Below are 55,327 nucleotides of genomic sequence, written 5' to 3' on the forward strand. Positions count from 1 at the left end.
CTGAAGCAATGGCAAAGCCTTAATACATCACTCCGTGCGTCTTGGATACCCTATGCCTTTGGGGTAGTTATGCAGGGCAGGCGCTGACGCCAGGCATATGAACAGCTGGTGCTTGTTGTGACAAATGCTTAGCAGCCACCAAGGTAATCATCTGGGTCAACTAGATGATGCGCTCCTCAGATCTGTGCAATGGGACAACCACTTATTCTAAATCTAACGACACGCTACCTAAAACAACAGTTCTCACACTTTAGCAGCCAAAATCTTCTGATGTGTTATGATGCAACTGACACAATCATTCACAGCACTAGATTTAATAACGTAATCTGATTTTAAAAAGTTAAATGAGCGTTTGATGGTAGCCAACATCCTAATTATGAAACCCTCAAAACCATCGATTGCATTCAGCTCCGCCTCCTTTTAGCACCTGCACATGCACAATTAGGTAACTACCGTGAGCAAAATTGTTGTCGTGGTGGGCGAGGGTTGTTCCAGAGAAGCAGTGGCTCAACAACATATGTTTCAAGAGAGCTGCTTGTTCTTGCGATGTTCTCAATAACAACTTAATACTTCACATTTTGCTTGAACTTGGTCTTCAGGGTCTCGTTAGAGTGAGTTATCAGAAGGAAATTTCATGCGCACGCAAGCAGAGCGGAGAACTCACGAGCGCGCTTTCCTGTCCAGGAGGCAATAGGCTGTGCAATGAAGATTTTCCGGTATTAATGTGTTTTTTACCCTAGCTTAAAACATTTAAACGATGTACGAACGGCGGGAAGTGAGTCTTAAATTGGGCTGGATGTAGGAAGCAGAACAAAGACTGGAGGAAAAGGAAAACAACAATCCTATGGCTTGAAGGTAGGCTGTTAAAGTACTTAGTGCTTTTTAACCTCCTCTTCTTAATAGCTTACAATTTTGTGACATTTAAATTACATAAGTGATTGGCTTTAATTAATATAATAGCTTATTTGTCCATTAGAACAATGAATATGGACTTACATGATTGACAAAGTAGTTTGTTGTGAGGTTTGCTCGTGGGCTATAACACTGTAATAGTAAAGTCATAATCAAGGTTGGCAATTAGCTTCAATTACTTATATTACGTGTATGTGTGTGTGTGTGTGTGTGTGTGTGTGTGTGTGTGTGTGTGTGTGTGTGTGTGTGTGTGTGTGTGTGTGTGTGTGTGTGTGTGTGTGAATGAGTGAGAGAACCTACATGAAAATAAATGGATAGATACAGAGAAATATAACCGGGGCACGCAGTAGTGCTGGGTGTGAGTGTCATAGATTAGGTGATATTGAAAGAGAACATTCATCTACTTATTTGGTTGTTTTTGGCTGCGTCTTGCACATTAATATTATCTAAGAAAACATCTTATAGGTTCCCGTTCACAACAGAAATTGAGATATAAACAGACACATGGTGTAATTTAGCAGAACTATTCCTATACGGGTAATTCCACGCAAAACTGTCACATTCATAACGCCAACACAAGGCCATGGTATTTAGTTGGCGTTATGGATGTGACAGTTTTGCGTGGAATTGCCCTCACACAAAACCCTTCAAACCAATTGTTCATGTTTTTTTTTATAAAGAGCCATATGTTTCCTTCTGAACCCATGAGCATTTCATTGATAGAATCTGTGCTGAGAATGTGTTTATATCAGTGCATTCTTAGATTCAATTCAGCTGTGCTGTCTAACTGCACTTTGTGTTTTGATTATGAGGTGCCTATTTTTAGCAGTAAATGTGATACTTAAGATGCCTTAATCCATTGGATTCTAGGATATTGACATACTGTAGGATATTTGTTACTGATACTGAAAGGGCTTGTTGTAGAGCTCTAAATTGCCTTATGCCTTTCCTAAAGCTAACACTGCTGTTGTAACACAGTTGTTGTAACAGTGATGTTTGTTACACGTAACACAAGAAATAGGTGTCTGTCCTTCTGTGTTGTAGTTTTGTGCAGCTTTATATAAAACCATGAAAGCTCTCTCAAAGAAGAGATGGGAAAACCTTTAAATGTATCAAAGTTGATAGAAATTTAAGCAATATGTCAAACTATGCAGTACATGTATGTCAGATATGTAATATTTTATTATGGTGCAGTGTCAAACATGTGAAGAGAGTCTGAGGTTCTACAGCATGAAATTGTGTCACACCCCTTTCAAGGCAAACCTTCTCCATCAATTCAGTCTTCTGTATTACACCAGAGCTATCTCTCACTTACGCTGCAAGTAAATATATTGCCAATGGCAAGTGTTTTTTCATCATAAAGTTTTAATTCAAATTTACATTTTAATGAAAGTTATATCACCTTTTTATGAAAATGCACAGGAACAGAAAAGAAAGAGCCACTATTTCATTAGAAGAATTAGTTATGGTTTAAGATCCTTGGTCGTCACATGATCAATTTTGTATGTAGTTGCTTAGAAACAGACAAGTGGCTCACCTAACCAATTCTCCCCACTGTTCAGTGTATGTTTATTAACAGATTCTAGAGTGTCTTTCATGAATGATGTTTTAAATATTGTTTCCCCCTCAACCTCGTTATGCAAACAGCTTTTATTAGAGTACTGCCTGCACAAGAACATTCATTAAGAGCAAAGGCATTTGAAGGTGCTCTGATTATACTGATAAGATGCATACAGTATGTATGCCTACATGAATAATTGATTGGATGCTATTTGTCTGTATTAATAGGTATTATTATATAGGAGTTATTGGTCGTTGCTTAGTTAAAAGCTGTCAGATTGAGTGAATAGAGCCTCCTGGCGCATTATAAATGGAAAAATCTCTGGGTTTTTCTTTTATCTCAATAGGACTACTGTCTTAAAATGGCATGCATATTCTGTGCTCTCGTCATGATGAAAAAACACTTCTGCTTAGTTAATGAATGTGAATGTGAATGTGAATGAAGAGGAGCATATGAAAATTTTCAGACCATTTGAAGCAGTTATTACTTGTGTTATTATGTTTCTCTGCTGTATGGGACTTTAATATTTGATGTGTGAAGCTCTCTACTGTAGAGAGTTTAGATGAGGCTGACAGGAAGGAAACCGTGGTAACTGAGATGATGCAATGATCCTGTGCAGTGGAAGAATAGAAAAAAGCCTTCCGCATGCAGACACAAAAGGCCAGAGACAGACATGGAGATGAGCGGGTGTAGCAGGCGCAGCTTCAGAGCGTGTGCGGCATGATCTCCTCCTCCTCCTCCTCCTCCTCTTCAGAGGTGTCAGCGCAGCCCGGCGCTGTGCTCTTGCTCTGGGCTCTGAGGAGGGCAGCGCACTGGTGCCTCGCCTGGCCAAGCAGGCACCAGTGCAAGCCATGATTATGGCACACTCATTTGACCTGCTCGCATAAAAAACAAATGCGTGCCCCACAGCCATGTGGCTGCTGCCCACCCCTCCACTGACCTCTGCTCTGCACGGACGGCCTGCTCTTACTTCAGACAATGCACGGGGCTTTAGACCATGCATAATTTCCAAGATCATAATCACAGAGGAGCCTGAATAAACGCTGTCTCTATGATAACCATGCTTCAGTTACCACAACACAAGCTGCAGGAGCAGTTCTGACCATGAACAGTTTGTACTATCTGCCCACTTCAACTTGGCCTGGCACTGGCTTCCTGTTACTCCTGACTCCTCACTGTGCTTAGGCTGGTCTGGAATCAGATTCTTATTGTTAGGGGGATGTTGGTAATCAGCGTTGATCCAAATGATATTAGAGTTGACCAAATGACCTAGGAGCTCTTTGCACTGGACACTGAGAGTGTGATATATGAGCTGGGAGGGCAAGGCTGGAGAAGAGCACCCTCTGTCTGGTGCTGTGGCAGAGCGTATTTTTCCTTGAGATCGGCTTGGGAGATCTTGTCCTCATTAGAGACATTTTCTCAGAAGAGTCTTTTCCTTTTACATGCTGAATGACATGCTGAACATGTTTTTATGATAGTCGTTAGTCTATCATTTGTGATGACATACTGTACTCCCTGTGATCTTACACAGCAATACCTGACTTTCCACATCTGTTGTTTCAGTCTTCTCTCAGAGGTCTTAGGGGGAGTATGTTGGAGTATTCTCTGCCCTTTTACTTGTCAATTAAGTATACTTAACTATTATCTCCATTCACAGAGATAATACTGTGCAGAGTGCATACTTAGTAGAAGTAGTTAATGGAGTGCTCTAATACAGTACATAAAACCAAGCCTGGCAGTACCGTAGGTGGACCCTATCAGAGTTCAATTTCCCCAATGACCTACAGTATTGCACTAAAGGTGTTTGGCCCTGTGAATGCACAAAGCAAATGGACCATAGGCTAGGCATGTATGTGAACCTGGAGCAAGCAAAGTAATGTCTTTCCACTGCTGTCATGTTTTGAAACTTACAACCTAAAAAGCCAGCATCTGATTGCAATATATCTCAGCTTCTGAGTCAGGAAATGTGGCTTTTGGCTGATAAATTGGTACAGCCCTGGCTATATATTTTCAAGTCAATGACAAGTAGAGTTTGGTCTATTTGTTGACCTTGATAGTGATCAAATAAATAATCTCTCTTTGCTCTCCATTTTGGTTATAAGCTGCAGATTGAAGATTGATTACTTTATATCATAAAATGAAGGGAACACACCTTTTAGGGACATCAGAGTATTTACCATCTACCCCAGAGTTATATAGGAGGACACACACCCTTCTCTTCTCTGAGTGTACTGTACAGTAACCAGAGTGCGAATTACCCCATCATAAATGGGGGGTACTGCTCCTTCACTTCTTCTATGACCATCACGGTCCACTACCATATCAATCCCCACCGTGATCACCAAGTGCAACATGTGTTGTGCAACACACACAAGGTCTAAACATGCGACAAACTGATAATCAGTAGGCTACAGAATATCTCATCGTTCTTATATATCCTGTCGTCTCCCTGCGGCCTGCTCACGGCTTTCATCCTGTGCCTGTCTGCTGAGCACCCCTTTCCTTAACACAAATGAACAGTGTATAAAACCTAACTGCACCTACACGTTTAATGTAATTGTTTGTAGATCTTATTGTTAATATTTCCTGCTTACTCTTTTAGCACCAAAGAAGTGCCTGATGTCTGTGTGCCCTTTCCTTCTCCTCATAGTGTCTCTTTGAATAAAATCAAATCCTGGTTTCGTTAAGATAGTATCAGGGTTCTCAGATGAAACTACATTTATCAAGCTAAAAATATGAAATAATAGAATGTAAAAACAATACCAACCAATTAAAAACAAATTCAAATACTAGCACATACTATTTAGCCTAGGCTACCTGGGTATTTTTATGTTTCCACATGGTCAGGTAGAACTTTGTGGAATTTGGGCATAAGTGTGACATAAGGTACTAATGCAATTTTTTTGCATAAATTGATAGGTAAGGGGGTGTCCTTTCAGAATCTGACAGGTGCCGCTCCGGCACCCTTGAGCATTTTCTTTAAAATGGCATCACCTGCCACACCCCTTTTTTGATCATATAAAATCGTCTAAATAGACATTAACCTATAAACCCATCATGTATGGTATCAAATTAAAGCTCTTTTCATACAGAAATCAGCTTTGACCATAATAAAGTAGAAAAAAATAGTTTAGGTCCCTCCAGAGAACAAAATACCTTTTGCAAAGTGACCTTTAAGGTCAAATTAGGTTTCTTTTTGCTGCATAATAGCTTATACCTCTAAATCGTGTCATGTTTGGTATTAAATTAAACAAATTATGGAACTGCCATGTAGCTTAATACATACAGGAATACAATCATTCAATAGTAATTCATTTTAATATGAATTATAGCAAGTCTGATGTACTAGTTCACCAACTTGCGGGTTAGCTAGCACGTTAGCTTTAATTTCCCTTGAATCAGTCGCTGAATTTCAGACAGCAATGTTGTGAGGTACTTCCCAGGTAGTTAGCACATTAATTATAACTGTCCTTGGATTTCCCCCCAGAATTACAGACAACAATATTTTTCATCCTAACATTTTTTTTAATGCTTTAAAAACAGACAACACAATCCAGGATTGATACAAACTAGTCTGAGTTATGAGGTAGGGAACTTGCCAGTTAGTCAGCACATTAACTATAATAGTCCTTGAATTTGCCCCCTTAATTACAGAGAAAACTGCAAAGTTGATTACAGGAGGAGAGGACAGAATCAAGAAAATTCTTTCTTCCAGTATTGCAAGGAATGACACGAATCATTTGGAAATACAACAACAAATGTAAATCAGGTTTATAGCCCAAGTATAGATCCTTTCAACAATAAATTAAAATGATAATGGATCTCTCTTGAAAGGGTCTATACTTGCATATACAAGGAATTTGGTCTCTGCATTTATCCCATCCGTGAATTAGTGAACACACAGTGAGATGAAGCACACAACGAGCACACATGAGGTGAAGCACACACTAACCCGGAGCAGTGAGTTGACTTGCTACAGTGGCGCTCGGGAGCAGTGAAGGGTCAGGTGCCTTGCTCAAGGGCACTTCAACCGTGGTTGTGGGCATGGGAGAGCAGTGCTCTTCAACCCCCCCCCCCCCCCCCCCCCACATTTCTCCTGGTCGGGGATCGAACCGGCAGCCCGAAGCCCTAACCAGTAGGCCACGGCTGCCCAAGTATACTTACATATACCAGTATACGGGAGCATGCCTATGTACCCACAGCCCTATGTCCCCTAACCCACACCTCAGGCCTAACCCTAACCCTAGAAATGTGGGAACAGGCTGACCCCACCGATACAAGGAATTTGTGCTCTGCATTTTACCCATTCGGGGGTAGTGTACAACACACCCACACAAACAGTGTACTGTACACCCATTCAAAGACACACACACACCCTAGAGCAGTGAGCATACTAGGAGTATACATTAACACCCGGAGCAGTGGGCAGCCCTTGATCTGGCGTCCGGGGAGCAGGGCTCAAGGGCACCTCATCCAGATGTGGGTACCTCACATGGATGTGGGAGAGCGCTGTTAAGTCACTCCCCCCACTCACATTTTTCCTACCAGTCGGGGATCGAACTGGCCACCCTTTAGTCACAAGTCCGATTCCCTAACCAGTAGGCCATGGATGCCCAAAGTAATTGACATTAATGCTATGGCTGCAAAATTAGACAAATGTTATGATTTGTTGGCTGTTCATGCATTGTTTGGTTGTGACAGTGTGTCATATCCATATGGCAAAGGGAAAACCTCAGCAATCAATTTGATGCTCAAGAGGAATCTTGATTTGAAGAATTGTACATATGTACTGTAGAAGCTGATGAGCATGAAGGCAGGAATGGATTTCCTTTCTTGCCTCTACTATGGAAAGACTGTTGAAAGCCTCAGTAACTTGATACATGCTATTCACCAAGAAAAGAGACCCTGCTAAAATAAAGAGTCTTCCTCCAACAAGAGAATATGCAGCGGAACACATCAAGCGTGCACGGCTGCAAGTCCTTCTGTGGAGAGCTGCTGACAAAAAAATACCTCCAGTGTGAAAATAGAGGATGGAATTCCTGTGCCTGTTCATGGCAACACTGACATTGCACCAAAACAGGTCTACAGCTTGTTGCTTGTGGATGCAAGGCAGTGCCAGCATGCTCCAGGGCCTCTTGCAGCTGTCAGTCAGATGGACTACCATGCACCACCTACTGCCATTGCAAAGGTGGTGTACAGTGTGCAAATAAAAATTCGAAGATGGCTACACTTTCAGTGGAGGATACTGATGACAGCGAGGGAGAAATATCTGATTGAATGAATGTTTTTTGGAGGAGACATTTGATGTTTGTGATGTGTACAAGGCCAGCCTGGCAACATGTTCTGTATATAGTTGCTTTCAGAATCTGTGAGAAAGTTCTACTTTGTTCCTTATAACTTTGTCTATTTGATTAATTGTTGAGGGTTGATACAATTCATATGTCTCTTGTGGTTGTTGCTCAGCCTACCATTTCAGCGGTGTGACGTTACCAGGCTTTACAGTTATTATGTTCTCTGGAGGGACTTGAAATCATTTTTAGCATGTTTTTATTGACATCATTGATTTATGTTTGAGAAAAGCTTTCATTTGATACCATACATGATGGGTTTATACCAGGGGTGGGCAACTAATTTCCCCATGGGGCCACATGACAAACTGGGACTGTTGAGGAGGGCCGGACCCAAAATACCGAACTCAAGTCTGAACTCAATTCTGTTCAATTCTATTCTGTTCTTGTATAACATTAAGTAAATCATATGGTTTTGTTTACTAGTCGTAAGAACAGATGAAAATGTGAGGGAGACAAAGGAAAAACAGCAATATTTAATCTATGTCCAGTATTTAATCCTCATTCTCGAAAATGATTTTTTGACATTGACATTTTTTTTTTCAGTTTTCAAAGACTGATATAAAAAAGTACTACAATATCTATATAATTAGGCTAGGTCATGAAAATGTGAAGGAGTCAGTACAACCGATAGGCCTGTGCCACCATTTCATCAACAATATTTCATCATTAAATCATTACCATCATTAAATTAACTCTATGCAGAATTAGACTACGAAAATGTGGAGCAGACAATAGTAGGCTGTCATTAGTTAATCAACATGCACAAAGAAAACTATTTTAAAAATGTAGGCTATGTTTTTGCTTTAATTTTATGCACATAACTGTGATTGGTCAACTCGCTCTGTGTGTTGAGCCGGCTGCTTCAAGCAACCTGTGGGTAGTAGCATCATACTAGTTCGCTAACATAAGCTTTGCAAATAAACTCAGACATATTTTGGCTCAATGACGGGGTTATCCGATTGTAAATTGTCTATCTGTCAGTAACGTTTTGAAATGAACACTTCGTATCGCCAACGAGCAGCAGTAAGAGTTCGTTCTAACAACCTTTGCGGTGGTGAGCCACGCAGACATAAGAGACACAAAACTTTGAAAGATTTACGCCGATGTAAAGGCAACTTCATTGTGTCGACGCAGAAGCATAAATTCTATTCACCAGCACATCAGTGAGGGTGTTCACGTCGTATGCATCCACGCACAAATGTATGGGCGTACAAATAGCAGTCGCTTTCAAAATAAAAACAACGATATTGATTTGCATGCATTACCTTACGCGGGCCGGTCAGGGAAAGCCCACGGGCCGGATGTGGCCCGCGGGCCGTATGTTGCCCATGTATGGTTTATACAGTAATGTGCATCTAGTTATTTTTTATGGTCAAAAAAAGGGGGCGTGGCAAATTATGTCATTTAAAAAAAATGCTCAAGGGTGCCCGTCAGATTCTGAGTATACACCCCCTAAACTATCAATTTATGCAAAAAAATTGCATTAGTACCTTATGTCACACCTATCCTGGGGTTCTACCTGACTAACAGGTTTCACTGATGTTATGTAGCCTAGGCTTAGCTACTGTACATCAGACCCTCTTGTGCATAGGCTACCGCCGGTAATATAAAAACACAGGATCTGTGCCAAACTAATTTCAAAAGGGCACAATAATTTATTCAAGATAAAATGAGAATAATCATAGGCTATGGAGTTCATCTCCTTGGAAATGACAATCGATTTTACCTCACCACAATGTAAAGCTTGATTTAAATAGAGAATTAGCCTATCTTGCTAACTAACCTTGGTAACTAACCAAGGCCCACTTTACTAGCCTCAGTGGGTAAGTAGCAGGTAAGTAGCCAGTAATTCAATGTATGAAGATGTGACATGATGAAAGAACAAAACACGTTTATAAATTAAGGTTGTAAAATAACACATCTTCAACAACCTAGACGTCAGCTAGCAACTTACATTTACCCATGCACGTCAGCAGCAAACTGAATTTAGCCTACTGAAGGAATTTACCTAGCGTTTTGTCATTCAACGTTAACACTTGCTTGTGAAGTTGAAGTCGTTCTCTATCTCAGTTGCTCAGTGGTTAAAAATGGTCCACAATAGGGGTGTCTGAAATCGCTTTACATTAAAATGTTCCTACGGTGAAAATAGGAGTTGACTTGTATTGTAACTGTAATGATATTTTTCACAATATCAGAAAAATTATCTGACCCCCCCAAAACTGATATTTCTGTCTCTTTGGGGGGTACTGTGTCTTCATTGGGGGGTATAGTACCCCCCAGTACCCCCTGTAATTCGAACTATGACAGTAACCCAGAGTTATATAGGAAGACACACACCCTTTTCTTCTCTGAGTGTACTAGGCCTGTTAAACTCGATTCCTTTTAAGGATCCGGGTTATTCTGAGTCACTCACTAAACTGATCCGGGTTGAACGAGTCACTTGAGTCACTTGAGTCAGTATTGCTAAATCGCAAAGAAATTCAGTCCTACGTTCAAGCAGTGCAGTGGGGTGCTTCATTTCGTTAAGTGCCTTCTCATGTTGGATGTGGATCCTCCATGATTTGAAACCAGGTTTTTGCAGTACTTGCATTTAGCCTAAGAGTTTTGGTCTCCTGGTCAAAGTGCATCCACACATTGTTCATCTTTTTGGTGCTCATGTTCAGAAACTTTGATCTTATTGACAGGGAGGGTAGCCTATATTATAATAATTAATTATTTGTTGTTGTTTTGTTAACAATAGAAAATTTGCCTAGGTCTAATGCTACTCTGCTACAATGTTTATTACCACTACTATATACTAATAGTAGGCTACTAGGAATCTATTCTAATAGGTATTATAGGCAGCTAATACTAGGCAACTAATATTATTAGCCTATTAATCATAGCTATACATATATATATATATATATATATATATATATATATATATATATCATGTTAGGTAGACTAATATAATATCATATATAATATAATATAATAAAACATAATATAATATAATATAAAATAGCCTAATATAATAGCATCAAAACCTCCACCCACTCACGGGAAAGAAAGCAGTTTGAGCCAGACTGTTTATTTATTGTCTTAGCCTAAGCAATTGACTTTCAATGTAGACATAGAAACAGGAACATAGAAATGCCCTGCAGTGACTAAATTATTATTATTATTATTATTATTATTATTATTATTATTATTATTATTACTACTACTACTACTGCTACTATTCTCATTAGGGACTGTACGATATTTACCGGGGGGGGGGGGAGGGCCGGTCGTCAGGGGGGGGAGGGCCTAAGAGAATTTTTTAAGCCTTAGGGGAAGGCCCAGGAGAAATGTTTTGGCCTGGGGGGAGGGCCGAGGAAAATTATTTTTTCCTGATCCATGATATTTTTTTCCCCTTATCAATGATCCGTTTTCGATATTTTAAAAGGTTTGTAGGCCAAAACATGATTCACGTCTCTTTGACAGAGTGGGCGAGTCCAAAAAGTCGCAACCCTACCTGAATCTCCCACAACTCCCCTCGTAAGCTTGCAGGTCACCCGCGGTTATGAGTTATAAACCAAATATTTTAATGATATTCGGGTCATTTGCGGGCGGGTCAGTTAAAATTAATTAAATATATATTTTCTACAAATAGGCCTACTTAAAATATCACGAGAAGGCTAGCATCAATACAGTAAAGCATCAATACAGTAAGTCAACAGTAAAGAAGCTGAAGACGCGAGTTAAAATAATAAAGACACCCCTTCAGGAAAAGCGATATAGGCTATGGGAAATATTGGGAAAAGTTCTTAAAGAAGATGACAGTACAAGTTATGGTCTATGTAGGCCTACTTCTTGCGAAGCCATTTAAAAGTATGACAGCCGAAACGGGCAGCCTGCAGGAATAAATCTTATGGCACAGACTACACAGCCATATCTACCGGTATGTATAGGTTCGCGCATGCATAAAAGTTACCTTAGTTCGTTGTGTTTGTGACTTTAAACAGTGGATGTGCTTTAGTAAAGCTTTGTGCTTCATTCAGCATTTTTAACCAGTTGTTACGCTAACGTTTTGACCAGCAATGTATCTCTCTTGCCTTGCCTCCCCATTTCTATTTTCGAAAGAAGTATGTCCATGGCCAAATCTTATCCTAGTGTTCTAATCCTTGGTGGTTGCGTGCGTGCTCTTATTCTCATTCTCTCTCCTGCGCAAACATTATGTCCTGCATGCCTGCGTGTAGTTCTACTGCATAAAGTTTTGCAAATAAATTAGTTTGTTTTACAGAAATGGACTACTGCATGCAGGCTATAACCAAAAGCACACATTTTGTAAATAAGCGGGTCGGATCGCGGGTCGGGTATAATTTTGTCCTAATTAATATTCGCGGTCCGAGTTGCGGTCGGGTTGATTAAAATATCGGGCGACCGCGGGCCGCTTGTGACCAAACCCGCGCAACACTGGTTTGTAGCCCCGTGTGTGTGTATGTGTGCTTATGACATATTCTGGCCGTTTTAACATTGTAAACGTAATTTTTCGACCAGTTTTATTTGATTCACGTAGGGGGGAGGGCCTAGGAGAATTTTTTTGAGCCGGGGGGAGGCCCCTGGAAAAAAAATTTGACCAGGGGGGAGGGCCAGGCAGAACATTTTTAACCCGATCGTCTGGCGACCGGCCCTCCCCCCCCCCCCCGCTAAATATCGTACAGTCCCTTAGGCCTATTATTATTATCACCTTGACACGAGTAGAAACTAGGCTACTTGCTCGTCTACAGATCCACTCATGACAACTAGCCGGCTGACTCGCACTCATAACAACACCGTAACCGGCCCGCTTGGCTGATCCGACTGGCTAGCCTACTCTCCATACAGAGCTTGCAATGTTTCAGACTGTCTTCGCGACCTAATTGCATTTTAAAATAGGCTATGCGTGCAGAATATATGTTATTTCAGAAGTGAACGCATGGCTTTTGTTGTGGATTTTCTTTTAACCTTGACGAGGAGTTACTCGCTCCTCTAAAGATCCACTCATGACAACGTAGCTGGCTGATTCGGCTGACTCGCACTCATAACAACGTAACCGGCCCGCCCTGCAGATCCAACTGACCCGGCTAGCCTGAGCAGCTCCATACAGAGCTTGCAATGTTTCGGACTGTCTTCGCGACCTAATTGCATTTAAAAGTAGGCTATGCCTACGTGTAGAACACTGTATGCTATTTCAGAAGTGAAAGAATGGCTTTTGTTGTGGATTTGCTTTTCACCTTGACGAGGAGTTACTCGCTCGTCTACAGATCCACTCATGACAACGTAGCCGGCTGATTCGGCTGACTCGCACTCATAACAATGTAACCGGCCCACCCTGCAGATCCAACTGACCCGGCTAGCCTGAGCAGCTCCATACAGAGCTTGCAATGTTTCGTACTGTCTTCGCGACCTAATTGCATTTAAAAGTAGGCTATGCCTACGTGTAGAACATTGTATGTTATTTCAGAAGTGAAAGAATGGCTTTTGTTGTGGATTTGCTTTAAACCTTGACGAGGAGTTACTCGCTCGTCTACTGATCCACTCATGACAACGTAGCCGGCTGATTCGGCTGACTCGCACTCATAACGTAACCGCCCGGCCCAGCGATCCGACTAACCCGGGTATACAAAGCAGCTCCATTAAGAGCGTGCAATGTTTCGGACTGTCTGCGCGACCTAATTGCATTTTAATATGCTACACATCTATACACCAAATCTAAAGTATGCCTAGGCTACATGCAGAACATTGAATGCTATTTTAGAGGTGAAGAATGGCTTTTGTTGTGGAATTGCTTTTCACTTTGAGGAGGAGCTACTCGCTCGTCTACAGCCACTCATGACAACGTAGCCGTAGCCGACTCGTACTCATGTAGCCTAACCGGCTGGCTGATCCGACTAACCCGGCTCTGTGGGAAGTTAACCAGTTATCTCAGACTGCCTGCTCACTCAGTCGCTTGAGTTGATTTGTGGAGTTGTGGTTATCCTACTTACGAAATGGTTACATTTTTGGCAGATATGATGGCTAGTAGGCTAGCTAATGTTGCAAGAGGTTTGTGTGTGGCGCTGTTTATCGTTTTAGATCGAATTGTAGTAGGACTCAACTGATCCGAGTTAATGATACTAGAGACTCGCGACTCGTGGGTTAATTTAAAGATACGGGTGAAAGATCCGAGTGAATCACGACTCAAACAGGCGTAGAGTGTACAGTAACCCAGTCGCACTGCACTGGAAGTAGGTTACACCAGCCTAGCTCACCTAAGTCACAAAATAAACTTCCGAACAACTCCACTTACCTAAGTCACACTTTTTTCCATAGTTTGGCTGGTCCTCCCCAGGGGCGGAGCCAGACATTGTAAACATTCGGGGCTTAGCCCATTTTTTTTTTTTTTTAAATAACCCCTTAAATAATGACTTCTAGTGAATTTTGTGTAAACTAATGGACACATTGAGATTAAAAAATGTGAAACTAACATTCAACAGATTCAAGGTATCTGACTGGCACACTGTGTAAAATTATAGTTTTGGGTCTTTCAAGAGGCAATATCTGTTCATATCTGTTTAGCATGTACTTAGTTAATTAAGCGTTTCTTATGGTTTGTATATTATAGTATTTGTTTATTTTCATTAGGCTATTGTTTGATATGACATTATTGTTTATTATTGCTATTCTCCTTCTTCCCTGATCTCATCTGTGTGACAAATACATAGAATATCTTATACTATAATATACATAATATTATGATATAATTACAGTATGGCCAGTCATCATGATACAAGGGTATTTTAGAAGGAATGCATTATCATCTTGACATAGGCGTTTCTAAATTATATTAATTTTGTAATTTAGCAAGATTATTCATAGGTTTCATCAGGTCCCTTTACACAGGTGCATAAAATCAACCACCTAGATTATGAATGCAGACTGCATGGTGCTTGATTAACACACTTATGGAAAGGGCCCTTTCCGCTCAATATATCATTGTAATGTTTTTTTTTTTAGTTAATAATTAGTTAGGCAACCAAAACAACATAACATGACTTTTATATTTATGTGGACTCTTGAATTATAAGATCTGTGGTGGTGGATAGGATATCAACAAGGTTTTAAGGTAGTTAAAACAGTTAACATTATTTTGTGCAACATGACACTGAAAAGTTGACATGGGCAGATAACTGTTAATGGGTTTTTCTAACATTTCAAACCAGTTTAGCCTAATTTATTACAAGACGAGGATCACTTTGTTTTGGGAGCTGGAATTTCTTATTCTGCAGTAGGCTTAGCTAGCCTATGAGAGTACTGAATTTGCCTTTTCCGCCGACGAACGAGGACATTTAACGTTAACGTTAAGCATTTAGGGAGCTAGCCAAGTAGCCTAACGTTAGCCTGCCTAACTGACTGAAAGCTCAACCAACCTGAAACAACACCATCCGTCAGTTCACTGGGCGATGCTGTTGCTTGAACGGAGCTTGGTGGTCTTTTGAAAAACGTTCTAATATCCATAACGTTTCAACAACATACACACAAAGTGTTTTATCACAGACTGTAAAAGTGACAGACTTCTGACAGAGGCTTTTTGGAACACCGAAGCCATGACGTAGCGTTGTCAAGGCAGCATTTTCACTGGATCTAAACAAATCAATCTAACCATTGAAATCACCATAGTGGATATGGTGGCATAGATCGTGTAGCAAGTCAAATTATTTTTCAATATTGGGCTTTGAAAATAAGGGATATATTTCCTCAGTAATAAAGCATTTTGTGACATTTATAGAGAAACCGAGAGGAAGTTATATTGGAAATAAGAGTTGTCGGGAATTTAAAACACTAAAAAAAGATTCGGGGCTTTTGAAAAAAGATTCGGGGCTTAAGCCCCCTAAGCCACCCCCTAGCTCCGCCACTGGTCCTCCCTCTTCATGACATGACATACTTCATACTACATTCTCATGTTGGCAAAACATCACTCTTGAGTGCAGTGATCATGCAGCAGCTGAAAAGCCTTTTTTTTAACTCCTGTCTATAGCAGTGCTTCGCCAACATGAGAATATAACTCTGAGTGCCTTGAAAATTGCTGTGTCTCATTTTACATTGTTATTTCTACACGTGGTACATACACAAGTCACAGCATTTTAATAGCATTGATACAGCTATCAGCAGCCTAAATGGAATTAAACACAAGCCCTAGCTCCATAGCTCCATTTTGCCCAATTAAAATAAACCTATTCAGCTGGGTAATAGTCCATTAGCTGGCTTGCTGCGCTAGTGTAAATGATCATAATTAAGAAACAGGAGTGCAGATGTGCTCTTCAATAAGACGCCAATGCCTCACACTCATCTTCACTTCTGCAAGCTGCTAGACTTGACCAGTTTTCTCTCTTACCTACCCTGTGTTCATGATGCCCACTCATTCACTATAGTGCACTGTGAAGTGAATAAATGTATGATGGTTATTCACTATGTAGGGCACTTTGTAGTGAATAAATGTATGATGGTTATTCACTACTGTATGTAGTGCACTATGTAGTGAATAAATGTATGTCCTGAATGAGGGGCCTAGTTTCTGTTCACATTCTCTGTATATATTATACAGGGCCATTAGCCTCTGTGAAGAGGTCTTGGCTTACTGCTCTGAGAGGAGCACTCTTTTGTATATCACTGTATGTTACAATGGCAATCAATTGGAGGAGTTCAGATAGCCGACCTATCGGAAGTGCCTGACACTGGGACTGGGGTGATTAATTTAGCCCTGGCCAACTCTATAGTCTCAGAGGCCATACCCATTCACAGTGAAACATTCCCCTGGTGGCTCCAAACTATATCCTTTAAAGGTCATAACACCGTATAGCTGAATGCCGACTTATTCATCAAGTCCACTTCAGTAGTTTTCAGTAAAGTTTTCATTCAGGTTTTCAGGTTTTCAGTGTCATTGTTGGAAGGCATATAAGGCATTGTCTTGATACTCAATTAGTCATCATTGAGTCACTCTGGATCAATCAAGGAAATTCCTTACTATTTGCAGCCCTCACAAGTATGACATTTCGTAGTTCAGATACTCTTCACCCTATAAGCAACTTCCTGCTTTAATCTGATCATATTCAAACCTAACTCTATTTACAGGTCATGTATGTTATGGTGCCTCCATTGACATGCTGTCATGTTTTGATGACTTATTCCAGCTGTACAAAGTTAAGAACCACAAATGTGTATGGAATAGAATATTTCATCTTGAGGCATGTTTACAGTATATTTCACAGTGGTTATATCTTTCTCTGAGGTTGTGTGTTTTTTTCCTCATCCAACTGTTCCTTTGATGGATAACACTTCAATGACCTTACAAACCCAACAGCATCATCAACCCCCTTTTCCGGGAATGTAGAGCAGGCATGTTCCTGTGATCCACAGGGATTTCAGGCAGGAAAAAAGACGGGGAAATGGGATGAGGGAAAAAGGCTTAATTCAGGTTCATTTCGAACTAGCCGCTGTAGCAGGGAAATGCCCTTAACACTCAACCCAACGTGCCAGCAGGGGACATATGGATATCATGCCGGCCATTTAACTCTTGCCACATTTCCTTTGCTCGGCAGATCAAAAAAGATCTGGCTCGAAGTGGAACTGGAAAAGGCTGCCAAGCCTGCTCCCTGTAAAGAGGTGGCGGGCTGCTAAGGAGAGCTTTGGTTGTTAGGAGCGAGCATCTGAGCAGGGTTTTAATGAGCTCAGCGGAGGCTTGTTACAGGCCTCCTCTGGAAAGCTCTTGTGAAGACAGACGCTCCACACTTTCCCCAGTGGCTGTAAGGCCATCAGAGAATAGGCTGACAGACAGATTAATGCACCGCGCGGATGTGGCATCACCACAGCACTATCACAGGGCTATCACAAAGCCCTCTAACGTAACACAGTGGTTTGGCCTGCTGTTTTTCGACCAAAAGGGCTCTTATCCGCAAGGACACCGTGTGTGTGATAGAGCTGTGACCTTTAGCTGATTTTATGGATGAAACAGAACCGCGCCGAAACCAGATAATTACTTTTCCTCATGGAAGTAATTGGTAGATTAAATTCAAATGTGGGCCTCTTTGCACCTTCAGGCATAGAGGTAAAAACCCTTTGCCCATCTATGAAAACACATTTATTTTTGATCCACAGCTTTTATTCTTAAACTTATCTCTTGTACCATCAGCTCTGATACCCCCCCCCCACACACACACACACACACACATTATTCAAAATTTCCTCTTCTATTGATAATAGAGAGATTTCAATTAAGCAATCCTCTGATGATTGTGCTGATACTGATACTGTATGATTACTATGTTGTGCTCATTGTACATATATGAGATTTGGGATGTAAGGGAAGCTGTGAAGAAGCTACATGCTGTGGGTGGCTGTGGTTGCTGTTGTTGTGGTCCTAGCTGTTGCAGTTGTTTAGCTAATGAAGTGTCCAGTGGCAAGACCAGGTAATTTAAACGTCCAATAACGTTGGTACATTTTGTTTCAAAAAAGATGACAGCGACTCTCATTTCAGTCAAGTTATAGCTCCTATTACAGAGTCATTGCGACCATTAAAGTATAGTTTGCATGCAGCTACAGTACCATCCTATATCACATCTTTAAGTGCTGGCCATTTTACCCCTTGTAATAAATCACCATAACAGTTTTAGATTCCCCGTCGATGTGGCCTACATATGAATTTTCTAATTTTACCCATTGAGCTGATGTGGCTGAAAGATAAACTCCTTTATTTATGGGTTCACATTGGTGCAGTAGAGTTCCAGGTTTACCTACTGTTGTTCTCTCCTTGTATGTGGAATAGACGTATGGGGCAGTTACACCCAAGAGGATGAGTAGGCTATTCTAAAAAATCCCTCAGGGACTTTATCTCTGCTCTGGATTTTAAGAGCAAAATTACCATGACAACAGAACATTGCTCAAGGCAATAATGTCATAGCCAAATGACGTATTTTAAAGGACTTGTTGCGAAGGGTCGTTCACGCCAGGAAAGATAACTATAAAGATAAGTATAACTATAAGAACATTACAGCCCATGCTGACCAACATTAGAGAAAGTCTTTCGTTGCGTTGACAAATGTGTTGTCTAAACTTTTATGGATTTTATCGTTCTCAAAATTGCTCTGAAAGTGATCCTCAAGGATACCGTTCTTCATGTTGTTATGGTTACAGTTTATGTATGGACGTTGTCATTTCTATGATCTAGAATGATACTTATTTTTGTCGTTTTTGTTATAGTTATCATTCTTGGTGTGAATGGCCATAATGCACTATGGACCTTTTTCACACCCTCTACTACTAGTGCACAGGGTTCTCCCTCCCTGAGTTGTTCTCTGTGTGGCAGGCACTGGCCCCAGGCTTGATGATGCAGAGCCTTTGGCCACACAACTGGGCCGTGTTTTACAGTAACAGGCTCGGCCTCCTGTCTCCTCTGGTGCTGCCCATTAGAGTATTATGTAATTGCGTTATGCAAATCTTGGAGTGACCCATGGACGTTCAGTCGCTATAGCAGACGTGGGAGGATCATCTCCAGTGCTGAGTTTTGGTGGGTTAAAGCTTAAGATGCTGATAGAAGATGTGTCTGTTTTTACGGATGATGCTGTGAGACCTGTTGTCTGCTGTCCTCACCTTCATCTGTGACTGTTGGTGCATTTCTACAGGCTGTTTTTAATGGTCTGTTGACAATGAGGAATACCACCAGGTTCTGGGTTAGGTTGTAATTATGGTATAGTCAGGAGATTAAATTATGTGACTGTCTAGATTGGGAATATAAAGAGTTTGTGTGTGTGTGTGTGTGTGTGTGTGTGTGTGTGTGTGTGTGTGTGAGTGTAGGTGTGAGTGTGAGTGTAGGTATGTGTGTGTGTGTGTGTGTGTGTGAGTGTGAGTGTGAGTGTAGGTGTGAGTGTGAGTGTGAGTGTGTGTGTGTGTGTGTGTGTGTGTGTGTGTGTGTGTGTGTGGTATTTTATGTGTGCTTCACATGCTTAAGTGAGGCTGGTGATGTCTGGATAAAATCACCTTGAGTATTCGCTTGTATTTTTGTACCTGAAATGAAATGGAAAGCCATTAATTCATTTTTATCGTAAATGCCACAAGATAAGCCACAGCATATAAACTGCTTTATCCTGGCCCACAGACAGTGCTACTGAGCAGGCCATGGTGGTGGTGATGGTGGCCAGTAATAGTCTAGCAAAATACTCATAGCTACAGTCCGACATTCTGCCTTACAGCAGTACAGAGGAAAAAATTAAGTAATGCTTACAGTTAACCTTTATTAAAAGGTCAAACATTGCTTCAAGCCAGAAAATATTTTTCATAAGACTTTTTTTTAATTGTTTCTGTTGTTTATTGTTTTATGTAATCAATATGTAATTATATTGTAGATTGCGTTAAATTTATTCAGTAGACTGTACATACCGTATGCCATATTACATTGGCTAAATCAATTGAGCAGTACCTGCAGTGAGTGTAAGAACTAATAGAATAGATGTCCTTTTAGTAAGATAATAGGTAGTGGACCGAGGGGAAATTCAAGTTCTCTGCATTTTACCCATCCGGAGGTAGTGTACAACACACCCACACACACACCCTCAGAGCAGTGGGCACACTAGGAGCACACACACACACACACCCTCAGAGCAGTGGGCACACTAGGAGCACACACACATACACACCCACACACACACAGAGCAGTGGGCACACTAGGAGCACACACACACACACACACACACACACAGAGCAGTGGGCACACTAGGAGCACACACACATACACACATACACACACACAGAGCAGTGGGCACACTAGGAGCACACACACACACACACCCTCAGAGCAGTGGGCACACTAGGAGCACACACACATACACACCCACACACACACAGAGCAGTGGGCACACTAGGAGCACACACACACACACACACACACACACAGAGCAGTGGGCACACTAGGAGCACACACACATACACACCCAGAGCAGTGGGCACACTAGGAGCACACACACACATACACACCCAGAGCAGTGGGCACACTATGAGCACACACACACACACACACACAGCCAGAGCAGTGGGCACACTAGGAGCACACACACACACACAGAGCAGTGGGCACACTAGGAGCACACACACACAACCAACCAGAGCAGTGAGCATTGCTCGAAGGCACTTAATCCGTGGATGTGAATGTGGGAGACCGCTGTTCAATCACTCCCCCCACCCACATTTTTCCTACCAGTCAGGGATCGAACTGGCTACCTGAAGTCCCTAACCAGGAGGCCACGGATGCCCACTAACAGATGCCCAGTTCACATTACTGGATGCAGAAGCCTAATGATGAAGTATGTGCTGGTGTATGGAGAGAGGATGTTCGTAGCTGGACTCAAGTTCTCTTTTGTAAAGTAGATTTGGGGCTTTTTGCCTGTATTTACAAGTAAAGTGTGAAGTAGAGACAGAGAGAGATGGGGTGGGATCGGGAAATTACTGCAGCTCGGATTTGAACCTGGGTCCCTGTGGGCACTCGGACCTGTACATGGTATGAGCTCTGTAGCCTGCTGCCCCACAGCGACCCCCCTGGACTCCAGTTCTTACCATGTACTTCTGACATAACCCTGTACTCTCCTGCCCTTGGGAATCTCCAGTCAGGAGGCATCACAATAACATATGACATTCTGGGACAGATGTACGTACATTTGCGAAAGTAGCGTTATCAGCGCCATGGACAAACCGCAGATTGCGAACACAGTCATACCCAAGTGTACGTCGTATTTATCCAACTTTCAATTCTAAGTGTAATCTGCGCCTTTCTATGCCTTTCTCCGCCCCCTGCCACAATTTACGGTAAGGTCCACAACTGAACGGAATAGCCTACGTACAAGCACAGTTGAATGAAGTTAACTGATGACAGCATTAAAAAGAATCAAACGTTTAGCGATCATGAAATAATACCATACATGATAAGATGTCAACAAGCAGGGAGATCATGAAGATCAGTAGTTCTACTCAAAGTACTTGTGCACGTAGGTTATGGAAGATTGGTCAAATCTAGCAAGTAGGAAAGTTTAAGTGAATGATGTAAAAGTGAAAGTAAGACATTCAAAAGGCCAAAGAGAGTTAAGGTTGCTTTTGATAGTACAAAAACTGGTGCTCTAAATAGCGATTCTGTTGTCTTTGAAAGGTTCTCTTATTGACGCATTGAACTGCAATTTGGATTAACACCTGCTTTTACAAGGCGGAAGTATTTAGGCACAGAATAGACGAGCAGTTTTTGTACATACCGCGGAATACATAACTAGGCGCTCTTTACGCTTGCCCTCCCATCTCTTTACGCTAAACTCCCACTTTCCCCTGCATCCTCCCATGAATGCATATGCATGACACGAAAAATGCAATTTGCTATTTTCAGCTCCTGCGATAAGCAGTTTGCACGTTTACATCATTGTGGCCTGTTTGTACATACCTCGCAATAATTTTACACACGTTGCGAAACAAATACGTCTGAAGTGGGCACAAAAGCGTTAGTACATCTGGTCCTTTAACCTTTCTGGTTTCCCTTGGTGAGGATTATACCTCTACGCCGTCCACTTTCTTGAGATTGGGATCTGGCTCTCTTAGCATCTCTTGTCATGTTCTCTGTGTGAAGACTTCAAACCTATAGAGCAGCTTGCTCAGGCAATATGTCATTTAATAACAAGAGCCCTTGAGCAAGCAGGAGCTGAACCCAGCAGCGCTCGGAGACACTGGCTACAAGCTGAACTGTCTCAGTCTCACTTACTGAGCGTCTTGCGCTGTGTGTTTAGGCCACAGAGGTCGTGCCATGGTGCCACTCCTGATGACCGATGTCGTTACTCTAGCCGATGGCTCAAGTGACTACAGCATTTGCCAGGAAGCACCTTGGACATGGATAATGATGTCAGGCAGCATGAGTGCCCTGCTAATGCGACGGGGGCCCTTAAGTCTCTGGACACTAGCCGAGATGAGTGGATGGACGCTCACTCTCTCTGTCTCTCTCTCATGTGTGAGTGTGTGTGTGTGTGTATGTGTGTGTCTGTGTGTGTGGGCGTCTGACTGGACAAATGAAAGCAGACAGAGCAGGGGCGTCAGCAGGCCAAAGCCAGATCTGTGGCCCTTGAGGCATAGCTAGCAGAATGAAAATGTGTCCTGTGATGTGTGTATGTGTGTGTGTGTGTATGTGTGTGTGTGTGTGTGTAGGTACTGGTGAGTAGTGTGCATGTAGTAATGTAGTGTGTGTGTGTGTGTGTGTGTGTGTGTGTGTCAGAGAGAGTGTGTGTGAGAGAGAGAAAGATCATGAGTGAAAGGCAGAGAAAAAGAGAGCCCTGAGAGTTCTATTAGTGACCCATCACAGTCACTCAATTCTGAGGTATCATGTGACAGGGGATCCCAGCCCATAAACCCAATAAATTGGCTTTTACTCCGATACTTCAAACAGGGGAGTTGCTCTCCAGAGCCCCAGACGAGATCAGGGGACCAAAGCAGTGCCTGTCCTCAACAGGGTCGCCCAGGCATATTTTAGGCATCGCAATGTATTATTCAGAATTGTACATTAAATCCATCATAAATATCTTAGAGCTCTCCTCAGTCCAGCAGACTGACGACAGTTGTCAGCTCTGGAACGTTTAAAATGATGAGGTCTTCAATAATTAACATTCCTTGTGAAAAATCATGCAATTACTTATGTAACTGTATTTTATTTAAAGTAGTCTATGTAGTGGATATCGTGTATTGTTTATAACTGATTAAATGTTCATGAACCACAGCTGTAGCAGATGTATTATTTCAAAGATAGAAAGATTTTACAATCTTTTTACAAAAGTTCATAGCTATTCATCATAATCATTTCAATTTTTTTTTCTTTTTTCTTTTTCGCATGCACTTTTCCGTCAAGGATTCTCGGGACACTGAAAGAACGGGGTACACGAAACTTGGTGGGCATGTAGCCCCACATGGGTAGCATGGAACCATAATTTTTCATTTTGATCTGTAGCCCCCCCGCTGGACTGGACCCCCCAAAAGGAGGGTAGGGCAGACACCGTTTTCTGTGAATATCTCGAGAACTGTAGGGTTTAGCCTGTAGGATGACCAATTTTTTGTGTATGTTTGCCTCCAGGGGTCATGTAAACCCATTCCATATGCACACATGTGCATAAACAGATACACACGCACACACATACATTCACAGTAATCATACGTATGACGCATTCTCACACAGTAGACATATGTACGCATACAGCAGGGAAAATAAGTATTGAACACGTCAACATTTTTTTCAGTAAGTGTACTTCCAGTGAGGCTATTTGCATGAAATTTTCACCAGACATTAGTATTAACTTAGGTAATCCACACATATAAAAAACAAACATTAATGTCCATAAGTAGAGTTATAAGTAAAAAAGTGGAATGCCACAGGGTAAAAAGTATTGAACACGCCTACTGAAATTTCTTAAATACTTTGTGGAAAAGCCATTATTTGTAATGAGAGCTTCAACACATTTCCATCACTAAACTAATCAGTTGCAGTATTCAGGTGTGATTTTGGCCCATTCTTTTAAACAGATAGTCTTTTAATGTTGAAGATTCCAGGGGTCCCTCTTGTAAATCCTGACCTTTAGGTAACTTCCAAATTTTTTCAATTGGATTAAAGTCAGGGCCTTGATTTCCTTTCTCTGAAACCAATTGAGAGTTTCCTTTGCTGAATGCTTTGGATCATTGTTCTGCTGGAAGGTCTAGGCACGTCTCATACTCATCGTCCTGGGCAAGATTCTCCCAGGAAAAATCGCTCCTTCAACTGTGTGAAGTCTGCCAGTATTATGAGATAAAAAACAGCCCCACACCTTGATGCTTCCACCTCCAAAACTCATTGTTGGTATGGTATTTTTAGGGTGATGCACAGTGCCATTTCTCCTCCAAATATGGTGTGTAATATAACATTTTCTCTCGCCTGACCAGAATACATTCTCTGAGTATTTAATAGGCATGTCCAAATGTTGTGTAGCAAACTTTCAACGAGTTTGACATGTTTTTCTTCAGTAATAGAGTCATGCGGGGTGAGCGTGCATAGAGGCCATGGCGGTGGAGTGCATTACCTATGATTTTCTCTGTAACAATTGAACCTGCTGCCTCCAAGTCTTTCTGGAACTTTCTCCAAGTGGTCCTTGGCTCTTAGGCTACACTTCTGACTATCCTTCTGACTTCCTGGTCAGAAATCTTGTGAGGAGATCCTGTGCATGGCCGATTGATGATGCAGTGATGTTCCTTCCACTTAATGGCTCCAATACTGCTTACTGGATGATTCTTAAGTTTTGAAATGCATCTGTAACCAGTTCCATTGATATGTTTTTTGATATGCACACACACAGGCACATACACAGGCAAACACACAAGCACATGCACGCGCGCACGCACACACACACACACACATAAACATAAACATGTACACGCACACATGCACACAATTCAAGAATTTCTCAGAATTATGAACAGGCAAGATGGGGGTGGGGTTGTATAAAATGTATTTTACGTGTGAAATCTATGAACTAATCATGTTTTTGTGCTTGTTGTTGTCTAGCAGATACCAGTGAGAATTGAGTGTGCATAATGCAATTCAGTGAGACAGTTAGAATCCTATAGGCCTTTAGCGTGATTTTTGTGGAAAAAATGTGCTGGACTGGGCGGCGGTCATATTTTGTACCACTCTGCGGTACATCTAGTTTTAGTAGTGGTGTGCTTGCCTTGGCTTAGTAGCAGTTCCATAGTCATGCCCTCCATGTCGTGCCTACCTAGCAGCGGTATTTATGAGTCATACCGCATGACCTGCTATTGCCTTCCTCAGGCCCTGAGTCTTGCTTCAGTTCCACAACTTGCCAGATTCAGGAACTTCAAGTTCTAGGAACCAGGATCTACCTCCAGGACCAATAACATTGCAAACACAGATCATGAGTAAAGTTTTTAAATATATTCCGTGAAATAAAAATAACTCAGACCTTTGTTATTGGGGGCCAAGCAGCGAAGCTGCGAAGGCACCCATTGAGTTACTAGCTTTTCCTATTATTATTATTATATATCTGCCATTGGAGTCTATGGCAGCCCATAGAACGCCTGGCTAAAAAGTTCAGATTTTTTGGCAGAAAGTTTCGGGACACTCCACTGACCACTCACACTTATTTACGGACCTCTAAACCCAGCCATCTAGCGCCACCAACAGGTCAAAATCTGGCCTAAATCCAAACTTGGTACTGGGACTTGGAACATGATTGTGAGGACACAGTGGGAAATTGGCATCATTTGGCCTCTATAGGGGGCGCTGTAATACAGGAAGTGGGCTTATATCTCAGCAACGCTTCGTTGTATGAAGTCCAGACTTGATACATGGACATATTAGCTGATTATGAGGACATGCAAGGAAAGTGGTCTCATTTGGCCTCTAGGGGTGCTGTAATAAAGAAAGTGAGCTCACATCTCAGCAACACTTTGGTGTATGAAGTCCAAACTTGGTAGAGGGACATGGTAGCTGATTGTGAGAATGCACAAGGACATTGGTGTCATTTGGCTTCTTGCTGTGAGTGCTTGCTTATGCCATGGCAACGCCATTCCTGCTATAGCGCACTGCTTGGCCCCCACATTGCTGCTTGCAGCTATATTTTAAATCTGTCCTTTTTGGTCACTGGGATGAGCCAAAAAGTAGATTATTTTCCTGGTTTATTTTGAATAATCTCAAATCTATTTGTCTCATCCAGGTCTCTGGCTAGAAAAGGTCTTGTCATGGCTGTATATCATGGCATGCCATGGCAATAGACAAAGCAACACAACTGTTCATTGCATTAAATGCACCATGTAGTTCAGAGTCCATACACATTTAGCACTGTGTTCTTCTACTGAGATATTCATCTGCTGACAGATAGTGTTTCTCCTCTTTATTCTAGTTCCCTTTCCTTTTCTATCACAGATGAACTGCTTCCCTGCAGATTAATACATATTGTATCACAGATGATCTGCTTCCCTGCGGATATTGATGGCACTCCTCAGTGTTAGGGCTTGTTTCAGCCATTGCATTAGATTTGATCTCATTTCCTTTAATGTCTTAACACACCTGTACCAGTCCGTTATGAAAGACATTGCTCTGTTTGCTTCTGTCCGGGGGTTTTGCATTTTGTATCAATTTTAGATGTGCTTGGTTTAAACCCTGCCCCGAATAAGTATTCATTTAGATGTGCTTGGTTTAAACCCTGCCCCGAATAAGTATACATTTAGATGTGCTTGGTTTAAACCCTGCCCCGATTAAGTATACATTTAGATGCTTTGAAACACAAAGGTCATTGAATTAGTACTCATAATGGAACACATAGTCTGCACTAGCACACATTTAAGTGTCCAAGGTATGTAATGGGTGCTTCATACATACCCAATGGTTACTATATTCTAGTTAATTATCCTAGTCTCTACATACCCACCCTACATACACAGCACATTGTCTTCAGGATCTTCTCCAACACACATCCCCAACATACTTACAGCACACTGCCCCCCCCCCCCCAATACACAGCACATTGTCTCATGAGGAAGATTCTCCAACACACATATTGCACACTGCCCTCTCCCCACATACACAGCACACTATCCCATCTCCCTTGTCATCCCCCCAACACACACACCAAGACCCCTGGCAGTTGAGTTAGCCCCTTGAGCCGTGGATCTGCCCAAGGTTTCTTCCTTGGTAAGGGAGTTTTTCCTTGCCCCTGTTGCTCTTGGGTGCTCCTTGTTGGTGCCCCCCCCCAATCCCAATCCTCCCCCACCTTTCTTATGCAGCCCTTGCCACTTAATCTACTAACCCCCCCCCCCCATAAATGCACAAAATAGGCTGACACCAGACATAATTTCACTGCATTTCTTACTTCCAGTAACTACATGCATGTGACAATAAACTTCCTTGTATCCTTGTATCCTTAATTTGTTATTTGAAGCTAAAAAGCATATATTCCAGATCTACAAATCAACGACCTTCAGGAAAGAAGTTACAGGGGACAAATTGTGCCTTCATTAAGACAAAGTGCCAAAGACTATCGACTGGCCCCATGAATCCTGCTGGTAATTGCTACCTGGCAGGGGTTGAAATTACCTATTTTCCTCTAGTCTATTGTTGTGAGCCTGTAATTCTTGTGTGCCAATATTTTAAGACATTATTTCCCAAGGGTAAGGTAGGGGTTCCTGAACCATACCAATCCACTTTGCATCACGTTTACATTATGTTTCTGTGGGAATATTAACCATGAAATAAAAGCAGGAGTTTAATGTATCTTACCATAAACTAAAATCTAATTTAGCTTTTGAGACTGACTCCTTTTCTGTCTACCTCTTTAAGATGGTGCATGTGTATACATGTAGCTATTGTATTTATTTGACCTCTGTATATGTTTCCCTTACATTGTATTACATTGTGTGTGGCTGTGAGAGAGAGAAAGAGGAAGAGAGAGACAGGTGACTGTGTGTGTGTGTGTGTGCGTGTGTGTGTGCGTGTGTGACTGTGTGTGTGTGTGCGTGTGTGTGTGTGTGTGTGTGCGTGTGTGTGTGTGTGTGTGCGTGTGTGTGTGTGTGTGTGTGGTGGGGGTGATGGAGTGCTGTTGGCGACAGGACTCGATAATGGCTCAAGGCGTTTAGAATTACAATTTGGGCTTAAAACCTCCAGATCCCGCAGAGGTGAGAGTAAAGGCTGACAGGGTGAATTACACCAGCCGTCTGTCCCAACCTCCACACGTGAGGCAGGGCGAGTCCAGCATATTCCCCCACTCCTACACCTACGCTGGCATCGTGAAATAAGAGCATTGTTACGGCACAACACAAAGCCATAACACTGTACTGTTACGTCAGCATGATTGCTACCAAACACATAGGCCTGCTTTCCCAAACATGGATTGCACTTACTAGACTAAATTACTTCAATGGAGATTTCTATTGAAAACACATGTGGGAATTAAGTTCCTTACGAAAGAGTACACCAGGAAATGTCTATCTCAAGTCTTACTCATTTACTCATGGCTTGTTGGTAAATGTTAAGGGTTGGTTGTTAGCACATGCGGGTGGGTTATCTTGTGTGTCCAAATCTCTTGACTCATCTCATCTGGCCTTGAGATGAAAAGCTCTTAACTTAATCACTTGCACCTCTGCAAAATGCCATGTAAAGGTTACCACGAAATAAGAACAGTTTTCCTGGCACTATAATGTCTCCATTGTATCGTGTTTCAAAAAGATGGGGATATTACAGTCTCGGGGGTGGCTGCCTAGTCTGACTTTTAATGGTACAATGAAAACAGATGGAGTTTGTGAAAGCATGTGAGATTTGTGTTCGTTGCTTGTTAAGAGTTCGGGTCTCATACCGTTAGGCATTGGGAAAATGATTCTCAGGACAATGCTGGTCAATAGGGAAGCAAGCATGTCTTCCTCATAAATAAATCAATTTAAATGCTCGATACACACTTTTGAAATTCAAATGGAAATTACCTGGCCAAATGTAGTTCAATTTAGTTGTGAGATGACTAGTTGATCAGTGAGGATGCTGAGCTGATGTGGCCCATGTTCAGTCAATGATGTATGGAGCAAAACAGCCACAGATTGTCTGAAAGAAAGAAAACACATTGGTCGAAATACCAGTCTTCCACCTTAGCTGTACAAGGCCATTGATGTTTTTTATTTGTATTTTATATATATATATATATATATTTTATATATATAAGATAAATAGCTTTGTTGTTGTGGCCCCATATCATATGCTACTTTATCTCTTCTCCAGGTTTTATATGTATAAGTTAAAGAGTTATCTTGTTCTGGTTCTTGCTCTTCTCCAGGTTCTCTGTCTGGCTACAGCTCATGGATTTCCTCACAGAGTATGCCTACAACGACACGTACTATGACAATGGGACGGTCAACGGCACGGCCTGCCAGCCCAAGCATCCATACAACTACTATGCCATGTTCCTCACGCTGCTTATCTTCGTCATCGTCTTCGGCAACGTGCTGGTGTGTATGGCCGTCTCCAAAGAAAAAGCCCTGCAGACCACCACCAACTACCTGATAGTGAGTCTGGCCGTGGCCGATCTCCTGGTGGCCACACTGGTCATGCCCTGGGTGGTCTATCTGGAGGTAAGCTCGCTCGCTCAGTGTTGGAACACGGAGTCAACTTTACGAAGCTGGCTCCCTCTGTTTCTTTACGACTGCAATAAAAAACATATCTGAACTGAACCGGCTGGAAGATGATGTTGTGAACCCCGACATCATAATTTGAACAGAATTAATTGAGCTTGTACAGCTTAGATGTCGTTCCCAAGTGATTTATGGCTTTTGTGCATCCTTACACATTAAATGGAAATACTGATGTAATCTTGTTCAGTGTAACTAAATCATTGTGATCATGTGGAGTGCCCAGGGTTGAATGCATGTTTGTAAAACTGCCAGATACCAAATACTAGTAGTACAACTGATTCAAGGTAATTGCATCCAGTGTTGGTGACAGTTTCATAAGGCCCTGGAATTATCCAAATAGCATGTTGTAGGCCTGTAGATAAAACCGGTTGTTTGCTGACATGTGCTATGATTACATTGTAAATTCTAGGCAACAGATTAAATGACTTACCACTTTGGTTGTGATTCAAATAAATGTAAGATGCTTCTCAATGGGATGACACCATTCTGTCCCCACAATCTTTAGCCATCCATCCCTGTGGAGGTTGTATAAGTTAATTAAGGCTTTGTGGATTTGGCTGTTTGCACACCAGTGAGTTATGATGCCAGTCCAATGCCACACGCCTGGTGGAACTACAGGAGGCACATGCGGTGCATGTTATGCTAGCTTGTCAGTAATTCATAGGGTTATTACACGCTAGAGTCAGATCAGAAAAGATTAGCTTGCCAGCTTGCTCGTATCAGCGTGATAGAAAAATGTTTTTCATACATTGTGATTTTGTGCTGAGCTTTCGATCATGGATGTGCATACTAGGAAGAATTGTTGTTAAAGTGTCGCCCCATGTCTTTCATACTTTTAAAGGGCCAGTTTCAAAAATGTTTTTGTGGAAAGGCATTGTGTCCTTCATATTTGTAAAAATGCTTTAGGTTAAATCTAAGCATTGTCTTTCACTTCAGTACTGTAGCTGGTATAGTGTCATGGGACCCATGTACACCTTTCTTTGATGTGTTTCCCAGAATTGCAACTCACCGACATTTTCGGATCCTTGCGGGAATACATTAGAGCCACAATTAAGCTAGTGTGTAATTCTGCAGGTGGATTCTCTACCTGTGTATCATTCTGCAGGTGGATATACATCTTTTGACCTCTGTGCTCTATACATTACGACCAGACCCCTTTTTGTTTGGTATAGGCTACTGTGCATTTGTTCAAATCTATACGTTAATATCACCAGTCCTGTTTTGGCACTAAACATGGACTCTATTTGTGGAAGCATGTGCAAATTGTTTTCATAGCTTGTTAAAGTTTCGAGTCTCATACTTTAAGGCATCATGCTGGCAAGCTACCTTAATTATGCCAGTCCTGTTTTGGCACTAAACATGTCCTCTATTTGTGGAATCATGCAAGTATTGTTTTCATAACTTTGTGAAAGTTCCAGGTCTTTTACTGTACCTTAAGGCATTGGGAAAATCATTCTCAGTCAGGACAATGCTGGCCAATAGGGAAGCAAGCTACCTTAACATTCCATTCTGCAGGTGGATGCACTTGTTCTGACCTCTGTACTCTAACAAACAACATTACTTGTTCTGGGTCTAAACGTGGTCTCTTCGTTTTTGTGTGTCTTCATGTTCTAGGTGGTGGGAGAATGGAGGTTCAGTAAGGTCCACTGTGACATCTTTGTCACTCTGGACGTCATGATGTGCACTGCCAGCATCCTTAATCTCTGCGCTATTAGCATTGACAGGTAATCCTCCGCAGGAATATGAAATCAATATGAAATTAAAAATGTTCTGTGGTCTTAGAGAGGCTGTGGTGCATTAGTGGTCAACGCGGCCCTTTTAATGAGCAATATGGTGGAGAGAAGGATCCATGATGGTTTGGTTATGAACTCACAATGGGCAATAATGTGTTATTGATAATTCCATAATCATCGCTCAGTCATCAAGCAGTGTCACACATCCAGCTGTTTACGGTGCAGAATATGAAGCAGATATTGATGTCCATGCCCTTTTCATAATCAATTTGGACACTTAGCTCATAGATTCAGCACAGTGTAAATTATATGAGCAAAGCAGTGTGAAAATTAATCAGTTTTTTACAGGCTCATCACTATTTTTAGCCATAGTTTGCCTAGAGTCGTTAAATGCATTTGATGTTACACCTGCAGGTATACTGCTGTTGCCATGCCAATGCTGTACAACACAAAATACAGCTCCAGAAGACGAGTCACGCTGATGATCTCTGTGGTTTGGGTCCTGTCCTTTGCCATATCCTGCCCCCTATTGTTTGGACTAAATAATACAGGTAATCGACAACAAGGAATCTCAAAGAACATTTAAAGTAGCACAATGCAGAAATTCCCCTTTTCGTCAATTTACATCAACATAGTGGGTACCAATTTAGCACTAAGGGGTTGACCAAATAGTTTAAAACTGACAAAGAGTGTTGTGCTCCTACCCACCACAACAACATTAAATAGTATAGTGCAGTACCAGGCATTCCTGGCAGAGACTCCATTGTCTGTATTGTCAGTGTAGCATCAAAATAAGAGTGTACTGCAGTCATTATTTGAAGGTGAAGGAACTACATTATGCTCCTTTAAGGTCCTTTCAGCTTGATTTTTTATATTCAGCCATCTGTCTCCAGTATATGGATGGGAACAGAATTGTTTAACAGAGTTGTGCAACTCGTGTATATTGTCTTGCAGCGACTCGAGATGGCGCGGTGTGTGAGATCGCCAACCCGGCGTTTGTGGTCTACTCCTCCATCATGTCCTTCTACGTCCCGTTCATCATCACGCTGCTGGTGTACGTGCAGATCTATGTAGTCCTCCGCAAGCGCCGCAAACGTGTCAACACCAAGCGCGGCTGCCAAGCAACGGACATTGATCCTCATGCCACTCCCAAGGTGAGAGGCCATCCCCATCTCAGCCAGTGTACGGGTGTGTGTTGTGGGCTCCTTGAATGGATGTGTTTCTTTACGTTGCATTAACAGTTTGGTTGCATTACCACAGAATCAGTATCACTATGTATTGGGTGGTAGTGGCTCCCATAAAAATGGTACTCTGTTACTTAATGTGTGTGTTCCTTGTCATTTGTGTTTTGTCTATGATAACTAGAAGCCTAATCCAAGTCTGGTGCTATGAAGAAAATCAAAGTGCTCTGTCTAACACAGTGTTGTAGTACTCGAGTCCGAGACTCGAACTCGAGTCCGAGTCATTAGCTAAATTTAGAGACTCGTGACTTGACTTGGACTTGAGCACTGATGACTCGAACTTGGACTCGGACTCGTGCATTCGCACTCGCGATGATGATTTTTTTTGTAATATATCATAAGGCTATAATTGTAGTATGTCATTAGGCTATAATTTGCTATATGATTTTAATATCTAAATTATTCGTAATACTAATTTTAGTTCAAGGGATACTTTCACACAAGTGATGGCACCCCTGCTTGGAGACAGAAGATTGTCCGTTTTGCTTTTAAGGATTTCATCTGCAATGGAAAAAAATGGAACGACATGTAGGCTATGGTTACTTTAGTGCTGGGCTTGGACTCGACTTGATCAATAGGGACTCGACTCGGACTTGACGTGGATCAATAGTGACTCTACTCGGACTTGACTCGGATGAGTAGTGGACTCGACTCGGACTTGACTTGGAATTTTTTTTTAATGACTTGGACTTGACTCGGACTTGAACACTGAGGACTCGAACCTGGACTCGGACTCGAGGCATAGTGACTTGACTACAACACTGGTCTAACATAACATAGAATTTATGTTCATGTACAGAATTTATATCGCTGACAACTGAAGACATGCACTGTGCTGAATACTGTTATTTTTTTCCATTACTTTAGGAGAATGCCACTGTCTGGTTTAGATGCTGAGCTTTTAAACTGTTATTGTGTCTTCTGTGTCTTGTGGTGCCTGCACAAAAATAGCATTAATGATCAGTTTAGCCTGACCTTTGACCTATCTCTATATTGATTTTGGCAGCATACCGTCATAATTGCCGTGATAAATCAATAGGTTCAGTTGACTGCCTTGCTTTTTGCCTGTTTGAAGTACAGTTAAGAACAAAATTATTCAACCCCTGGCAAATATTGATTTAATGTTGTTTTTTTAACCAGGGGGACCTGGTGACATTCTCAAAGTAAACGGTAACACTAAAATAAGGGGCTACATAAAATTCTGGGGGAAAGGATCAGGCAAGCAGTGTGCCGAGAGACCTACCCCAAAAGATGACACTGGACCATTAAACCACACAATGATCCAAAACATACAGCCAAACATGGCAATAAATGGTTAACTGAGAACAATATCTACATTTTAGGGCAGCCTAGCCAGAATCCAGGCCTCAATCCGTCAAAAAAGGGAGCACAAGGCCAGAGTGATGGCAAAGAATCGTTCCTGCCTCAAATCCCAGATTGCTGCCAAAAAGGTGCAGTCTAGAATCATTGTGGAGGCATGGAGAGGCTTGGTAGATATTATAAGAACACTTTTGAGAGCTGTGAATGCAAATAAGGATGTTTCCACTGATTATTTAAAAAGGGTATGAATAATTTTGGACATGCTATTTTCCATATTTTTTTTTTTTTTAAAAAGATGAAAACGCTTATTTTTTGATTCAATATTTCTACCACATTGTCCAACAACCTTTCGCCATGTGGCAGTTTCATTTTCAGTCAGAACAAACATATTGGTCAAGAGAAAATCAACATTAAATCAATATTTGCCAGGGGTATGAATAATTTTGTTGTTAACTGTAGCTGTACTTTCTTTAAATATATTTGAAATAAGACATGTCTTCTAAGATTACTCAAGTATCCCCGTCTCATATGAGAATATAACCAGTCCGGTGGTTGACAGATTTGATTATCTTGGATATGAAATGTATTCTTTAATTTAATCTCCTGTGTTATTACTGAATTTAGTTCTCGAAAGATTTGAACTGTATGTCTCTTCTAATTCAGGACAAGTGCACTCATCCAGAGGATGTGAAGCTATGCACAGTAATCGTCAAGACCAATGGAACTATCCCCAGCAATAGCAACAAAGGTGTATGTAAATGTGCCTCCATTTGACCTATAACCCAACATTTATGTGTACAAAATTCCGATGTAATTTGCTTAAGTTCTTCATTCTATTTAATCTTTACATTCTCAAGGGTTATTTTCCTTGGTCTGGTAAATTGCTCATCTGATCATTGCCTCATGTATGCTTGCCCCTGTAATTGCAGCTCCTCGTCAAGAATGTTGCTCTCCACAGCAGTGAGCTGGAGATGGATTTAATGGCGAGCACTTCTCCACCGGAGAGGAAGAAAACGCTTTACCCAGAAACAGGCCAGCTGCGGCCATCTGCCGTGAACGCGGACGACCCCTCTCAGGTCGAGAGGCAGGTCAACGGGGACGAGAAGAACGGCCACACCAAAGAGGGCCAGTCTCCGACAGCTGGCAAAGCTCTAGAGACCCAGGCCTTGCCCAATGGCAAAACCCGCACCGCGGTGAGCAAGGCGCAAAGCAAGAAAAAGATGTCGCAGCACAAAGAGAAAAAGGCCACTAAAATGCTGGCCATTGTCCTGGGTAGGTGGAAGTGTTTGCTTGCAGCCACAATGTCATCGGATCTAAGTGCCTTGCTGCAGCTATTGCTGTTTTTGCCTGAAGAGGCAGGTACTCAAAGATGTCAACTCCATTGTGTAATCTCTCCTGTGATCTCTCCTGCAGGTGTGTTCATCATATGTTGGCTTCCGTTCTTCATCACACACATCCTGAAAACCCACTGCACCAGCTGTGTTGTCCCCATGGAGATGTACAATGCTTTCACATGGCTGGGGTACGTGAACAGCGCCATCAACCCAATCATATACACCACCTTCAACATTGAGTTCCGAAAAGCGTTCCTAAAGATCCTGCACTGCTGATAGCACTGCTTAGAGCTCACTGCTCACGCATGGTACTGGGAATCAATATGGAGGCAGGGAGAACAACCAACTGTCCATTGAAATGCTGAAAATAGAAGGTCAAATCACCTCAGGATTTCAACGCTAGGCAAGTTGAAGCTATGACTTGACAAACAGATTCATTACACACCGGCACTTTGCTCACACCTCAGTTGAATGTACTGTACAAGCAGGGCTTTATCAGTTTTCCCTTTCAACAGTAAAAACACCCTCCATATAGTTAAAAAAAAAAAAAAACAGTTCAAGTGATGAATGGACTGGTGATTGGAGCCAGTGGCCATTTTTGGAACACTCAGTGGAAACTCCCACATTATGGGAGGATCATAGGGATTCATTAGTGGGACAGCTTCTCTTTTTTTCTGTGGCAATATAGATGTTACAATGTCCCTGTAAGGGCCATCTTGATGTACATTGTGCAGAACACAGAATATTCAGTATTAAGTTATGTGTTAAATTATTGGTGTGTCAGACTATGTAAATATAAGACAAAGAGCTTTCTGTATAGTGAAATCTTAATTTTGCAAATTAAGGCCCAAAATCAAATAATGGCTTTCTAAATGGGGATCGTCCTTTGGGTTTTAAATTCAAATGGGTACTTTGCCATGTATTGAGTCATTTTTCCATGTCAGATGTCATGTGTTTTGTGAGAACAGCATTTTAACTGAACATAGAGCAGAGTCCTCGTTACTGGGACTAGGTGACGTGGACACACAGTCACACAGTAGATCTTATATGAAGACACACTGGACTGTGTCTGTTGTGACTCAGAACAAAAACTGGACCTCACAGATCTTATGTGTCTTGGTGGACAGAGTGAATGCCCAGCATTTAGTGACTATTTGCTAAATGTTTGCAGTAATAAGGTAACACTCTAATGCTCAACCAGTTTTGTTGCAGACCATGCCTTTAATATATGTCTATATATGTACATACATATACATGATGTTATATTATAATCATGACATAACACAATGCAGAATTTGCACAATGCTGTAATCTGCTGTTTTAGAAATATCATTAAGACATATTTCAGCCTAGTTGGACTATTAACAATGTATAAAAGTATGACAAGTGTCATAAAAGAAAAACCTGAAATTACAGAGTGATGGTCTACTAATTTCTATTTAACAAATGTCATACATTGATTTTTATTATTAATTCTCTCAAAACTATGTGTGCCAAAATATGTAAAATACACCATTATGTTGAAATGCTTTAAATACTTTTAATCTAAGATAATTGTTTTCAACTGCTACTGGAAAATACACAAGCAAATATGAATGTTACATGCGACTCCAAGCGAATGGAGAGCCATGAGCCTACAAGCCTAATTAATGAAACCTTAAACAGACGGTTCATTTAGTCTTCTCTCTCACTTTCCTCATTCAGATTTGTTGTGCTTTTGGTCACAATTAGATGTTAAAGAGAGTTACTTTGGACAGCCTTCAAGCTGTAGAATTAAGCATCATATCAAATACTTTTATATTTGGCATGATACTCAAAAAATACCAGAATGGGCATAGAGCAGAAGTCAGTTGGCTTTGTGTAATAGGCCTTTTGTGGCCATGTAGGGGTAAATTCAGAAAGCCATTGTTTCATTTTGGGAACTCAAGCCCATGATAAAAGACAAGCATGCATGTTACACGTGTACTTTTCATGATATCCTGGCCAATGTGAGTCCCTCCACAGCTGCCTAGCAAAAAAAAAAACATTGATATTTTAATGAAGCTACTGTATGTGAAATGACAAGTGAACCATTTTCACTATCATGTATAATATTTTTTTTTTCGTGTATAATTTTCAATTGTAAATAAAAAAAAACACATATTGGCAAGGGGTCATATGTTCACACATGCAAGCTAAAGTCATAAGGCTGTGCTTCAAATTGTAAATTGTTTGTCACTAAATTCTATTTCTTAATGAATTTTTGACTGGATTTCTTTTTTTTCTGGTTGTCTCTGCAGTGTGCATATTGTGTAAGGTGCCTGTAGTATAGAGTGAGCATTCAGTGAAAGGGACTGACACTCATAATCATTTGCAACTGGCTAGTCTTAAGTACAATAATTAGCTAAATAAAGAATACATTCATAAACTTAACATCCAAGCTAGACCTACTACTAACAATAAATACAGTGTCATTATTCATTTGATTTTAAATTGCTTATTAACAGTTTGTGATGACTGTTGGCCTTGGGACTAAAAAACAGTCCTGGACTTTCTTCCAAGGCCTACTACCATACGTTCACACATATACTCTACATGTATCTGTCTATCATGATACTCTTTCATAATACTATGCCAGTCAAGGAATCACATTCAAAATAGCTGGTGACATGTTGCCATTTCCAAGAAGCAAATGTGATTTGTGCTTTTAAGTATAGCACTATGAGTCTGGGTCAAAAACTAAAGGCTCAGGTCATCGCCATCTTGTGAAGAATCCTAGCAAGATGGCAGCGAATAGGTTATGTACTAATTGCACAAACAGTACATTTTATATTCCATCCAACCAGAACTGCCTCCTCAAACTAAAAAAATATATATTTGCAAACGTTTGCCTATGTTGGCGAATTTGAACAGGTAACAGCCAGATCTGGGTCAGGTCAGGACTGTATTTGGGAAAGACCTGGGTATAATTCCAATCCACAGTCGTCTGCTATGACTGGGAGACAGTCAAAATAATTTCACAAAAAATAAATAAATAAATAAATAAAAAAACCTGGCTCACTGATGCACTGATAAATGATTTGGCTGTGAGAATACTGTTGGCCATCTTTAGTGTCAGAAAAACCACAGAAGAACAAAGTAACTTGTCTAGTGCAAAAGGAATAATGATGCTTTGGCACACCATACTTGTCTTACTGAGTTGGCTGTGACCACCCAAAACCATGCCAAGTCAATGTTATTTTTGCATTCTATAGAATAGAATAGGATAGAATAGAAACTTTAATTGCCACACAACAATGTTGGTGGTATTTTTTGTAACTCAGTCTGTTTGGGGGGGGGGGGGGGGGGGGGGTTGGGTTAATAGCGGGAGGGGATAAATTAAATAAATATAAATAAATAAGTAGAGTTGCAAATCTTCAGGAGTTCAGGAGTCTAATTGCTGAAGGGTAGAAGCTGTTGTTGAAGCGCGTCGTTCCTGTCTTCAGAGATCTATAGCGTCTTCCAGAGGGCAGAAGTTGGAAGAGATCATGGCTGCTCGGTTCAAGCTGCGTTCAGCATACAGAGAGTGGACTGATGGAAGGTCACAGCCAGTGATGTTGGAGGCTTTGGTGACAACTCTCTCTAATTTCCTCTTGGTGCGACTGTCAGAGCTCCCACCAGACGGTGATTGAAGATGTGATGATGCTTTCAATGATTGCTTTGTAGAAGAGCAGCAAAAGGGTTTTGTTGACATGAAACTTTTTCAGTTGTCTTAGGAAATAAAGTCTCTGATTCGCCTTTTTGATAAGGTGGGTGGTGTTAATGTCCCATTTCAAATTATGGCTGATATGTGAGCCAAGACATTTAAAGGAGTCAGTCAAGGTTATAGGCTGTTCACCTATAATAGACAGGGCTTTGGTGTTAGGCCACCTTCTCATGTCCACAACCATTATGAAAAACAAAAAACCAACTATGCAAACAGTGTTGGTTTTTGTTGTTGTAGCTTAGTGACAGTGACTTTTACAGACATGTATAAAGTGGCTAGCACTTTATGTGATGGCTCTCCTGGAACACAACCCCATTTCAGAATCACAATTACAAAAGATAACATTTCTAATCAGCATTTCCATTGTAAACTTGTGCTGTAGTATATTTCTATCTCTATAGGGTAACAAAATCTAGAAGTGCTAGGTATTGCCAGCATTGGAGAGAAAAATCCAAATCCAAATTCCAGACAAGCACACTGTGACATAAGTCATACGTTTCTTACAGGGGGAGATTTGGTACCATAACATCCTAACTGCATCTTCATCATTTATGTATATCATGCATGTGTTATTTGTGATAGTTCTGGCATTAAAATTACAGGTTGTACACCTGTTCTAATGGAATGCATTAACATGTAGGACAAAGTGGGTATGGCAAAAAATGTTCCATACGATTCTGTTAAGTGTCTTTCCGTTTTTGTCATGACAAATTAGGGTTAGTGTTAGGATTATGACAGTGTCATGTCACTCTTAGATACCTTCAAGTAAAGTGTTACAAAAAGATCAATTGATGAAGACGCCCAGAATATGAATGTGCAAACAAATAAACACGTATACAATTTGCTCTAATAGAGTCAGTTGGATTTTTTTTTATTTTGAATGCTCGAATTCTGAACACTAGATGAAACAACTCAGAATAAGGAGTGAACCTTAGACAGTAATACTTTTGCCAGTTATGTCATTGTGTAAATTACCCAGCGGAGTAAGTACAAATACAAATGTCTGACAAATAAAATATCATACACATACTGCATCAGATGCAGTGTCTATAATCAACACAGATGACCTTTTGAATAAGCACTCTCTTATAATTGCTATGTTTCTTAGCCATGGCATTAGGCTATCCATTTTTGTCTAAATATGACACCACATCAACATTGTTCATATCAAAATACAGCAGTGATGTTTTTTATTTTATTTTTGGTATTCTTTACTATATGTAGGTACTGTAGGCAAGGGATTGGTTAGCTCTTCATCTGCTTCTATCTTACACTTTGTCTCCCACGGTGTCATCATCTCGACACATCACCTTCTCTAAACCGCAGCAAATGCAATAGACTACAAACCTTTAACTACAATTAACACCCACAAACCCCGGAAACTGGGAGTGGAAATGACATTATAATTGGATATGGAGTGATTAGCACAACTTGCAAAAAGTGATTGGTATTGAGTGGTGGGCCCACGTTTTGCCTGCAGAGGTAGAATTTGTTTTGTCCGTAATCCCATTATTGTTCCTGATGGAGGAAGGAGAGCCTGGTTTAAGGTAGAGATGACCTTTAGAGATTGGCATGGTTACACACTACCCCCCCCCCCCCCATTCAATTCATGGTTGAGCGAGGAGGTGATGGAGAGGTACAGATGATTTTCACCACCCTGAACCAATTCTGGAACGGGAGCCATGGTTGTGACAATGTGCCATTTAGAGCTGTTTGTTGGCGTTGGCCTCCTTCATTCTCTAATCTACTCTTTTCTCTGTTTTTGTCAACAGCTATTATTTGCTAATGACGTTATTGTTAACATCTGCACGACAAAGTGCCTTTCTGTATCTTCATGTAATATTCATCTAATCCTTCCCCCCTTGGTCTGTGTCCCCATTGCTGCAGGATGATCTCTGTAATTAAAATCTGTGCTACTGTGTGAATGTTCACAAACAGATCATCTCCGGAGGTCCGAGTCACATAACGTTCCAGCATGTAACGTTACAATAAAAAGCATTCTGAAGAAATTCAAATTTTGAGCCTAGGTGGGCAGCATGTTAACTTTTTACACAGTATTTCTCTACAAGCTCTAGAAACTACTGCTATAATAAAGCACTCTGTTCCATCAGTGCATGCTCTCATTGCAGTAAATTCATTAAAAATGCAAGAATACTTGGCAAAGCCTTGCAAAAACAGTATACCTAGATATTGGCATATTGGGTTTCTGAAGTGTCCCCACATAAAGAACGATTCTGTAGGATGTGAACAAGTCAACAGTTAAAAGAGTTTAATTTTGAAAAGGATTAAATAGATAATATTCTATGTTTTGCCATCATTTCGTCAATTCGAATAGTTTTTTTTTAATGACACCTTGACACCTATTTTTTTTCTTCTTATCCTGATGAATCTCAAAAGAAACATATTCCATCTTTGCCTAAATCTTAAATGACAAATGAGACCTCGTGTTGAGTAAAGACACTTATAGCCTTATAGTCCCTCAGCAGTCCTCTTAAAAGAACACAGTGAGAAACCTTTCCTTTTTCATAGATAGTGCTTTGTGTGTCTGTGATAGTGGTAGTGCAGTGAATAATTTCCCTTGATTCATTTGTACTATGTAAAGAACATAATGAGAAATGTTTCCTTTTCACAGATGTGCTTAGTGTGTCTGTGACGTTGGTAGCACAGTGGAGGGCTCGGCTGAGGACTGCATCTATCTCAGCGAAGGCATCGGTGATTTATCACTGTTACAAACCTCCGCTCCCACTCTCCATCCCATCCCCCCCCCGTTCTTATCCCGATAGCTTAACCATACTGGTTTGCAGCCCATCTGCACGTTGGGGCTGGAAGTGCTCCCTTGGCTTATCCTCATCGTACATCTACAGACTGACAGCAAGGAGCAGACAAGACTGCCAGGGTCATATCATTAGTCATACGCTATTGTTTCCCCTCATTCGCCCAGCGCAGAGAGCAGAGGAGAGGAGAGGGCGGCTATTCCCCTGAGCTACAATTGTGAGGAATTAAAAAGACAGTGAAGGGAGAGTGACTGGGGTTTTAAAGCCACTTATTTTCCTTCGCTGATGAGGTGCTCCTTCAGAGCGCTGATCGATTTCACAGAGCTACTGTTTTGGCGGCGCTACCTACATGCACAATGGTATCCATTTTTTTTAACCACACAATTAATATTATGGTGATAACAGTAATATCAATGATAATATACAGATTTCATTTTTTTTGCAGAGCACAGTAGAAATGTCTTTTATGTTCACCAAAGCAAAAAATTACATTGAAAACTTTTTTTTTTTTGAGAACAGAATTCAGAACCGTTTTGAAAACAGAATTTTGATTAAATCTTTCTTGCCTAGGCTAATAGACCATGTCAACAGTGAACACCATATCACTATGGTAACTCTTGGCTCTTTTCCATTAAGGACCAGGGCTGGCCTCAATGATGGAAATAGAAAAAGTCCGAGGCTTTACCCCACTTGGTACTGGGACACTGGGCTTTTACCCCATAGTGGAAAAGGCCAGGGCCAGTCCATAAATAATATACTGTGTGTTGGTTTTGCATCATAATAATTGTATGGGTATTATTGTATGAAGTTATGTAGGCCTATGGGACGCATCTTATCAGTATAATTTGTCCAAAGTAGCCTACCCTTTGTGTTTTAGTAACCTTCATATTTTATATTTATTTAAAGCAAAGCAATGCAATTTAACACTGTTCTGCACGCATTGTCTTCAAATGTATCGTAGGCCTACAAATGAGGTCAACCTAAAATAGCAGTGTTGTCTCTCCTGATTCACAGCCTCTATAATTACAGCAGAAAAAGCTAAGCTGCGGCATCGGCCCTAATGAACCCAAAAGCTCCTTACAAAAGCATTAGGAAAGAGGAACATCAGGTCTGTTTTAAATGACTCACACTGTGTGGCTCTCTCGTGGTGACCATTCACCTCAGACAGGAAACCGCTGGCATGTAAATTATGTTCTTTGCCATCGTTTCACCTCCACTTAGGCTATTGTTTGCTCCCGTTTCCATTCTGTTTAGGGGGTCATCCTACCGGCTAGCTTCGCAGCATAATTTCAGCATAATTTAGCCAAGTCAATCAGACGCCGCGCTGCTCTGCATGCGAAGCTAATGCCACTATGAGGCCCGGGTCTTTGAACTGTATTCCCAGGCCTGTCGCTAGAAGGCAAGCAAACCAAGCAATTGCTTGGGGCCCCGAGCTGGCCAGGGGCCCCAAGACAACGACTGGTTAAAAATAAAATGCAACGACAAACTGAGCGCCCCTTTGATAGTCAATGCAGTAAAGTGCAACGACACTGTTACCGGCAATACCGGGATCCCCCTCAAGGGGGCCCCTCTCAGTAGTCGCTGTGAGTAGTCAGCCAGCCAGGTTTGTGGTCTCTGCTGCTGCCGCGAAAATATAAAACCTCGCCAGTCATAATGAAGCGGAGTTATGGGTCCGGAAGCCAGAAGAGAAAGGAAGAGGGTGACAAGAAAAAACAAGATAGTGGTAAGTGATAAATTACACTGGATAAAATAGCTCTACTTGTCTTGTACAAATGGTGTAATTACTTGCAGCAGGAAGGCTAGCCTAGCAAAAAATGCTTATGTTAACTACCTGCCTGACGGCCCATGCTGCTTGTAACAAACTAGAACAGTTAGCGCAACTTTTTTTTTCGAACGGACGGAATATGGTTACTGTAATATGTTTATTAACGGGATAAGGAAGACGCAGATCTGTTCCAGAATCACTGTTTATCGTATTTAATGACATAACATTGCTATAGCTTTGTAATAGGTTTTGATGAAAGTGGCATAGCTTCTCTGCTATACTAACTATTCGACCGTGATAATCTATTTACCAAATGGGGATTAGGAAAACCACACGATAAATTCCGTGCATCAAAGCAGACTGGAACATTCATGTCTAGTAGTATTCATGCACGCCTTTACTGTCTTTAAAGCATCAGGTGCGTCTGTCTAATTCTCAAACAGCAGAATGCTTAAATGCTATGTGGGGTGTCCAAAGTACGGCCCGCGGGCCAACTGCGCCCCGCCACGCACTTTAATCCGGCCCGCCGAGCATTTATTAGTTTATCATAGATCCGGCCCGCCACGCACTTTTAGGTTATCATAGGCCGCTCGCTATTCCAGCATAGACAATGTTGTGATTAACTTTAGGCTACTGCAAACTGCTTTACACTCTTCTTAGAGAGCGTTTACCATGTCAATGTCAAAACAGCTTGTTACATTGAGATACATAGTATATCCATTGCAGCAGATCCAGAGCCGTAGACTCTGGCTCTGAGCAGATCTAACTACGTTATGCTACTCCATTTAATTGGGAACGCATTTGAGCGTGCACAAGAGGGAGATACTGCGACAGGTTCCAGCTGGCTTGTTATTGTTGATCATTGATATCTCCTTTTTATAAGAAACTTTTAAAAGGAAATCGCGATGGCAACAGTAGTTTCCACTACTGACCATTTATAAACTGTGAGCCATAGGCACAGCACTAGCCATAGGCTAGTGGAGCTGGCTTAAAGTGACAGTGCACCATTTATAAATGAATTAAACAACATCAAATGAACAGTATTTCTTAAGAAATAAATTTTCTACAACAGAATTACTTTGTCATTTAAATTATACAAAACATATATATATATATATATATATATAATTTTTTTGTTGTGTGGCCCGCCGGCCAATTTTCAAAACCCAATGTGGCCCTTGAGTCAAAAAGTTTGGACACCCCTGGCCTAGGTCAATGTATAACATTAGCTTGGGATGTTTTTACAGTAAGCATTGGTAGTTGTGAAAGCAGCTGCATCCCTTCTAAATATCAAAATATGGAAATGCTAACATATCTTTTCTTTCTCCCTCAAGGTGCTTTGCTTAAATTTCTCAGCCCTCCGGCTCTTCCTAAGGATACCTCCACTGATGAAGATGGCCTGAAAGGTTAATCTTATGTGTGTGTGTGTACTTGTATTTATGTTGGATTTTTAAATTGCTATACAACCTGCACTCTTTATAGTTTGAACAAGGCATCCTTTTTCTGCATAAGATGGCAGTGTTTTATTTTCTCACTTTGTGAGAACTGAAAAATGTTAATGTGAGTGTGTGTGTGTGTGTTTAAGTATGTTGGATTTAGTTATTGTGCACTTTTTTGCATTTATATCGGATTTTATGGTACGGTGGTGTTTTTGCAAATGTTCAAAACTAATGCACAGTATATATATGCAACTGCAGTATTGCACTGTCAACATTTTGTATTTATATAAACTGTGGGTGAACTTAAACTGTATGGCTATGCGGTGGTTCCTGTAGGCTTTGCGTGCGGTGGGGGGGGGGGGCCTCCATGTCCATTTTGCTTGGGGCCCCCAAATTCCTTGAAACGGCCCTGTGTATTCCAGCATTATTTTCACAGAGTGACGTGCGCTTACCATATGGAAAACTCATGCACAATATAACAAATATGTGGCGCCCATGTTTACTTAATGAACTGAACTGTGCTCAGCATAAAGCAGTCATTTCCGTTTGGTATGTCTTCATGAGCCTCAGAACACTTGGCGGGAGGCACAGGCACTACACATCACATTATCTGCAGCTCTGTCATTTAAATTCATTAACAAAGGGGCCAAATGGGGTGGGTGCTCTTACTGATGATACTAAGCGCTTTCAGACATACGTGTAAGACCGGAGGTTCTGCCGATGTTAAACGGTGGGGCCGTATATCTGAACGACATAACCGGTCATATGGAAGTCCGAATTCACCCGGTGTTTATACTACCCCCGACCTAGTATTTCCTCCGGACATTATGTAAATGTGCTGTGTCTGAACGAGGCGTAGAACATGCGGTTAAAATTCACACCTAGTGAGAGGGCGTGTTGGTGACGTTTCTTTCGTGCGTCCATGTGGTTAAATCTGACTTAAATGCCAGTGTTATGATGGAGTGGCATAGTGCTGTCCATAAAATCTCCGACATGGAAAGATGCAGACATCACGGAGCTACTGTCCATGAGGGCATACAACATTTTGATAAAACACATGAAGGGAATGGCACGTTGTAGCCTACAACTGCATGGCAAGGCCAAACGAATTCAAAAGACTGAATCATCATAAGCAGAAGGCGCTGAAAAGGCAGTAGCCTACAGCGACGTCGTTGACGACAATAACAGGAGTATTTAATAAATTGTTAGCCAACACGGTTTTCTGTTCATTGATAGCCTTAGGCAGAATTAGGCTACAGAAAAGAATACAGGATTTTTTCTCTCCCGGCAGTAAAGACAGTAGATTCGTGTTTAAAATTAAATGAAAACTAAAGGTAGGCTATAGGCTAATTATGCATATGACCATCCAGAGGAGGCTGGTGATCTGTCAAGAATGATGAAGATCGTAAGATACAGATGGTTTTATTGTTGCTGTCATTATTACCACAAACACGAATTGACAACGAAACCATGGCGATCGTGGGTTATATCTTGCCTGTTTATTAGGCCATGCACAGCCCTGTCAGAACTCCGTGTAGCATGCATACTGGCAGTTTTCATAAACCATCACCAGCTAGTTCGCACTTTGGATATATCGTTGGATTGTGAAAAGCCCAATTTCGAATAACTACAGTACAACAGATGAGGTAGGATGCATCTTTTGCAATTAGAATTTCGTGTTGGTGAGACCTGTTGCCTATCAGTAGACATGTCATCTCGAGTTCCACGACAGCTTAGCTAGTGCCACCGAAATATGACACTGAAATCCTCTCACTATTGGAGTCGCTCAGATAGAAACAGCTGTAACGTGGTTAGGACACTTTTGCTGTGGAGTGGAGACGCCATAAGTTAGGTGTGGTTTTGACAATCAGAAAAGCAATATACTGAAATAGTTTAATGATGTAAAGTCAAGTGCTGGTCTGGTGTGTGTGCACACAGTTTTTATTGATGAGTCGGAGTGGCAAGGGTATTATAAAACTTCTCGCTCTTAGGCCTACTCATACACCGCGTTGAAATGGCGTAGCTGTCTAAATTCAAATCATATCATACTAGGGGAGAAATCGTGGGACATCCATTATTTTGTTATTCAGCACCCATGGTCAAAAATATGTTCCCGCGCGCCTGCATTACGTTGAAAACAGATAAATGTGTTTACTCGAAGCACACATACAAATACTGTATGTGCGCACTTACGTGACTATCCTACTTCAAGTATTAGCCTACGCACAATAGATTTCTCTTCTTTAGCCTATAATACATAGGCTACATTTTGTAAACAAAAAGCAGCTGTGACAGGCAGCGGCCGCATATATTCTGCGTCATATATCTCGCATCTTGTGAACTCTAAGCCCTCACCCCTCACTCGACAACCACACGGAGATTCTGTAATGTGCGTACGTCCGTATAAGGTCAGTATTAGGTCCGCAGGTTAGCATCATATCTGAATCATCCGAAGGGTACCTCCGTTTGACAAACCTCCGCATGTACTCCGGAGGTTATATCTGAAAGCGCTTACTGTCAGTCACCACGGAAATAGGCATAGTACATAAAACAATCAATGCTCTGTTTGGGTGCTGAGGCAAAGGGAGGTAAAATGGCATAGCATCAAATAGAGATATGTTACATGTCATATAATCTGGACCTGGACAAAGGAAGAGGCATGACAAGGCACAAAAAAGCAAAGCATCTGATAGCAGCCATGGCAGCAGTCTTATATGACCAAACCACGGTAAGTTAGTCATCATATTAAAGGTGCTCTAAGCGATGCTGGGTAATGTCACTTCTGTTGACCTTTAAACAAAACAGAGAGCTAGCCAGTAGGGGTTAAGTCATTGAGAGACCTCAGACCCATTAGACCAGCCTCAGACGAGTCCAGGAAGTGACGTCAATTCCGGAAATAAGTACATAATTTACTTTACTCTTTTTGGAGAATACAGCAGGAAAAAACGTGTTTTCTTTTACAGTTCATGGAAAAATAGTCACATTAGGTAGAAGCTTTTTATTATTATTCGTAATTCACATTTATTTATTAAATAATCGATCGCGATTGACTGTCCACGTGATCTGCCAGAGTCAGCTGGGAGGAGCTCGTGACTCACACATAGGGAAATTTTGGTTTATGGCTATCGTTTAGATGTCCTTCCTATTCATTAATATGAACATGATTACTGACTAAATAAATGACTATGATGTTTAATAAAGTTAAAGTTATAATTATATCACATCAATTAAGTGTTTTCTGTAGGCTAGGCTACTGTGTGACATGCTTTACACTAGCATAAAAATCAACAATAGGCTATCAACAAGTTTGCAGTATCACTGTTGCAGAAATCACATACAAGAAGGCATCCTCTTGATTGTTTGTACATTTTTGCACATTCCAACATAAGGAAGCAGCATGAGGAAACTTGTAATTTTTCTGCCTTATTTTCTAACTACTTTTACGAGTCTACAGTATCACTGAGTACAGCCAGAGCCCGTCTTTGGTACAGCTGTTAGCTGTTACAGCTGTCTGGCGTCCCTTTGTTATGATGCACTTCCTGCGACGCGGTCATTCGTCTCTAAATGACTTAACTCCCTCTCGAGCTAGCCCGCTACTTCCTCCCCCTCCTTCCCATGCTGCTCCCGTGCAATTGAAACTCTCCCAAACGCGCATCTTGTCTGTGATTTGCTGGAACAGTTTTAATGTTTTTTACAGTGTATTCAGGACACAGACAGCTAGCGGTTGATTAGGTGATGTTTGCAGTAAGTGACATAAAATGTTTTAGCCTAAAACTCATGGCATCACTTAGAGCACCTTTAAGGCTAGTATCACTTTCTGATGTATGTTTTTTTTAAGAGCAACTACTTTTTTATGATCTTTATGATCTCCAAATTACATTTCATCATTGATTTTTGCTTTTATTTAAAGTTATTTTGGTCCTCCATGGGATTGATAGATTCAAAAGAAACAAATAAAGTTGATAAATTAGCCCTTTCAAGTATAGGCTATTTTCAGTGTAATTTTACATTTACTTAAGCTCTTATCTTGGTCATTGTAATGGCGATCTATACATGCTAGCCTATATCTTCTTTTTCAGGACAGTCTGTGCTATCCATAGCTGGGAATATGGTGATAATATTTGCACCTGTCTTATGTCAGGCTTTACATCAACAAAAAGTTTTTTTTTTCATATTTTTGCATTAATTGTTTGGAATCTGGCAATATTTATGATGGTGGGATACTATATGGCTAAGCAATTTACAAAAATGTATGTTATATTACTCGGCAACTGCTTATTGTACAGAGGCATGTTTCATATCCTCGTATTCTGTCTAGTGTTTATTTTGACATGGTTTGCCATGTGTTGAGTGAAGAGTTTGTGAGATATTTCACTGATATTAATAGGTGTGTAGAGCTGTGTGCAGAATGCAAATATGATTACATTTCATGTAGCCTAAGTTTTTATAGTATGTATTAAAGGTATTAATTTTCCGTTTGTTCAAGTAATATGCTGTGTGATATCTGTGTGATATTTTTTTGTATTCCGCGAGAAATTTAGGCTGGTTGAACCTGGACTTGAGATTTTTACTGGGCACAGCAGTTCATAGCCTACTGGGGCACGGCTGAGTAAAAAGGGTCTAGTGACGCCCCTGCTATGGTAGAACAAAATCGTGTAATTTGTATTCCGACCAGATGCATTTTTTAGGTATCAAATAGAGCAGTGTTTCTTAACTTCTTAACTGGTGGTTCTCAAAGGTGGGTTGCGGAGCTTGTGGTTAAAAAAAAAAAAAAAAAAAACAATCGCCCATTTAAAATGCTACCCTATCAAATCTATTGTTGGACCTTTATTTTGATAGACTTTATTTGTATGCCAGTCGTTGCCAATGAACATAATGTTTATGGGACAGGTCATGTTAGACACCATTTTAGCAGTTAATATGGCAAAACGACCCTAAATATTTGAAATATGGAATCACTTATGTTGAAGACAAAAAATGGATAGAAACCCCAGTGTGTGGTGTGCAATGAATTGCTGGAGCATGAGAGCATGAAACCATCAAAAGTAAAACACCACATGGAAACAAAGCACCCTACTGTCAAAGACAACCCTGTTGAGTAGCCTACTTTGAAAGGCGACACAGGAATTGAGGACTTATGCACACAAATGTGCCTAATATTAGCACATTCCAAACAAGTACAGGCACTTTGCACATCTTAGCCTACCACATACCACACTGTATCAGTTGGCTTAAACGCTAAAATATGGGTCACAACTTAATGTCCATGGGAAATTGAGGGTCACAAGGCCAGACCAGTTTAAAAACACTGAAAAAGAGAACATGTCTGAGGAAAAGATGATGTCTGGTCACCCTAGACCTAGGCTGCCCAATTTGGGGCCTGCGGGGCAAACTTTGCCCGCCATCAAATTATTTTTGGCCCGCGCTGTGGTCAGAATTTCATTCTCTTAAAGACTGGTTGCAGTTCACTATCTAGCCACAGTTTAACAATGTTTTAGATGGGGCGATAGGGGGGGCGCTATTGAGCTTCTGTCAGCGCAGATCCATAGTCATGATGATGACAAGAGTGAGGAGGGCTGAGGAGAAGCTAGTGGCTAATCTGAATTGTCCAATTGTCATTGCTCAATCAAATCTATATTGTCAGCTGGTATTAATATTTTGTTTATTACTTATGCATATTAATATTGTATGAATATGTATTTTATTATTCCTTAATATGTGTTAAACTTCAAATTTATGGAAACACATTGTGTTCCAAAAAAATATGGTTTCCGTTTAAATATGTCTCATTTCCTGAAAAAAGAGATTGTTCTGAAGAATTTGTCCTATAGAGGCATGTTGTGCTCTATTAATTATTCATTCATATTGATGCAAATAACTTTCTGCCAAGACATAGAATTGCTCCATATTATGCTTTTCTTCAAAGATTTTGATTGTTTCAGATAGGCTACACTGTATATTTCTACTCCTTAAAACAGCCATGTGGATGTTCAAAGACAAGCACAGTAAAGAGTAGTGTTCTTAAAAAATAGTTTACCTGTTAATTTTGCAAAAATATTCAATACATTTCAATTTATTGGTCCACTACTTGAACATTCAGTCTTGGCCCGTGGCCATCCACTCCAGAGTCCAATTCATTTTTGGCCCTTGACGGTGAAGAATTTGGGCACCCCTGCCCTAGACTAAAGATGTGAGAGACGGAGCTAACGTTAACGTTTAGGCTACTTTAGCAAGAATCAAGTTCACTAGGCTAAATTTGTTTTCGTATCGGCAAGTAGCCAATGCTGTAACCTAATACTTGCTCTATAGTACGATGTTCATTTTAGGACATCCTCAGACTCAGGTGTCAGACTCAGAAAAACATCTGTCATCTTCAGACAAAACTGCCTCAGCGTCAGAAAAACCTCGGTCATCCTCAGGTAAAACTGCTTCAAACCAAACGGCCTCAGAAAAACATCTCAAAGGAGTCAGGTCTCAGAAAAAACACTGTCAGAAAAAGTGGAGTCAGATCTCAGAAAAAACACTGTCAGAAAAAACAGTCAGACAAAAAAGTCTCAGATGAAAAGTAATCAGAGTCAGGTATCAGACATCAGATGAAAATGAGTCGGGTCTCAGGAAAACCGCTGTCAGAAAAAACAGAGTCAGACGAAAAAGTCTCAAATGAAAAGTTATTGCGGGGAAAGAAGAAGACGACGGATACAGAACGGTGAGTTTAATATTATGCTTAATACATTTATTCTGTCACTGGCATGTTATATTTGGTGCTTGGTTAGATGTAGAAATTATAAGTAAAAGTAGAAAGTGATCCAATGGTATACACATTGTAGGAAATCGATGTATGTAACTTAGCTAACTTATCTTAGCTATGTTACGTACTACATACCAGAGGTGGGACCCAAGTCTTAGCAGTCAAGTCCAAGTCAAGTCCCAAGTAAATACAGAGAAGGGCAAGTCGAGTCCAAGTCCAAGTCACATCAAAGCCAAGTCGAGTCTAAGTCCAAGTCCCAATCTTTTTCAAGTCCTGAACAAGTCATCAGGTATTTTTCACTTAATAATGCCATTATTAGACTATCAATCATAATTTTAACACATCAATCTAATCTACAGTAATTTTTTTTTAGAAATACAGATTAAAATATGTTCAATGTTTCTGTCTTGAAATCTTTTACGATATATGCATCCGCATACCTGTGAAATATACGCATGAGCATAACTGAGTAATCTGTACGAAACGGATAGCTACATGGCACTCAGCACAGCAGCAAATATATATTGTTTTTCCAAATTGCGGCGTCTACTGTGAGGATGAGTAATAATTTGACTGATGGCATTTCACTGCGCTAGGCCACAGATTTGCCTGCAAACAGTTTATTAAGTTGTTCGCCAGTGGCAACTCATAAAGCCAAAGTCATGGTTAATGATTACAATAAATGGTGACGAGAAGAATCGTCACATAGGCTACTTTTGTTGCGGTTAATTACGATTTTATTAGGGCTGTCAAACGAATAAAAAAAATATTTGCAACTAATTAATCTCATATTTTGAAATGAATTAATCTAGAATATAGATTAATTGCGATTAAAAAGTACATTTTCTCCCTAAAGACTTCTTATATGGCATATTAACAGCATAAATTACAAAATTACTGAGTAAGCACAAAGGTAAAAGTAAAACACTTCTATGTTATGTAAATGATAATAATGACACAGTAATTTTGTTTTAAAGTATTAATTTCTTAAATAGGCTTTTTTCGCTCTATGGCTAGTCCACAAACTCTGACATTGTTTGTGTATAGCACAATATTAACAATGATAAGCATGATATTAAGCACAAACAGCTTTCATTCCTTTGGAAATAAAAGCATGTAATGACATGATGCTTGCTAGGCATGTTCTGTTTGCAATTATGATTTATGAGCCTGGTAGCAGTAGCCACCTAGCTAAGTGGAATGCTTCAATCGGCATAGGCCTAATATCATGTGCTTCATGTTAAACAAATTATTGAAGACTTCAAAAGACTCACCAGTTCTATTACACAAAGGCAATGCCAACTCTTCATATTCTTGTCCATTTTCCAAATCACAGTGAGTGCAGCCTATGTCAAAGTGCCCTGACTCTCAAGGTTTAAATTATAACAGTAGTGAGAACCGGATAAATCCACAATTTCCCCTAATCTCTTCATGATTTCCTTTTATACCTTTCTTATATAATGAGATATCAATCATCATCAACAATGACATGCCAGCTGGAACCTGCCACTCGTTTTCTCTCCCTTATGTGCGCGCTGAGACGCGTTCTCAATTAAATGTTAGGTTAGCATACTTTCAAGTTGGATCTTAATGGAGAGGACCCGAAAAGTATCATCTTTATGTAACATGCTGTTGGTGCATTTTGACATTGTAAACATTTTCTAACAAGAGTGCAAATCAGTTTGCATTAAAGCCACTATTTATTTAATGTTGGTCCTTCCTCTGTCTCTTGGTGCCCTACACACAGTGCGTGATGCGTGTGGTGGTAGCAGCAGCACTGATCACTGTGCTCTGCCTGCTTTTTACTCGCGGAAGTGAAAGCATCTCTGGGGTGACTGGTCCACGATCAGAAAATTTATTTTTTGACTCGAGACATGTCAAGTCATTACAAGTCAAAGAGGCAAAGTCCGAGTCAAGTCTCGAGTGAATAGTATTCAAGTCCAAGTCCAGTCGCAAGTCATGCCGATTTTGATCAAGTCGGGTCTGAAGTCATTAGGCCTACAGTTTTTTCTGATTGCTTAAGCACATTTTTTGTAACTATGGCTTTTTTTGCAAAACTCTACACACAAATGGCAAAACCTCTCACCCAATCAGCAAAACATTGTAGTTATCTTGCAAAAGCTAATACACCTTGCTTAACTCACCTTGATACGAAAACACCTTCGTAAAAATGGTGTTTTCGTATCAAACAGTAAACACAAGCCATCACAATAATAAGCACACAATGTGGCAACTACACACTAATGGTATACAGTTTTTCTCAGTTGCTTTGGTGCTTTTCTCACATCACAATTAATTTGCACAGCAGATAGTGCATTTCTCAAAACAATTAGTGCAAACCGCAAAATCTACTGGATAACCTTCAAAAGCACGTCACTTGCTCAAAATGGATAGTCCATTCTTCAAAAGCAAGTATTTATGTCAATGAAACTGCCAGTGTCATCAAAATGAGAAGTCTTGACACCACCGTTTATGAACAAGATAGTCAAATGGCTTTGTCATGTTTTCATTATGGCAGTTTATTCTCTCAGTGTTTTCCCATGCAAAAAACTCCGTGACACTACCTGAACATGCTCAAGACAGCACTATACAGTACTTGTACAGCCATTTGAAAACTACAGTAAAGTTAGAAATTGCTGTAGTCAGGTGAGTAAGTGAGTACAAGACACTGAATATGTACGATTCACATTTTTACTGGCAATTCCATGGAAAATTATGTTTTTTGTAACATCCATAACGCCAATAAAATGTGATTGTATGGTATGATGTGAATGATTACATGACATTTGAGCATTTGCTATTTTTGGCTGAAGAATGTACATGAGAAAAAATGCACAAAAAATTACAGTTTTTCTCAGTCGCTTTGGTGCTTTTCTCACATCACTATTAACATTTGCACAGCAGTTAGTGCAATTCTCAAAACAATTAGTGCAAACTGCAAAACCTAGTGGATGACCTGCAAAAGCACGTCACTTGCTCAAAATGGATAGTCCATTCCTCAAAAGCAGGTATTCATGTAAATGAAACTGTCAGTGTCATTCAAATGAGAAGTCTTGACACCATCATTTATGAACAAATGGCTTTGTCATGTTTTCATTATGACAGTTCTCTCAGTGTTTTCCAATGCAAAAAAAGGTCAGAACTCGGTGACACTACCTGAACATGCTCAAGACAGCACTATACAGTACTTGTACAGCCATTTGAAAACTACAGTAAAGT

At 40.8% G+C, this 55,327-nt stretch overlaps 1 protein-coding gene across 1 annotated transcript; it reads left to right on the plus strand.

The window, feature by feature from the left end:
- The first annotated feature begins 498 nt into the window (after window positions 1–498).
- Window positions 499–37,897, plus strand: drd2b (dopamine receptor D2b). The gene is made up of 8 exons (XM_076273576.1): window positions 499–855; window positions 29,676–29,970; window positions 31,645–31,754; window positions 32,178–32,314; window positions 32,718–32,917; window positions 34,988–35,074; window positions 35,254–35,596; window positions 35,738–37,897. Exons 2-8 carry the CDS (start codon window positions 29,698–29,700, stop codon window positions 35,932–35,934), a joined length of 1,347 nt encoding a protein of 448 aa, XP_076129691.1. The 5' UTR covers window positions 499–855; window positions 29,676–29,697; the 3' UTR covers window positions 35,935–37,897.
- The last annotated feature ends 17,430 nt before the right edge of the window (window positions 37,898–55,327 follow it).

This window comes from Alosa pseudoharengus, unplaced genomic scaffold, assembly GCF_046254945.1.
Source record: "Alosa pseudoharengus isolate Yale_2024_CS ecotype anadromous, Long Island Sound unplaced genomic scaffold, YU_APseudo_1.1 YU_APseudo_1.1_scf_8, whole genome shotgun sequence".
Taxonomy (NCBI): domain Eukaryota; kingdom Metazoa; phylum Chordata; class Actinopteri; order Clupeiformes; family Clupeidae; genus Alosa; species Alosa pseudoharengus.

Coding starts and splice junctions, on each gene's coding strand:
- drd2b (XM_076273576.1), top strand. CDS start 29,698: ATGGATTTCCTCACAGAGTATGCCTACAACGACACGTACTATGACAAT. Junction 32,918..34,987: donor ATCCTCATGCCACTCCCAAG/GTGAGAGGCCAT, acceptor CTTCTAATTCAG/GACAAGTGCACTCATCCAGA. Junction 35,597..35,737: donor AATGCTGGCCATTGTCCTGG/GTAGGTGGAAGT, acceptor TCTCTCCTGCAG/GTGTGTTCATCATATGTTGG.